Source organism: Gossypium raimondii, chromosome 11 (genome assembly GCF_025698545.1).
Source record: "Gossypium raimondii isolate GPD5lz chromosome 11, ASM2569854v1, whole genome shotgun sequence".
NCBI classification, from domain to species: domain Eukaryota; kingdom Viridiplantae; phylum Streptophyta; class Magnoliopsida; order Malvales; family Malvaceae; genus Gossypium; species Gossypium raimondii.
In genome coordinates, this window is record NC_068575.1 from 51,455,045 (window position 1) to 51,527,133 (window position 72,089).

The window sequence follows — 72,089 nt, forward strand, 5'->3', positions numbered from 1 at the left end:
TGTTATATGCTACAATATTGGGTTCAAAACTTAATTCAATGACAATGAAATATACTGTTTATATTGGTAATTTAATGGTATAGTTTTTAAGTAAATAAAAATGTTGCAAAGAATACTATACTAGTAGAAGGCGTAGGTTATGACTTGATCCAATAGAGTCAGAACACCTTTCTATCTAAAAGGAATGGTGCTCGATGAAACGATCCAGATTCCACACTATGCTGTGGGCTGGGGAGGGAGCTGCTCTGCGAAACTGGGCGTTCAGTGTTCTTATGGGGGAACCATACTAGAAAGAGAATAGAAAGAGCCTTCAAAAAAGAGCGAGTGAGTGATGGGCAACCTTAGTCTATATGTTGCTTGTGAGCCGCCAAGTACCACTCTCGCAACAGTACTGGCGTTAAAGGATTGGTCTGATCGTTCGCGAGTCGAACTCGCTCTCTTGCCACGCGTTTCACTCACTCGCTTTAGTCGGACTCAATCACTCTTTTTGTTGCAAAGAATAATATGTATACACCATACCGAATGTGTTGAAGTATAGTTTGTAAAAATGTGTCAAATTTTCGACACTAGTACGATATGAGCATATAACTCTTCCATTATGCAAAAATAATATTTAAAGAACATGAAGATTGTAGAATATAATCTGCGATTCATAAACAGAATAAATATGCAGCAGGGCAGGTTAAAATATTTTACTGAAGATGCCTATCTATAGTGCAGCCAAGACATAGAGCTAAAGAGGCAAAGTATTTTTTCCTCTCTTCTGAGTGATTTCCTATCTTCTAAAACTACTTTTATTTCTTTTTTCCTGATCCAACTACCAGACTATCTACTATGTAAGTTAGCTATACCCTTTCCCTAAACACCCACTGCCTTACCCTTTGGAGGTGGGATTCAGATCTGCATACTTCAACCATTGGTGCCTAATTGCCTAAGAAGTTCATCTTTCAACCATTGGTGTGGTAGTAGTCAAATAGCAGAAATTAAATCCCCCGAAGATTCAGTGTCTCAAAATCAAAATCAGAAAACCGTTAACAGCAAAAATCAAAATCACAATCAAAAGTAAAAAGCAAAAAACTACTTCGAATTGGGTTAACAGGAAATAGGGTTAACAGTGAACTCACCTTTGAAATTCAAAGGTAGAAGACGTAGAAGGCTAGAAGCACCGTTAGAACAGAGGTGGAGTCGTGGAGGACTGGAGGTGGAATGGTGGATCGGTGGAGGTGGAGGTGGATTTTCGATTTGGGGGAAAAAAAGGGAGGAGGGAAAGGGTTAGGGATTTATCAGATGCACGGGGTCGAGGAAATGGGAAATGGGAAATTGGGAGGGGAAGGGAAATGGGAATGGGAATGTATTAATGTAATAATAAATTTTAAAAATAAAAAAATATATATTAATTATATCCGGGCCCAGGCCAAAAAAATTGTTCGAGGCCCGACCCGTTTTTTAAATAGGCCTCGTTTTTTGCCCAAACCCATATTTCGGGTCTATATTTTTATCCAAACCCTCTCATATTTTGGGCAGGCCATCGGGCCGGGCCGGACCGCCCAACCCATGATCACCTCTACATATACCTGGATTGTATATATATAATCTTGCGTCGTAAATTGAATTGAAATATTTTTGTTATGTTTTATTTGTTAGTACTTTATAACTAATGTTTTGATGAAATGGTGTAAAAATTTAATTTATTAAAATATTTTAAGAAATTAAAGTGCTAGAAATTGATTTTAGAAAATGATTTAAATGTAAATATATAGTAAGATCCTGAAGACTTTTACTTAAAATAAGTAAAAATACTACCAAAATTTTTATAAAGTAATATTACCACTACGCTTTCATTTTTTATTCAAATCCAACAACTAGATAAAGTATAAGGTGTCACATAATTACATGGTCAAAATTATCAAGGATGGAGCCACGTCACTATAAGCTAAATCTGGGCTGCTAGGTAATCGTTTTTCTCGAGGACTGAATCAAGCCGAAAGACGCGTATATATATGTACGCATAAAAAATAGTTACACATGACATAAATTAAAGAATTAAAATTACCATGAGCTATTGTTTAAGAAAGTTCAATCCATCCTATTTGTCATCAATAAATTATTCATCCATACATTACATACATCACATTACAAGGTGGACATATCGAGATTTGCCCCAGAGAAAAATCTGCACATTATAGACAGTATATGAAGACTACTGTTACATATTGTTGAAATGGGACAGCTGGAATCGCTGAAATCTGATCTTCTGGGATCATAAGACCTGATTGAAGACCCTACTGAATTTTGGTGTTAGATTGAAGACCTGATTGAACTTTGCTCTGGAAATGCGTTTCCAATCTGCAACCAAACCTTAGCAAAGTCAAAATCACTACAGATAACAAATAAATAAAAAGAACTGATGAACAAGGAAATGGTATCGCCTGATTGAACATGTATAATCCTGATGAAAGCAAAAATAAATAAAAATAACAACACATAAGCACAAGGAAGTGATCATGCCTGGTTGCACATTTATAGTATATGGTATCAGGAGAGTTATACGTGCGTGCATTGGCAAACATCCTCTTGACATCAGCTACGAACATCTCAAGTGTTACATAATATTGCTCTGATTCAACTCTTTTTGACATAGTCTTCAGATCTGGATTACAAAGATAAACAGTCAAGCATAACAATAACTGCTGTCCACAAACGAGCATCTCTGTAAACTGAAGCCTAAGTTATCATGAGAAATAATTTGATGATGATATTCTATACCACCTGCAACTGTAATAACCTTGGCTGTTGGTTCACTAGGAGTGGTTTATGAAATCTGAGGAAGCAGCACAAATTTGATAAAACCTTACCCATGGGATCTTTGATAATGTCATAATAATCAGGGACATCACGGGCATCAACTGGTTCCTTGAATGGCCAAGCATCAACATGGTCATGCATTGACTGCTTGAACAAAACCAATTTGCTTAGAATCTAAGGAAAATCATGGCAGGAGATGCTCTCATATAGACATCTAATGTCAAATAAACACTTGGAGAGAATCAAGTTATCAAGAGTAAAAGCAAAAGGACAATGACTTATTAACATTTATAATTATACTGTAATTAGGCCATTGCAAGAATCCTGAAAGTGGAAATTAGCTTCCCCTGCATCTTAGACAAGGTGTTTGATTGTGAGAAGAGGGGGACATGCATGCTTTTTTTACAAGCCTATTAACCACAATAAGGAAACACGGCAATGATTATTCAGAATTATACCCAACAACAACAATAAGAAGAAGAAATTATATAGTAAACATAATTATGAGGGCACTAATGAAGATATATGCAGATGAGGACCAATTAGAAGTTCAGAAACTTGCCTTCAAAAGTGAGCGCATGAAACCAGTTAAATGTTTCTGATTTGTCGCGTTGTCTGCAGAAACAATTAAGGCTCTAAATCGAGTATGACCCCATTGATCAGGAGTCCAACCAGCTTCCTCTGTTACCAAATCAATACAAATTTATCAACGAAAATAAATAGGAGAAATTTGTTGCAAGTTATTAGATAAAACATAAACTCAAGATATCTTCCTTATTGGAAACTTAAAAGTTTATCTATGAGGAGCAAACATATATTCACCCAAAATTATCAAGCTAGGAATATGCATACGTTTCCAGTAAAGTATTTATATAATGTCTTCCAACATCCAAGGATGAATAAATGAACACAAAACCCAAAATTAACTAAGACAATGGAAGGCCAAAGAACTTACTCAAGCCAGGGATATCCTCAACTTTGACGACTTTTTTAGGAATACCAGCTTCTTTCTGAATCAAATGAATCTCTCGTTACTGCTATGTTTGAAGTATATATACATCATTTGCAAAGACTCAACCATAAAATTATTAGAGAGGAAATGACTGCAGGTAAAATAAAATATTGGTTAAATAACTAGAGACCAAAAACTGAAGTGGGAAAACAATGTGTACTTCCCTAGATCTAACTTAAGACAATTAGCTTCACTTGCTGATTATAGCATTTAGAAATTAACAAATTAAATGGCAAGAATACCACGTCCAGAGGACAGGAATGCAGTTTAAGAACAAACATTATATTACATACAAAATGAAAAAGCACAAAACTAGAACACTTACAAAATAAGTACCTTCTCAACAAAATGTAATATGATGCCTTGGTTAAAATTGAAAATGCAAAACAAACATTACTCGAGCCTAAAATAGACTTTTAACATAAAATGTAATTTATTAACATACAGCACATTTGGATTAAATATAAACTAACAGCACGAAAACAGAATCAGATCCCGGTATACCTTCTGAAAATCAATTCCGGGATAAACTATTTGACAGTTTGAGAGCTCTCTAATCTTTTCATCAATTGCCTATCAATCCCAAATAACAAAATCTTAGTAAAAGATTTAAGATAAAGTCAGAATACATATGTGAACAGTGAGAAGGAAAATATAGATGTAATGTTAGGAAAGAAAGAAATTTGGTTAAAAGTTCTTGGTTTAGTGCAGATTGGTTATTCAATGTCTTCACCCACCATTGAAACCATATATAATTTTGATTACATATGATATGTCCCAATTAGCTTTTGAAAAACAGTTAATTTTTCAGTAACCCATTCACATTGAAATCGCAAAATGCACTCTGCTGGGACCTGTATGTGCATCTGATGAACTACCACAGGTCAAATAAGGAGTACAACACTTCGGATAGTAATCAGTGTTGCAGGCTTCCACAGATTTTGATCTCAAAATATCGAGACAGGTGGCTTCCTTGTGAAGACAGCAGGGTATGACATAGGAGATTTCAACCCCAAACAGATCCCACATCAGATGCGCAGTACGAAAAACTGATCTTATTTTATGAAGGACCTTGAACCCAACTTTTCAGGTGAATTTTGAGAACAAAATCATGAAATCCAATGGGAAAATTTAAACAATACCTCAAAACTCACAAGTTGAATTGGGTCTTCATAGAATGTAATGGTAATTGCCATTAAAATAAGAAAAAGAGGTACAGTGACAGAGCAAATAATAAATTTACCTGCCTCTGGCGTCGAATCATAGTTGATAAATCAGTATATGGAAGCTTTGGATCAATTTTACATTCCATAAGGATACCTCCATCATAGTCTTTAATATACCTAGAAAAGTAAAGAAATATTTAAACATAACCTAGAGAGATATCAAGGACATAATTAACAAAGAGTTGAGAGAATGGGGAAGCATTGAAAGGTTAGACATAAAAACCTGTCTCAAATGAAAAACAAGATTCTCAGTATTCCAATAAGGATCATTTCATTTTAGTTCTCACTATTTCATATTTCCATTTTTTTAAGGAAAGTGTGCACCCTCAACATTTGAACACTCAAAATAACATATAAGAGGGAAAGATTTTCTACTACTCCTTATTTCTTAGTAATTACACAAAATAAGCAGCCTTTGAGTCCCAAGGATGAGCAAGAAAAAAAGAAAAAGAAAATGTTACGGTGGCATATTAACCATACCCTTGCCATCGATCCCTCTCCAAGTGTATCTCTTTGGTAAAACCCTGCAAGTAGATAAAATTGAGAAGTCTCTTGAGATTGCATTTATCAATTCAGATAATGCAAACTATCATACAAAAGTGACATAAAGAGCCGTAATTCTTTTGCTATATCTTGCAGGTTATTTGCACATAAGATTTTTCACTAATCCGAAAAAGTGCAACAAAGCAGAATGATAGACACCTTCAGCAGAATCACGCTAATACATTCAAAAAACATTTTAAAATTTAATTTCAGTTGGATTAATCTACCCTATTGCAAGAGTCCTAAAGCTTTCCTTTTTATATTTTTCAACCTAATTTTCTTACAGAAAGAAGTCTTCCATAGGAAATTATATACTTAAAAGATCTAGGAAGAAAATGTTTTACGCCTGTAATTTTATGCTACAGAAAGTATGAAATCAATCCAGCAAAAAAATCAAAAGAAAAGAAACTATCACACCTGTTTGATAAAATAACCAACAGCATTATTGTCAGCATATGTCAGAAAATGTGTTAGTCCATCAACATCACGTGCATGCTGTTTTAAATGATTCATCAGTCTTGTGCCATAACCTTTTACTTGTTCATCTGCTGTGATTGCACAGAAAGCTATTTCCCCGAACTTTTGGCTGGTATTACCAGGAAAACAAGCATCAGTGAATAGAACATATGAAGCATTAACATCATCAAAAGAAAATTCTAAGGTTGTAAATAATAGATGTTAGAATTGTCCTGAAACTGTTGCATGAGATGAACAGGCAGACTGTGATAATGTCATCACTCATTCCCTTAAGAATCTCAAATTTTAATTATAATACTGGAGTAGAACTCAATATTAGGGAAGGCACACTAGAACAAAATTTACCAAAGAAGAAATGAGCCAAAATAGGAGAACACACTGAATAGGGAACTGAAAGTTGATTCACTCACAATAACATAAGAACAGGAGTGCAAGGTATAAATCTTACCTGACATATGGACGATATGTGATGCCACCAACAACCTGATTACGTCTGATAACCATCACAGATTTATGGCTTCTACAAAATCCAAAGGAAGAAGAACTGAGGCCATAAAATGCACAAAAGCTGATGATTTCATTACCAAGCAAACTTGAAGGTCATTTCATTAAAGAAGAACAATAAGCCAGCTAGAAGCAGCAGGAGAATTAATCAAGATATTCGAGAATCAAGATTGGGCTTATGTCATGTGTTCAAAAATGTCAACCAGCAACTCATATATTAAGATGCCTGAATGTTTGACCCAAACCAATGAAGAAATCCATAATAAAATGAGGTCTCCCATCTTAAAGTGTGTGCTCCTAAAGTGTCTATCTTGATACCTGTCCATAACAAGGCGAACAATATACTCCTTAGGCATGTTGGGTAGTTGTCTTCCAAATATGTTCTTCAACCCAATCAACCTGAGTATAAAAAAAAGATATATCTAGCTTAATTTTCAACCAGTTCACGAAGGTAGTATGGTGAGTTGCAAGAAATCCAAAACCAAAACACCCTACCCCGTAGTCATAAATGGCTACTAATAACTAAAGAAACCATGCACAATCGAAGATTTTACAACACCATCCTGAAAAGAAATGTAACATGAATGCTTAAAAGAGAGAATTTAGATACCAAACCATATGCTCATCAACACCGTCGTTTGAATAGCAAACAAACTTAAGCCTTCCCGCTTCCTCCTGCAAATTGATTTTTTGTTTTAAATATATACATCGTAATTCACGAGAAAAACAACCTATTGGGGCAAAGAAATTGCGTTCAGTTTCTATCATCACAACTCAAAACGTTGGATACTTTACCTCTCTTTTCAAGCTCTCTTCTCTAGCACTATAAGCTCCACTAGTCTGTATATTCTCAGTAAATATCTTAACGTCTTCCTTGGTTGAAATCCCAGCTATTGAGCTCCCACCTGCTGCGGCAGCACCCGTGGGCCCAACTGGTCCTGGACCAGGGGCTGCACCGTCTTTTCCTCCATCGGCACTCTCTAGCTTGACAGTGGAATTCTCGGTCTTGAGCTTCGTGTTCCGACCCGAACCAGAGCCGCCCCCGCCAGACTCTAGGCGAGCTGTCGTGAAAGTGCGGATGGAGGAATCGTTGTCGTGGTCGAAGTCGTCCTCGTCGTCGTCTACGACGGCGTCCTCTGAGTCGTCAGCATCAGAATCGGAGTCGGCGCCCCGTGCAGAAATACTCTCGAGGTCGTCATTGGATGTCAAAGCGCCGTCGCGAGTGTCGGCGGAGAAGGATGACGGAGGAAACGAGGAAGGAGGCGCGTGGTCCTCGGACGCGGCTGCGGCGAGTTTGCGCTTGTGGAGGGAGGAAGTAGCAGAGGCTGAGGCAGAGTGAGATGGGGATGGGGTCTGGGAGCTACGAGAGCGGTTCGGCGCCGTTAAGTGCGAGTCCATCTATGGAAACTCGAACTGAGTCAACTCGATCCAATTAGGGTATCTTTTGAAGTAGCGGGTAACGCTAGGGTTTTGCAGAGGGAAGGGAAGAAAAAACCAGCTCAATTGAATGTTATTGTCAGTTCCAAACTTGCCGGTATCGATGTCTACACTTAGCGGAGGCGGTGTCGGTTCTCCCCCTTTACTGGGTTTGTAATTCGTAAATAGGGTTTTATTACAGTTGGCCCAAAACGTTGGGGTCAATAATTATCTATGAAAATTAAACTAAGGACTAAATTCCTAATTTGTAAAGAGTATAAGGACTTGTGGAATACTTTAACCAATTAATAAAAATGTTTGGTTTGTAAGGAGTTTTTTTTTTTTTTTTGGTGCCCCGAAAGGATATTTTATCAATGCTTTTAAATAATCGAATTGGTGCGGAAAGGTCACTGATTTATTAATTTGATTAATTCTTTCAATCTGATTAAAAGTTATTAAAAATTTAAAAAATAAAAAATTCCATTTAAACAATTTACATCATTTCTCCTCTCTAAAGTAATATCTCAATCAATTCACAGCCCAATCAATTTTACTTGCTAATCTACTCCTATTCAAAATGCACTATATTTCATTACTGTAAAAGACCAAATATAGAAGTAGATTCCCAACACATACAACCATAGAGAACTATAAATAAAATAAAATCCAAAGGGTTGAGATATAGAATACCTATCCAGATTTAGGGTGAGTTTGGATGGGCGATTAGGTGCGGTGCGTTTAGTTTACTTTTTGTCTCACGCTACAATATCTAATCTCACCGCCACCATTGTTTTTACACTAACTGCAGGTAAACGCACCGCCCATCCAAACTCACCCTCAATAGACAACAGTTGAACAATAATGGTAACTTTGTTTTAACTATGGACCGCTATCACAATAGCCTTTATGAAATTATATCATAATTAATACGATAACTCAGATTTAATTTTCAATACAATATAATCATTTTAATATTGTGCAGTTGTATAATAATATTTTTATTTGATTCGATTTTAAAACTATTAGCATGAATATTGATTTAACATTTTTTATATTCATAAATTACATATGCAAATAATTATATTTATAAATAAAAATATAGATTTTTTCATTTGTACAAAAGGCATGCAATGAACTTGAGACCAAAGTTTTATTATAAAATTATATCAAATCAAAAGTTGAGATGTAAATTTAAAATTTATCCCTAATTAAAACCCAAACTCTAAATATATTATATTATGCCAATCAACTATCGTTTAAAAATGAAAGAAAAATAATGTAAACTTAGAATTTTCATTAATGTCAAGAATATTAAAACAACTTAAAATTCAAAGGTAGGTTGGAAAGCTATAGATTAATCATTCAAAAGTCTTTATTGTGGTAAGGTTAATTAATCATATAAATCGTAATCTAACAGTTGTAGTAAATTATAAGGGATGTTTTATTTACTTTAAATTATTTCTTTGAAGACATTCGTAAATTAGTGGTGGAGGAGCTACAATTTTTTTGCAATTCTTGATAATCCACTTTCTCATATGCAACAACAAATTTAAGATATGTGAGAAAACCCAATCACTTTTCTCCACAATAACTCACAACATTGCCCACATAGCTTTTCTTATCAAATTCCTTATTTACCAAAACTCCAATCCATTTTTCAACTTTCTGTTCATAGAAGAAAAAAAATTAGCAACACATATCGTCATTGAAATTTGATCCTTTGATATTCATCATTTTATTACTTTCATTCAATGGTTATGTGGTAAATTTTTTGTTGATGATTATACTAATTAAACTATATTATTTCAGTATTTGATAAATATCCAAAGAATTATCAAGGATTGTTTTGTTATATAATCGGTGATACTTGTATGAACAATAATTATAGATATTAATTAGTTTATATAAGCTACTTAATCATTATCAATAATATTTTATTACTAATGCAATTATGCAAAAATCTAATTATATTTTGTCTATGTTATATGCGTACGTCACGTATATATTACGTTTTAAATTAATGATTAATTAAATAGAAAAATGGATAAAATGTTATTAACGTATATAGAGTTGTTGATCAAAATTATGGATTGTGTAAGTTTGAAACAAAATTAAACCAGAACTTAGATTTATCTTTCAAAAATTTCAGTCAAAAATTCATCATCAATTAAATTCATCATATGAGAGGAGATTGAACGCAATGTGAGACAATTCATTTGGGAGCATTCTCAAGGCAATAGGAAGATGACCCTTGTTAATTGGCAATCTGTCTGTCAACCCAAGACATCTGGGGGACTTGGAATTCGGCAGTTGAAGGACCAAAACACTTCATTCATGATAAAATTGGGGTGTAACATTCTCACTAATACAGATGATTTATGGGTTCGTGTACTCAGGGCGAAGTATAAGGTGGAAGGCTTACCTACTGACATTAATCGAAGGAACTACTCTTTTCTTTGGAGAGCACTCTCGAAAATTTGGCCCCTCCTCTGTGAGAACATTATCTAGTCAGTAGGTAATGGTAATACCATAAGGTGGTGGAAGGACAATTGGATCCCTGGAGTTGGACCATTGTTAAATCATATTCCATCACAAAACAACCTCGATGAAGAATGTCTCCTCCAGGACTAGTGACTGAGGAAGGCTTGTGGAACTTAGATTTATTCAGGGTTTGACTGTAGGATGAGGTGGTAAATCATATTATTAGTATTCCTCCCCCACACCCTTTTATTGGGTTGGATAAAGTTACTTGGCTGGGAACCTCAAGAGGATCCTTCACTATTAAGAGTGCTTATAAAGCAATTAAAGGAAACTTGTGGAACTTGAGAGATGAAATTTGGAATATACTATGGAAGTATCAAAGGCCTCAGAGGGTTCGAATGTTTATTTGGTTGGCTTTTAAGTAATAATTACTAACGCAAGTGGAGAGGCTAATGTGTGGTATAGCGAACGATGATTACTGCATGATCGGTGGATCAATTCCAGAGGATGCCATCCATGCCATCAAAGATTGTAGGGTAGAAAAAGAGTTATGGTTGCATATTGTTCTGATAGTGAAGCAAGCCTGGTTTTTCTCTGGGAACCTGCAGGAGTGGCTCATGTCCAATTTGCAAAATAATCAAAAGCTCGTTGTCGAGGAGGTAGGTTGGCCAACTCTATTTGGACTTGTCATGTGACACATTTGGAAGAATAGAAGAAATATTATCATTTTTCAAAGAGTGTCCTAGAATGTTGAAAAGATCATCAAAGTTTCATATAGCTGGGCAAAGCAGTACGCATCCCTGCCAAAAGGATATCCTAATGCGAAAAAAAAGACGAGAGCTGAAGCTAACTTGACAGGTAGTTGGCTGAAACTAAGAACTGATGGTTTTGTTAAAACAGATTCAGGCTATGTTGTTGCAGGAGGGGTACTGAGAGATAAACACGGAGACTGGATCATCAATTTTTATTGACAGTTGGGGAAATGCTTAATACCAGATGTTGAATTATGGGGTATCTTGGGTGGTTTACCATTGGTGCGGGAAAAACAAGGAAACGAAGTGTTGAGACAAACTGATAGCTTGGAGGGTATTGAAGCTATCCAAATTTTAGAATCAACATCCTCAAAATCAAATATAATCGTGCGCATTCACCATCTCTTGAAGAATATCAAAAAATGGGAACTTGAATACATCTCTAGAGAAGAAAACGCAGAAGCAGATCGAATAGCTAAAACAACCTTTAATAGGGTAGAAGGGTTACATGTGTTTACTGGTAACCACTGAACTAACTATAAATATGACAAAGGCAAGCACACCTATCGAACAATACTATAGCTACGGTGAGTAAAGATATCGTATCCACGAGGACTAAAAGTATTAGTAATTACCGTTTTCTATTATTTAGCCAACAAATTGGAGTGATGTGTTTTAATCTAAAATTACTAAACTAATTTAACTAAAAACGCAACAGAGAATGAATCACGAAAACAAATGAGTATTAACCAATGAGATAGACAATACCCAGGAAAGAATCCACCTAGACTTCACCTATTATTATGAATCTAAATTAAACAATCTATTCACTTGTGTCTTGATCCGTAGAAATCCCTAAATTATGTTAATATTTCTTTCGAGAGTAAGAACAATTGACTCTAGGTTGATTAATTGAAATCTCTTTCTAATTAAAACCACTATTGTCACATTAACTCAGTCTATGGATTCCCCTATTAGATTTGGCTCTAATCCGGTAGATTTATGTCATCCTATTTCTAGGATTGCATGCAACTCCACTCAATTATGCTAGATCTACTCTTAAACAGGGACTTTTCCTCCACTAAATTAAGCACATTAAACATGAATTAATATCCCGAAAATATTAAAACAAGAAATAAGTATACATAATTGAGAACGAAAATCAAGTATTTATCGCGTAAAAATAGACATTAAATAAAAAGATTAATCATAGGTTTCATCCTCCCTAGTTATCTAGGGAATTAGTTCATAATCGTAAATAGAAACATCTCAAAGTCAGAATAACCACAAAACATAAAAAAAACTCAATAAAACTTCGAAAGAAATTAAATGGAGATCTTCGATCTTGATGGAGATCCGCTTCCGAGTTGATTTCGATGGTTTTCTTCGAGGGTTTTCTTCGATCTTCTCTGATGGCTTCCTTATGTCTTCTTCTAATTGGTATTAATAGACTTAAGAATGCTTAAAAAGCCTAAAAATTGTATTTTTCCACGTATTTGGGAAGCAGGATGCAAAATCAACACGGGCTAGCAAATAGGCGTGTGTCCAGCCCGTGTGGAAATGCCTAGGCTGTGTGGCTCCTGAAAACAGCTCTATTTGTCTGATTTTGGCTCATTTTTCGGTCCTTTCGCTCCCAAATGCTCTTCTAAGTATAGAAACATAAATTTAAAAGATTAGGAGCATTAAATTCACTGATTTGCATAATTAATCATCCAAAAACGCATTAAGAATAGGATTAAAATATGTTACTTTTATAGCTTATCATTTACAGATAACCCTTTTGGTATAGCTTAATTGGTTGCATCTTTTCTTATCTTTCACCAAAAATAAAAAATAAATCATCAATCCAAACATTAAAATGAAAATAAAACATTTACAACCAATAAACCCATTAACCAAATCATTCCAAATGCTCTTATGACAAGAATATCTTACCTTTAGGGTTTCTTTTAACATCCATAACTTCACTCATTTTCAAATGAAAATCTCTTAACAATTATTTTTGCCATACTATACACTAAACCAAATCAAAGACCATTAAAAGATTAGAAATTGACGATGAAAATGTATTATATTTATTATAAATATAGCATGATAGCTAAAATGTTGATAATTATGAAACAACTTTTATTTAGCAAAATAACACAAAAAATATTATAACTGGTTAAAATTATTTAAAGTAATTAATTTCAAATGACACATGTACTTGAGATTCTTTTCCAAAGTGGTAAGCGAGAAGTTATTTTATGAACCATTTCCACCACATTATTCATGGTCCCACTTAATAATAAAAAACACATCATATTTGATTTGAAAGCTTAGTCCAAATGTACATATGGTATGGACAAAAAGAAGAAGAGATAATATGTCTTCTTTTAATTAGAGAGCACTACGGATGATGTGGTAGAAATAGTCCATAAAATAATTTCTCATGGTAAACACATTAATTTATAACTATACTTTCAAAAAAGACTGGTGAGACTTAAAATGGTAGTTTTAAAACATTTGGAATGTAACTTTCATGAAATTGGGCAGGACCATGGTTGATGTGGTGAAAGGAGTCCATAAAAATTTCTCATGATAAACACATTAATTTATAACTATACTTTCAAAAAAGACTGGTGAAACTTAAAATGACAGTTTTAAAACATTTGGAATGTAACTTCCATTAAAGTTTTTAGTTACAAATAGTGAGTGTGCCACTGATAAAACTTAGATGGTACATTTTGCAGTAAATGAAATAAAGGATTTTTATTCAAATTCAACACTTAGATTTATCCAAGTGCTAGGTAGCTTGCCTGACTCAATAGGCTCAGTCTGATTTGGACTAAGTTTGTACAGAGTTTTTTTTATTTTGAAACGGCTTAGTCTAACTCGAATTCAATTTAAACAGTAAAAAATATTTCAAATTTAAATTTAATTATAAAATATATATAATATAAATTAAAATATATAGTTTTTAATATTTTTTTAACAGTGAAATGAGCTTTTTAGGCTGGTTAGGCTGGGCCTAGGCATGGAATTTTTTTCAAAACTTGACCTCGGTCCGGCCCATGGACAGTTTTAGTCGCAAATGATTCATAATTAAATTTGTCATTAATAAGTTGAGAGGCTTGTTGTTAATCAATGGGCAATAATGGTATTGGATTAATGCGGTTTAAGGAACATAATAAAGCTTTTATGATAAATTTTGGCTTTAGCATTTTAACAAAAGGAGCTTTTTTGATTCGTTTGCAGAACAAATATAAAATGAGAGAGGGATGTCTGGACAAGATCAACAAAAAAATTTGCTCTTTTATATAGAAATCACGCTCTAAAATTTAGCAAACTTTGATGGACGACATCTCTTGTGTTGTAAGGAATGGTGGAAAAATGTATGTTCTAAAGGCTCAAAATCTCACAAAAAATTATGGTCTTTGATGTCAAACTTGCAAATCTCAAACTTTAAGATAATACTTCAATTTAGGGAAACAACCTAAAATTTTTAATTTCTAGAAAATAAATTTATCATGCTTGATTCTCTCATGTACAAATATCTTTAATTTCTAGAAAATAAGTTTAAATCAACCAATGCACAAATATCTACAAATTAATCCAAGACACATCAATAAAAATCCCAAATCGACAAAAATTCATTCTAATAGAAGTATGAGAAAATCACTTAAACACAAGACATAATTTAAGAATTTTCTAATAATTATATAAATAACCTCCCCACACTTAAGATGTACATTATCGTCAATGTACAAACATATATAATCACAATATAAGTAGAATATCACAAGAGAGGAGAAAACTGAAACTACCCTAAATATAGGATGAAATCGCTAGAATGGTGAAAAGCGAAATTGTAGGTAAATTTAAATGTAGTGCATCATTCCGAACAAACTAATAAGAAAATAAACACAAATAGTGAAGAAGATTAAAAGGTTACAACTCAATTAGAAACAACCATAAAAATAAAAATATAGTTCAAAATATAAGAGACAAAATAAGTCTAAGAAAATAAAAATAAACATAAACATAAAATAAAAAGAAAACAAATAAAACCAATGATCCTCATCGTTAGAGGCATCAGTATTGTGAGTCGCTAGAGCTGAAGAGGATATATGGAGGTACTGACAGATTTACTGCAATGTCACGTCAATACTATCGAACCTCTGAAAGTAGTGCTGCTCGAAACGAGTGAACTGCTCGGAGAGGTCCTCTAAGGTAGCAGCAGAAGTAGTACGGTGACTCGAAGGTGGATGATGTGGTGGATTCTCGTGATGGAATGGGGCATCATCAGTGAATTCTTCAAGCTCATATTGATGATCAAAATGAGATAACCGGTACTGAGGAGGATCTACTCCACGAACTCGATAATCCCTGCGGGGACATCTGGCCTATTAGTGTAAGTGAGTAGGACTGTTCTACTGTGTCGAGGAGACCGAGGTGACGTGCGAGTCAATTCACATAAGAGCCTAAACAGATAGGACCCCTCCTACTGCGTTCTATCTAATGGCGAAAGGCGAGAGCGATAAAATAGGCTAAATCAAAAATACGCCTTGTGGCCATGCTCCAAAGGAAATATGCACCGGTTGTACCGAAAACTCCAGTGTTCTCTCTCCTACCGGTCAATGTGTGAGCCAAGATGGCATGAATGTAACGCAAGGCCGAAGAAAGAGAAGTTGCATTCGAACGACTAGGGTCATAAGGCGTTGTACTTGCCGTAAGGTCTACCCAGCAAAGATATGGCGAGTAGTAGATGTGTCGGTATAATCAGAAAAATCTCTCGGCACTCATGAACTCGTCAGTGTAGAGTCCTAATACCGCTTTGAACTCTAGGACACTCATATGTTGCACCGTGCCACCGAGTCTGAAAGTGGTGGTGTTTAGCTCGTCATGGGTCGCCATAACCTACTGTAGGAGAAATGTCGAAAAAAATCCAAAGTCAACTCCATGTATGTGAGCTCGATGATGCAAAAGAACCTCTCCCATGGAGCTGTGGCAATGATGGTGAGCACGCTATCAGCTAACTAGACCTGCTCCAAAGCAGCCCAATCAATACATCGGCCTAAGCCAAGTGGCCTCAGTCGAAGAAGCTAATATAGGTCCTCCTGGAGACCCAGTGAAAATCAGAGATAGGGGTGGTGTGCATTGACAAAAACGCCCAAAGACAAAGTCGCGCCCAGAGTCTTCTACTTTTTCGAAGCGGGGACGGTGACCTTAAACTTGCTTCGTGTGTTCGTCATGGTATGCCTGAAAAAGAAAATAATCCACTATTAGAAAAATAAAATAAGCATCACCAAATAAACAAACAGAGAGGCCGACAAAACAATCGTGTAAATTAAAATACGACACTAAGTATCATCTTATGACGCGCATCAAAATCCAAACAGCCTAAATAGAAAATCGACTCCTAAAACAATATTTACTAATATCAATCATGCAAAAATTAGGTACTAATTCTACTAAACATGCAAACTAACTCGTAAGTACAAAAATAATAATGAAGAAAAATAAAAATAAGAAACGAAATGGAAAACTAAAATAATAATAAAAACAATAAAATACCATTAATAATAATGATAAGCAAAATAAGAACACGTAATTAATGAGAATAATAAAAGCATAAAAAACATATTTGAATACTAAGAACAATAACAATAATAATAATAACAGTAAATAAATAATTATAAAATAATAAACTAATGATAAGAAGATTAAGAATAAGACGAAAAATAAAATAACGAATAATAATAACAACTATAACAATAATAAGCCAAAACAGTAACTTAAATAACAATAAACTGATGATAATGAAACTAAGAATAATAAGAAACTTAAAAATAATAATTAATAATTAATAATAACTAGAAAAATAATAATAATTATAAGAAATAATAAACAAATAATAAAAAATTAAATAATTAAATAATTAAAACTAAAAAAAAGGAATGGATAAAAAATGGTTCACTGACGGTGGGTGGTGAAAGATCTATAGCGGCGACGGAGGGATTTGAACGATGGCCGACGAGAGGGTGGGTCGGAGTAGAGAGTTATTGTTAGGGGAAGGCTGAGGAAGGAAGAAGGGAAATGAGAGGGGGGTTTGTGCGTGGGGGCTCAACGAGGGAGAAAGGGAAAATCGGGGTTGGGGAGAGGAAGAGTGGAGGAAGGGTGATGAGGCTTGGGGTGAGGTTGTGGCGAAGGGAAAGGAAAAAGAAAGGGAGAAAAGATGGACGGATGGCGTGACAAGGGGACGAATGGCGGTGGTCGGTCTGGTAAGGGACAATGAGAACGGCGGTAGGGGTGAAAAACAAAAAGAAGACAAATTGAAAAATTTTAATGGTTTTTGGGTTAAAAATAGGACACGGTCATGTCACACGGCCGTGTGGGGTGTTCTCAACCCGTGTGCGTTTTAAATTGTAAGCTCAGTCTTCACACAGCCTTGGAGACGCCCATGTGTCCAGGCCGTGTGTGATTTCCTTCACTTCTCCAACACCCATGTGGGTTACATGGTCCCCCACACGCCCGTGTGGCCTGACCATGTCACACACACGGTTGTGTCTCTTGCCCGTGTAACTCTCTGACTTGAAATAAAATTGAAAAAAAATAGCTCCAAGGTTCACACTGCCGTGTAGACTATTTTAGGTCATGTAACCTTTGAATTTTTGAAAAATTAAGTCCCAGTATCCATAGGGCCAAGGGCACGCCTATATGTTCAGGCTGTATGGGTCACACAGCCATGTCATCAGGCCGTGTAACTCACTGTTGAATGTCCTATTGTACACATGACCTAGGACACGCCCGTGCGTCCAGGCCGTATAGGTCAATTTTTTTAGAATAAATTTAATTAATTTGAAAATAGCATGAAATAAAGTTAAAAGAATTAGCAGAATGTTAGACACTCGGGTTGCCTCCCAAGAAGCGCTTATTTAGAGCTTAAACTCGACTTTACCTTAAATTCGTACAATTACGGTGGTTCGCAGAGCTAAAGCTCCTCTTTCTCGTCAACAATGTTATTACTGAAATAAGGTTTGAGTCAAGTATTATTTACCTTAAGCGTGTCGAGTTCAGAATGAGTTACCTCGACTATACCGTATAGAAAGACATTTAGTACCGTACATAGGGTTGATCTGTTTGACTCGAGCTCCGAAGGAGAGATTCGTGGATCCGTTTTTTCAGCCGTACTTTGTCCTCAACCTTATATTGGTTTGTTATCATCACGTGCTCATCATAGCGTCGCTTCAGCTCTTCATCGTGCTTTTTCAGTTTCTCCTTAACATGTGTTCGCCGTTCATCTAGTTCATCGATTTGTAACATTTGTTCATAATAAATTGTTCTATTTCTGTCTTTGAATGAAACATGGCTCCATTACGTTTTTTCGAGGGGTTTCTTACAAAGAAAGTTGAGCCACATGGTCACTAACATTAACAGAAGATTTAAAATCATCTTGATCACTAGATGTTCTCACAGAATCACGAGCTTGGAGAGTAATCATTTTGTCAACACGAAGTACTAATTCACCCGTACCAAAATCTATTATAGTCCTAACAGTTGCTAAAAAGGGTCGTCCTAAAATTAAAGGTACCTCACTACCCTAATCCATGTCCAACACAACAAAGTCAATGGGGAATATAGATTTATCAACTTTAACAAACACATCCTCAATAACACCCCTAGGATATCTAATGGTTTTATCCGCTAATTGAATACTCATCCTAGTTTGTTTAGGTTTCCCAAGACTTAGTTGTTTAAACATTTTATAGGGTATGACATTAATACTAGCCCCTAAATTAGTCAAAGCATTATCAATATTTAAACTACCAATTAAATAATAAATAGTAAAACTCCCTGGATCTTACAGTTTGTTGGGTAGTTTATTTTGTAATATGGCCGAGCAAACTGCATTGAGCTCCACAGTTGACGAATCATCTAACTTTCGTTTGTTTGCCAACAGCTCCTTTAAAAATTTGACATAATTAGGCATCTGTGAAAGAGCTTCAACAAACGGTAAGTTAATATGTAATTTTTTTAAGAGTTTAAGAAATTTACCAAATTGTTCATTCGTGTGGTATCTCTTCACCGCGTTAGGATATGACACTCGAGGTTTATACTCTTTTACAACTAGCTTTTGCTTTTTCTGGTTTATCTCAACCTTATCATTATTCACCATAGTTTCTTGTCTCGGTTCTTGTTCAAATTCAACTAACCCTTCTTCATCCCGAACAGTAATTACATGAAGCTTCTCCCTTAGGTTAGTTTTGGTATTACTAAGCAAAATACCTTGTGGTCTTTCCGAAATTAATTTAGCAAGTTGACCTATTTGGTTCTCAAGTCCTTGAATCGATGCCTGTTGATTCTTCAGTGTTGCGTCAGTGTTTTGAAAATAGGTTTCTGACACTGAGATAAACTTCGTCAACATCTCCTCAAGGTTCGACTTTTTCTCTTGTTGGTAAGGTTGATGTTGGAAGCCTGGAGGGTCTTATGCTCTCTGATTTCCTTGACCACCCAAAGAGAAATGGGATGGTTCCTCCAACCTGCATTGTAGTTGTTACTATAAGGGTTATTTTGAGGCCTAGAATTATTACCCACATAATTGATTTATTCGTTCTCTGTGTTAAGAGCGAAGGGTAAACATTCTAGATTGTTTATTCCACCTCCATTTGTATCGCATTGCATCACCAAATGTACCTGTGTAGAAACATTTAAACCATTAATTTTCTTATTTAAAAGTTCTACTTGATTCGATAACGTGGAGATTGCGTCAATATTAAAAACACCTGCTGCTTTAATCGGCGTTGTCCTTATGACTTGCCACTGATAATTATTCAGTGTCATATTCTCTTTAAATTTATAAGCCACTTCAGGTGTTTTATTGTTAAGTGTACCACTAGCTGCTGCATCGATTAGTTGCCTAGTTGAGGGATTCAAGCCGTTGTAAGAGGTTTGAACTTGTAACCATAAGGGTAACCCATGGTGAGGGCACCATGGTGAGGAAACCATATAAAGTCTCTAAATTGATCTGTACAAAGGAGGAGATATCATTCCTCAACTTGTCTATCTTAGCCGGTGGGAAGTATTTCAGAAAGAACTTCTCGGTCATTTAGGCCCATGTAGTAATGGAACCTCGTAGTCAAGAGTTTAACCACTGTTTAGCTTTGTTCCTCAACAAGAAAGGGAATAACCGTAGGTGAATGGCGTCATCAGTGGCGCTATTAATCTTGAAAGTATCGTAAATTTCTAGAAAATTTGCCAAATGAGTATTTGGATCTTCATCTTGCAAACCGTTAAACTGAACAAACTGTTGTACCATTTGAATAGTGTTCGACTTTAGTTCGAAATTATTTGCAGCAATAGTGGGTCTTACAGTACTCGATTCAACTCCAGTTAGAGTGGGCTTAACATAATTGTACATAATACGAGGAACAGGAGCTGCTGCAAGAGGTAGCTGAATATTCTGATTATCACCCATCTCCTCAGCAATAATAATTTCCTCTTGTTCGTCTATTAAATTTTTTCGACTCTACCTTACGTCTCTACGGTTTCTACAAGCTGTACTTTCAATTTCACTGTTAAATAACAATGGTCCCAACGAGTTTCTTCTAGTCATAAACCAAAAGAACCTGCCAGAAGTAAACAAATGAAAAAAATTAGAATGCAAAAATTAAACTGAAAACAAAAAGATAATAAAAATAAAGTGTTCCTAATATTTTAGTCCTTGACAACGGCGTCAAAAACTTGATGATCACTGAACTAACTATAAATATGACAAAGGCAAGTGCACCTATTGAACAATACTATAGCTAGGGTGAGTAAAGATATCGTATCCACGAGGACTAAAAGTATTAGTAATTATCGTTTTCTATTATTTAGCCAACAAATTGGAGTGATGTGTTTTAATCTAAAATTACTAAACTAATTTAACTAAAAATGCAACAGAGAATGAATCAAGGAAATAAATTAATATTAACCAATAAGATAAACAATACCCAGGAAATAATCCACCTAGACTTCACCTATTATTATGAATCTGAATTAAACGATTTATTCACTTGTGTCTTGATCCGTAGAAATCCCTAAATTATGTTAATAACTCTTTCGAGAGTAAAAACAACTGACTCTAGCCTGATTAATTGAATTCTCTTTCTAATTAAAACCCCTATTGTCACATTAACTTGATCTATGGATCCCCCTATTAGATTTGACTCTAATCCGATAAATTTATGTCGTCCTATTTTTAGAATTGCATGCAACTCCACTCAATTATGCTAGATCTACTCTTAAATAGGGACTTTTCCTCCACTGAACTAAGCACATTAAACATGAATTAATATCCCAGAAATATTAAAATAAGAAATAAATATACATAATTGAGAACAAGAATCAAGTATTTATTGCGTAAAAACAAACATTAAATAAAATGATTAATCATAGGTTTCATCCTCCCTAGGTATCTAGGGAATTAGCTCATAATCGTAAATAGAAACATCTTAAAGTCAAAATAACCATAAAACATAAAGAAACTCAATAAAAATTCGAAAGAAATTAAAAGGAGATATTCAATCTTGATGGAGATCCGTTTTTAAGTTGATTCCGATGGAGTTCTTCGAGCGTTTTCTTCGATCTTCTCTGATGGCTCCCTTATGTCTTCTTCTAATTGGTATTGATAGACTTAAGAATGCTCAGAAAGCCTAAAAATTGTGTTTTTCCACATATTTGGGAAGCAATGTGTGAAATCGACACGGGCTGGCACATAGGCGTATGTCCAGCTCGTGTGGCTCCTAAAAACAGCTCTATTTGTCTGATTTTGGCTCATTTTTCTCTCCTTTCGCTCACAAATGCTCTCCTAAGTATAGAAACATGAATTTAAAGGATTAGGATCTTCAAATTCACTAATTTGTATAATTAATCATCCAAAAACGCATTAAGAATAGGACTAAAATATGTTATTTTTATAACTTATCATTTACAGATAACCCCTTTGGTATAGCTTAATTGGTTGCATCTTTTCTTATCTTTCACCAAAAATAAAAAATAAATCATCAATCCAAACATTAAAATGAAAATAAAACATTTAAAACCAATAAACCCATTAACCAAATCATTCCAAATGCTCTTATGACATTAATATCTTACCTTTAGGGTTTCTTTTAACATCCATAACTTCACTCATTTTCAAATGAAAATCTCTTAACAATTATTTTTGCCATACTATACACTAAACAAAATCAAAGATCAAGAAAAGATTAGAAATTGGTGATGAAAATGTATTATATTTATTATAAATATAGCATGATAGCTAAAATGTTGATAATTATGAAACAACTTTTATTTAGCAAAATAACACAAAAAATATTATAACTGGTTAAAATTATTTAAAGTAATTAATTTCAAATGACATATGTACTTGAGATTCTTTGCCAGAGTGGTAAGCGAGAAGTTATTTTATGAACCATTTCCACCACATTATTCATGGTCCCACTTAATAAAAAAACACATCATATTTGATTTGAAAGCTTAGTCCAAATGTACATATGGTATGGACAAAAAGAAGAAGAGATAATATGTCTTCTTTTAATTGGGCAGGACTATGGATGATGTGGTAGAAAGAGTCAATAAAATAATTTCTCATGGTAAACACATTAATTTATAACTATACTTTCAAAAAAGACTGGTGAGACTTAAAATGGCAGTTTTAAAACATTTGGAATGTAACTTTCATGAAATTGGGCAGGACCATGGTTGATGTGGCGAAAAGAGTCTATAAAAATTTCTCATGATAAACACATTAATTTATAACTATACTTTCAAAAAAGACTGGTGAGACTTAAAATGGCAGTTTTAAAACATTTGGAATGTAACTTTCATGAAACTGGGCAGGACTATAGATGATGTGGTGAAAAGAGCCCATAAAATAATTTCTTATAGTAAACACATTAATTTATAACTATACTTCCAAAAAAGAGTGGTGAGACTTAAAATGTCAGTTTTAAAACATTTGGAATGTGACTTCCGTTAAAGTTTTTACTTACAAATAGTGAGTGTGTCACTGATAAAACTTAGATGATACATTTTGCAATCAATAAAATAAAGGATTTTCATTCAAATTGAACAATTTGATTTATCCAAGTGCCAGGTAGCTTGCCCGTCTCGATAGGCTTAGTCTGATTTGGACTGAGTTTGTACAGTGATTTTTTTTATTTTGAAATGGGTTAGTCCAACTAGAATTCAATTTAAATAGTAAAAAATATTTTCAAATTTAGATTTGATTATAATATATATAATATCCATTAAAATATATAGTTTTTAACATTTTATTATTTTTTAACAGTGAAATGAGCTTTTTGGGCGGGTTAGGCTGGGCCGAAAATGGGCCTAGGCATGGAATCTTTTTCAAAACATGACTTCGGTCCAGCCCATGGACAGTTTTAGTCACAAACAATTCATAATCAAAGTCGTCGTTAATAAGTTGAGAGACTTGTTAATCAATGGGCAATAATGGAATTGGATTAATGCGGTTTAAGGAACATAATAAAGCTTTTATGATAAAATTTGGCTTTAGCATTTTAACAAAAGGAGCTTTTTTGATTCGTTTGCAGAACAAGTATAAAATGAGAGAGGGATGTCTAGACAAGATCAACAAAAAAAAATTGCTCTTTTATATAGAAATCACGCTCTAAAATTTAGCGAACTTTGATGGACGACATCTCTTGTATTGTAAGGAATGGTGGAAAGATAAAGTTTTGAATTGACTATTGGATGTTGGACTTTTCAAGGAGCATTGTAAGGATTTGAGAATTTGTAACACCTCTATACCCGACCCGACTTTCGAGTCAAATATAGGAATGTCACATTTGACTGCTAGAGAATTCTTAGCTAAATCATTTAATCTGATTCCTTACCTGATCATATTTTAAACTTATTAATGTGTTATCTCCATAATACAACAATATCGGACTACACCGGGTGGAATTTTCCTGTAAAAATTTGTTTCAAAATAACATTTTACACCAAACAATACCCAAGTATCAATATCACCACAAAGCTATCAATACTATAGCTTAGGTATTGATACCCTATAATGTATCGATATCGTTTTGAGTTTCGAAATTGAAAATTTTAAAATAAATACCCAATGTGTTGATACTTTTGGCTTGGTATCGACACCAAATTGACATTCTGTGTTTCATTTTCAGACTAGGTTAATTTACCACTTTAATCCTTCATATTTTACCCTTTTCTTTTCAATCTTAAAACATACTAAATTTATTATAAAAATCATTACCCAACCACTTATTCTTAAACATATAATATTCTGTAATTGAACCTTATGATCATGCCAGAATTCCAAATTTGATAAATTAACACAATTATCAACATTTTACAATGAAGTCCTTTAGAGGACTTGCTTTAAATTAGTTTATCTTCTTTACCTATCATTATTATTAGTAATATTTAACAATCAATTTGTCAATTAGGGTCTCCTTATTTCATTTTACATCAGTCACTTAGTGTTTCAATAAAACATTTGCACTTCCTTTATAGATTAATAAAACCATCCTTTGTAACAATTTCTTAGTATTATAATTCTCCAAATATTTTCCTCCTCCTCCACTCTAATCCACACCCTTAATGTTTATTTATATATTTATATAAATCTTTGACTTTAACATACCATGCCTAGGTGTGATATTAATTAAGGTTTTTCTGATCTCACATATACTTTTATGAAAATTTTCCATTGACTGGAAGTCACTAAAATATTTATATCTCAACCTACAGGATTCGAAATTAAGTCCCGCTTTTTGTTCTTGAAACTAGACTAGATGAAGTTTCTACCATAAAATTTTCGGAATTTTTATTTAAGCCAATTGATACAGTTTATTTCCCTTGAAAATAGACTCATCAAGCTTTTATCCATATAAATTTCATTTCCTAAATATTTTTGTCCAATTTATAATGATTTTTCAAAATTAGAATAAAGAAACTCGAAATCATTCTGACCTTGTGTCACATAAATTATTATATCTCGCAATATATAATTTTGTTGCATATATTGTTTCTTCTATGTGAAACTAGACTCAATATTATTTAATTCCATATTTGATTTAACCTCTAATTCGAACTCTAAAATTTTTGGTGAATTTTCAAAATGAAACCACTGCTGCTGTCCAAAACTATTTGGTGCTAATATTTACCTTTTCAAGATTGTTTGCATTAACTTTCATTTAGTCGCACATAACCATTATACTTTTAATTATCATCCAATTTAATCCTTAGATCTCACTTATCATCAACATATAGCTTTAAAATAACTTTTCTTATTTCAATTATAAATTTCATAACTTTTACAATTTAATCCTTAGCATCATGAGAATTCATCATCTAATATTCACTATAAAATCATTTTGTAACTAATTCACTAACATTCAACATCTCATTTTAAACTTTCTAACACAATACTATTTATCACACATAAGCTTTTGTACACTTTGCAATTTAATCATTTTCCTACTACTTCATTGTACTTATTTAAATTCATACATATTATTTGCATATGCACAATTAATTGGATCAACTTAGTATACTCTATACTAGGTTTAAATAAAATAAAATAGAAATATTAAAGTACTTACGAATTGCTTGTATTCTTTACAATCCCTTATTTTTCTCTCCTCTAAGACAACCACGGATGCTTATCTTATGAAATTGATATAGCTACCACTCTTTTCTATTAATTTCATCTACTACTTATGGAAAAATTTTGAATGTTGGAGCCCAATTGGTTAAGAAATGGTAAAAAGAACTAAATTGAAAGAAAAAAAATTTTAAGTTAATAGCCATGGAGGGTAACGTGAGAACCATGGGGTGATGGTTGATTTATAGCCCTTTTCCCTTTATTTCTCTCAATTTCTTTAGACTTTTCTATATAAAAATCTAATCAAAATATCTTTTAAATTAATTATTTACACTTTGACCCTTCAATCATGTTCTGCCACCAATTTTAATCCTTAATCATTAAGTTCAAAATATCTTTTAAATTAATTATTTACACTTTGACCCTTCAATCATGTTCTGCCACCAATTTTAATCCTTAATCATTAAGTCTCCATAATTATCTTTTCCAATACTTACCATTTTTACCCCTTTACTTTTCTACAATTCCATGGATGATTCATCTCTTGTTTTGGTAAATTTCCTCCTTTAGTTGCTCTTCCTTTTTCGTTCAATTCCATTTTATCATTTTAACTTTAAAATTTCTCACTTTAGCCCCAATACTTTTCACTTTCTTACAATTTAGTCAAACCCCAGATTTATTATGCATATTTTTCCTATTGCCTTCAATACTTGTCTTTAATGTATCATAGCACTGATAATTCTCATTTTCTGGCTTTCTCAAGTTCTAACTAGTCTATCATTTATTTGTCATTGTTTCGAACTCAAAAAATTTTAGGGATGTTACAGAGTTGTAGACATAGATACTCGTATGAGAAACTTCTTTCCATTGATGTAACACTATCGCCTCATAGTCAAGTTGGTATAGATTCCTTCAATTGGCTGTGGAACTTTAGTTTTACTAGAGTGTTTCACTAGGCCACTAAGGCTTCAAATAGATGGACTTCTCCATATATTCCACGAGTCGAGCCAGTTCAAGTAGGGCCAAATGAGCTCCATTTAATCAGTTGATCTCCATGGGATGCTATTTGAGCATTCGTCACGGACTTTAATCCGTGGCTCGTGAAACTAGCACCTAACCTTGATTGAACTCGATCAAAGAACCCCGTAGGTCATTCCAATTTCGCAAAAAACAAATCATCAAATAAAACAATAGGAGATGTAACAGCCCAAAATAGGGCCTAGTCGGAACAGTGGTTTCAAGACCACAAACCCGAAGTAAAAATATTTAATTTATGATTATTTTAGAGTCTATGATATGTTTGGGTGATGGTGTGCAAATTTTGTTAAGTAATTTTTTTATCGATAAAGTGCCCAAATTTTATTATTGGGATTAAATTGTATTAATTGCAAAATATGAGTTCTAGAACATAAGTACTTGTTTTAAATGGGGGTTTAAATTAGAGGTCTTTAAATGAAAAATAGACCATCATATTTTGTTATGGACAAAACTAGTCATGGAAGGGTAAAAATTGAAGGTTTAGTAAGAAGGGCATTTCTGTCATTTGGGTGTTTTAAGGCATAAAAGACAAAATTGAAACCCAAAAATCTGCTCATTCTCTTCTCCATGCTGCCGAAGTTTTCAAAAAGCCATGGCTAGGGTTTCAAGCTTTTTCAAAGTTCAATTGTAAGTGCATTTGAGCCCCATTTTTAATGTTCTTCGTATTTTTGAGATCCTAGAAGCTTAATCTTTCCATTTTTACCATTTATTTACATGAAAAATGAAGTTTAAAAATTGACCCATGCTAGATATTTGTGCATTTTGATGTTTAATGGTAGAATAAGGGTGCACGAGGTTAGGAGAACGATTTTTGCTAAGTGATTTTCGTTGAAAATGGTTAAAACGGGTTAATTAGTAAAAGTTGTAAATGCTCCTAAAAGTGTGAAATAATAAGAATTTGAGGTTGTTTTAGAAGAGTAAAAGGTTCAGCTGACCTTGAATGTTATGGAAATTGAATAAAAATCATATTACGAGCCTAGGGGCAAAATTGTAATTATGAGAAAGTTTAGGGGTAAAATTGTAAATATGTCGTAGTATGATTTTTGTATTAAAATAAGTAATGTGAGTGATAATTAAGTGAAATGTGACATTTTAGATCAAAGAAATCAAGATTTGGACCAAGTACGGGGAAATATCAATCAAAATGATCGATTCGTGTTGAGGTAAGTTCATATGGTTAGTCTAAGTGATCGATTATTAAATTTGAATTGAGATGATGTCTTATTTTTTATATATATTTGTTATCTAATCATGACTTTATGCAAGTACGAGATTAGATTAAATGATCAATCGTGAGAAATACAGGGTCAAGTACATTCGTACTACAACTCGTGATGAATTGACGGAAAAGACCATGGTTGGACCATGGCAGTGAGTGTGCCAGTGTAAGACCATGTCTGGGACATGGCATCAGCACAGACCGTGGAGTGCTAGTGTAAGACCATGTCTGGGACATGGCATCGGCACGGACAGAAGAGAGTCAGTGTAAGACCATGTTTGGGACATGGCATCGGCTCGAGATGAGTGCCAGTGTAAGACCATGTCTGGGACATGGCATCGGCACCGATATGTGATCCCATGTAAGACCATATCTAGGATATGGCATTGGCGTCCTACTAGGTGTACGAGATATCTCGAACATCCCTAATATTACAAGTAGTTCAACGGGAAATTCAAGGAGTATGCTCAAGATAAGTAAGAGTAGGATATGTGAGTATTATGACTAGGCACAGGTATGTGTATGAGACTCATAAATAATGTGCTCAGATTATGATGCATTATTGATAAGGATGCAAACAAGTAAGTTTGTATGTGATTAATTTCTTGTTTTTGCTTACGTTTTAACATTTTTATGAGATATGATTGAATATGGAATAATTACTTGAGGTGAATTATGAATTACGGTTACATATGGAAGAGTTGGAAAATGTTTAAAAAAAATGAGAATTTGTGGTTGAACCTTCGGAATGGATCGGATATCGTTGGAAATATAGGTGGATACTATGTGCTGATTCCACCGGATATTTATGAAAAGTGATTGCTATGTGCTGATTTCACCGGATACCAATGGTTATATAAGTGATTGCTATGTGCTGAATTCAACCGGTACCATTGAGTATAAAGGTGGTTGCTATGTGCTGATTACACCGAGTACTATATAAGGGTGGTGCTGTGTGCTGATCCATCGTGTAATTGAGATTATTTCAAAGTGTTTATCGGGAAACTAATTAAGTGGAAATATATGTTATGAACAACGTGTTCGATCTTTAATCAACCCTTTGGCACGATGAAATGAAGCATTGAAATTAAGAACGAGTAAATTTAACAACAAAACAGTTTAGGACAGAAACAATTGTGTGAGTTTAAAAAATCACCAAAAATGGTGGGAATTGAATTAGAGGTTGTATGATATATGAAATTAAATTTGAATGAGCCTATTTTCATATAAATGAAACATAGTAAGCAAAAGAGTTATATATTTTGAAATATTTAAATTCTAGTGAGACAGGGACAGAATGAATTTGAAATCCCCTGTTCCAAATTTGGAAAATTACTAAAAATTGTACAAAAATAATTATGGTTTGTGATTCATATGCTTAAATTTATAAATGAGTCTATTTTCAAGAGAAACAAACGGGGACATCATTTGAGTTCTGTGAAAAAAGATAATTAATTTTTAGTGAAGAGGGGTTAGAGTTGTCGAGCAGTGAAATAGGGGAATTTTTAATGAATAAACTGTATTAATTGGCTAGACCAAAAATTCTAAAATTTCTATGGTAAGAAATTATGTAAGTCTAGTTTCAGGGAAAATTAACGGTTCTTCATTTGGAGCTCTGTAGCTCGAGAAATAAATAATTTAGTGACAGTGACTCAAGTAGACAGATTAATGTGAACATTAGTAATAAGGTGTAAGCATGTGATATAATGATTATATCATGTTAAGAAATTATTGCGAGGATTTGTCCACACAAGTTTATTAATTTCTTATTATTTTCATATGAACTTACTAAGCATTTATGCTTACTTCCCCTCTCTTTTCCTTTGCCTTATAGTATCGCCAAGTTAGCTCGGGGATCGGTGGATGTCGGAGATTCGCTCACACTGTCAATTGGAACACTTGGTATATCTAGATACATTAATTTTTGGGTTATGGCATGTATAGTAGGCCTGGTCGTTTTGTCATATATGTCATATTTCTTATGGCCTAAAATGTTGGCCCTTATTTAATAAATTTTTTTTTGATTAAGGCTATTTGGAGATGACCAATATTGATGGTTGTTATACGCCTATGATGTGGTTATTCATGTATGTGGTAATTGCATAATTGAATGTTGTGGAGGTGGTTTACAAATGATTTCATGAATGACGATGTGTATGGGAATGTGTATGTAAAATTAGGTATTCGGATGTCCAATTATAGTATGATACATGTTGACGAGATTTTATGACCCGGTTTTATATGTTCAAGAAATTTTAAGTCCGCTAACGCCTCGTACCCTATTCCGGCGTTGGATACGGGTAAGGGGTGTTACAGGAGATGTTGATACACCCTTATGTTGCTAGCAAAACAAGTTTCTATGGAGCCAAATGCTCTGTAACATGAAAATGGCCTTCCCCCTTGTTACAACATCTTGCAAGCTCAACAGATACAAAGCGAATTTGTAGCAAGAGTAGTGTGAAATGTGGAGTCCTCCTTGCTACCAGACCTCACGCACTTTAGAACATTTAAGATTAGAGGTAGATCTTGCGACTAAGTTTTAATAGCCTCACTAAAATTTTCAAAATTTTTAAGAGTTTTATGAATTTTTTTAAAAAAAATTAGTGGTCTAATTAATTTTTTATATTTAATGAGAATTTCAAGAAAAAAATTAGAAGACCTTAACTAAAATTTTGAAAATAATTTCAATGAAAGTTTTCAATTTTTTTTGGGGTAGAGCAAGGCCCCGTTGGCCTCCATTATGGACCGCCCCTATTCATGACCCAAACTCTCCACAAGGAGATTAGTGGGGTAGTATATGAATTCATTTTTCAACTAATTTGTTTGTTAATATCATATTTGTTTTGTGTTTTGATTAATAACATATATTACATAATTAATCATACTAATTCAAATTTATTTTAAATGAGGTGTTTGTCAATTTTGAAAGAATTTATTATCAACCTCTTTCAGATATGATTCTATCTAATTCTGAAGAGAAGAACTTGCATCGAATAAAATATTATAAATTTAAGGGGAATTTGATAAAATTTTAAGTTTGCCCCTTCCTTTCACCCATAATGTTAATAATTAGTTTTATGCAAGTTATGAGGATTTTATTTTTGTAATGGGATTTTAATATCATGACTCGATTAATTCATAAGTGATAAGGTTTTAGCATAATGATTCAAATGAATTATAGTTGCAGAATTTGCAGGTGGGGGTAGTTTGGTAAATTTAAAAGTACAAAAAGAAAAGTTGTACTGTTTAATTAAGAATTTGAAGCATAGCGCCTTAAAGGTGCTCTTATTATAATATAGCAAAACCAGTTACAAGGGTGATCAAAATCCAACTTTATTCGCTGAACTCACATAAAGTACTTTCATGCATATAGTTCAAACATTGTTCTTTCAGGCAAAAGACCCAAACTTGGCCTCACTCAAAGCTCAAAGATAAACCAAGAAGTTTGGATAAATGAGATATGAAAGAAGGAAGGGCAGGCCATCCAACAGCAGTCACCAGCTTTCCATCAGAGACACACCCTTTAGACTCTTCCAATTCCCCTCCACCAATCTTCACCATTACCTTCATTCCATCCCCGCATGCACATCTCTTCCCCTGAATCAGATTAAGTCATTAATGTTTTAAAACCCATAGCTTCCTTTGGTTTCAACAACCGTTGTATAATCAAATAGCGATAGTTAGAGATTACCTTTAGAACACCAGCAGCAGCAAGGAGCCATTGCCCTTGCCCAACACCAGCAATGACCCTGTTTTTCTCAGCGAATTCCTTCACTAGAGTGACTGCTTTGTCGTTCATTACCAGCAACTCTGGGGACCTCCCACCCGGCACAACAAGGCAATCGTAATCATAAACACTTACATCACTCCAATTGGCTGTAATAACCAAGTTATGGCCACGTTTCTCGCTGAAGGCTTGGGCTCCTTCATCATCGTGGATTGCAGTGACACAGGTTTCGCCCTTTTTCTTGCTTGGGGTAACTGCATCGACCTTGCACCCTAATGCTTGGAGCGCACGGAATGGGACATTAAATTCATAATCTTCTACATAGTCCTTGGAAAACACAACAGATTTATGATCAGTTTTATTCGTGTAACTATCTTCCTAGTGAAGAGCTTATTTTTCTTACCCCACAAAGGAAAAGCACTGAGTTAGCCTTGGTTGTATGAATTCGGGCTCCCATGGATTCAAACAAAGTTTTGAGAATTTCAGCATGCGCTGGCCATCCTATGGAACTCAAGATGTTTCCATCTTTGAGACAAGCAGTAATGTCAAAAGGTGATGTGATTCCAGGTTGTTCCCACCAAATACCACCCGCCAGCTCTATCACTGGTTTCATGCTTGCAAAGGCAGTGCATTTCTTGCCTTTCAAAAGCCCTGCCGCAGCCAAAATGAGTTGGCTATGGCAAGTGGTGACAATAGGCTTTCCTGCTTCAGCAAACGCTTTAACAATGCTCAAGACCCTGTCGTCGACGCTGAAGAGCTCCGTGAACCGGCCGCCAGGAATAACCAGGGCATCATAGCATCCGACCTCCACTTCATTGAAGTTCGAATTCAGTGTAAATGAATGGCCTGGCAGTTCTGAGTAATGCTGGAAAAAGAAAGGTTTAAAACTAAACTCTCATATTCAATGCCCTGGAAACAAAAACAGCTTACCTTTGTTTCTGGACCCTGGTGTGAACTAACCATACATGTATGATGAAATAGCAAAGCATTTTACCTCAAATCCCAAGGACACATGGATGGCAGTGAAGCATTTTTGACCAGGTAATTTGGTGGGAGAGACGCAATCAACTCGAACCCCAAAGGCTTGCAGCACTTGGAAAGGCACCATCACTTCGAAATCTTCCATGTAGTCGCCACAGATTATCAAAGCAGATTTCTCCACAACAGAGCCCATGATGTTCAATCACTGGCAGTGGCAGAGTAGTTTACCAAAACAAAAGAGTGTGTGTACGTATATGCATAATGTACTTGGAGTTGGTGGTGAGTCAGAACAAATGGAAGTAATGAAGAGGCAGTTTTCACATGCCAGTTACGCAAAATGATAAAAATGAAAACCGTCGCTTTCCATTTCCCAAAGCAAGAAAGTTGTTTCTCTCCTAAATAAACCACTTAACGCCGTTAAGAAGGCATGGGAATAAGGGGAAGGAGTCGTATACGCAAAGGCAACTTCAGATGTATTAATTCACATGAAATTTAGAATCCAACTATTTCACCCCCATTACGAAAGAAACGGATTTTAATAGAATCGAGATTCATTCAGTTTGCGGCATTTGTAACATTCCCATTGTCTTTTCTCCTTAGACACGCTTCATTAAGTGGGTTCAGGCTTCATTGTATAACAGTCGGGTTTTTTAACGCTTCCATTTTCCACCTTTTTATGTTCACCTTCAGATCCATGGGCATTTAAATGATGTTGATGCTTTACAGGCAAACAAGATGAGGAAAGCTGAAGCTATTAAATAATAGGCATTTCAAACATATCAACTGATTATATATTAATACAAACAGTTTCTCTAAAATGGTACAGTAAAAGATGTTGCAAGTGTAGCTGCCTAATGCTTTTTCTTCTGGCTCTTTCCCAGTCTTTGACAATCTATGGTTAAAGGGGAGCTTTCGTAAGTCAAAAAATATGGAAAAGCTCGCCCAAGTTGAGATGATTCGATCAAAAGCATACAAATGGTACATTCGCTTCTCCATTAATCTGATCTTGGTCTATTCGAGCCACTTTTATGACTATTATACATAGGTAAAAGCCATCGCGACTTGTGTTTCCGTCTGCCATAACACCGCCAATAAAGCATCCAAAGAGCTACTGCACAACCAATGGGAATGGCCCATCTACAAAAACAAATGAACGCAGAAGGTAAACAGGTTGCAGATACTAACTATATTTGCAACTTTGGAATGGTAGAGAAAGAAAAATGGTCATTTTGACACGCTTCTGCTAAGAGTACGTGGCCGAGTAGTAACAATGACAAAGCAAGTTTGTTTAGAAATGCAACTGAAAGTGTTCTATTACCTGTCCAAATCAAGGATGGGATTGTAGACAATAGTTTCCCAAGTGGATACAATAAAATGCCACACAGGGTTGTAGTAAAGAGACTCCGATGACCAGAACATCCTCGTATATGTCTCTAAGAAGATAAATAGTACCCATGCTGCCATTTCAATCAATATGAACTTTATGATAAACCGGCCAACCATCACCATGATGAGGGAGAAGGTCACCAACCAATTGAAGAGTCGTTGATTGTATTCCTTGATAAACAGAGAACGCGACTTACCCATCATCTGCAAAATGTATCATACATTCAAAAACATATTATTTAGCAAAGACATGACAATAAAAATTGTTGCAGTTTCAATTAGAAAGCATTATAAATATGTATATTCTATTTAATAGGCAAGTTAAAAAATGATCCAGCCCCCTTCTCACCCACAATTCCTTCAAAATCATGGTGTTCAATGTAGTTGAAATTATTTTAGTTTCATGTCCACCTTCAAAGGCTGGAAGTACTTGTTCAACAGGGAGAAAGAACCAAACTTCATCTATTCAAGCATTAAACTGACTCAGATTCCATTTCGAAATATTCTCTAACACACTCTATCAATAAAATTGAATGGAACTCCCACCATTCCCTCTAAATATTGCAACAGAAGGGAAAAAAGAACTTTTTGTAAGAAAAAAGAAGCTGAATAGGGAACTGCAAAGATTCCAGATTACCTTCACCATCCGTTGCTCATAATTAGCTCTTGAAGGCCCAATGCACTCCTGCTCAAAGCTTCGGTTGCATTGCAGGAAACCTGCATTAAATTTTGCCATAGAAGGAAGTCTGAGGACTTGAAGCTGGTCCATGTTGTCTTCACATTGGGTATACAGCGCCTCACAGAGCCTTGCAGAGTGATATTGATTCGCCATAATGATATTTTTATTTACCTGGACAAAATTTTCCACATCAAGGACATGAGAACTACAAAAGCTAGTAGTCTACTAGATCAGATTACATACAAAAATATTTAAAAGAGTAGGATTTATCACTTTTAAAACCCAGGAACATGCCTAGCATTATACATAGTTTACCCGAAAACAATGCCTTCATATAAATTTTCAGCTAGTTTACAATAGCAATGGATCAAATAGCTGAAATCTGAAAAATGTGTATCTACTAAAGTTATGGTTGTCTATTTAAGTTTCCAACTTATCTACCATCTAGCAACTTACAAAATCTCCTTTTACAACCACTAAATTAGAATTTGATACGTTTATAGAAAGAACCAAGAATTTGAATGACTCAGGAATGAAAATATGAATGTATGAATTGATAAATCATCATTGATGAGAAAAACAAAAAAGAAAAGGTAATGCCCTCTAGAGTGCCAGTCAATACCTCCTTGATGTCTTCATCCAGTTGCTCGAAAGAGCTCTTTGCATGGCGACGACCAAAATGTAGTTCATCAAAAGCCTTCATTGCTTCCTCTCGAGACCTGTCATGGGCATCTTGTAAGGACTGCTCTGGCATAGGTAAACGTAATTTTCCCATCCTTCCGTTGTACAGCTTCAAACATCGCTCTACAATACCTTTATTGAAAACCTCTACAAGAGAGCCTGTTGATGGGATCTCCCCTTTATTCAAAGCTTCAAGTATCTATAATATGAAAACAAAAGGCATTTATAGACATCAATCAATCCCATCCCTAACAATGACTAATTTACGAATTCTCACAATCCATGAACTGTAACTTATTGAAGAACAAGTCTGAGAATAGGAACACAGACTAACCTTCTCCAGGAATGAAACAAACTCTTTTCCATTTAAAGATTTGCCCTGCACAATCTTGGGGCGAATAATACTAGCTACAAGCTCTTTCAATTGCTCTCTTTTCTTAACATACATGGGATCAAGGTCATCATCCTTCAGGTCACAAAGCTTTGTTCGCATGAGATGAGGCTGTAAGTTCAAATGCTAGTTAATTAGGTAGTCAAGGTTTAGATTTTAGCAATAACTTTAATTAGTTGTCAACAAGCAATATAGATCTGCAGCAAATCAACATATTTGGGAAATATACACACATTCCATCATCCAAAATCTCAGTGAAAGCATGAACAAATATATGTCCTAGCCTTCTCCACCACCATGTAAAACCAAATATGAATATTAAATGTAGCCATGAATTGAAAAAAGTCTTATGTAGACATACGACATCATAAGTCCTATACACATCAAGCATCCATTTAAGTTTCTGATCAGAATGACAATAGCATCGGAATGGAGAGAAAGGGTAAAGAGCTAAGGTAATATACAAGTTAAAAAAAATTGAAACTCATACCTGGGGTAGGCTAAATGCTGTGCTATTATCCCCCATTACAGCTAAGGAGTCCCGGATCTGATTAACCTGACAAAGTTCCAAAAACTGTGAAATTCTGATCAAGAGTGAAATTAGATTAGTGATAACCTACAAGTAGGTCATGAAAGGAATACCTGATCAATATTTTTGTCTCCTGAAGACACAAAAGACAGACCATCATAAGACCATCCCAAAATTGAAGCAAAAATTAATATAAATAAACATCTATCTAACAACTAAGGATGCTCCAGTAAACTAACCACCAGTGTTAGGGACATGTCTAAGTGCCTCATCCACCATTTCTTTCACTGTTTTCCCTTCTGCATAAAAACCCAGAAAAATGGCAGTGAAAAGACACAACTGCCGAATGGCATTTGGAAAGGAATGTCTCACAAATCTACCACAGCATTTTAAATGAAGCTTGGAGTATAGTGAATGAATCCAAAGAAAATTTTAACCAGACATATATCCAAACAGATAAAATCTACGAATGTAAACTTAAAAGGGATAACCCTGTTGCAATTATAATGATAAAGGCAGTGGTATTGAAGCTACCCAGAAGGCAATTATCAACTTACCCAGAAAATCTCGCTGGATAAGCCACAAAAGTTTTGCAGGTTCAAAAGCAACATCTTGCCCCTACAAGAAATTTAGTTACTCTAGAATCACCACAGCAAAACAGCTTCATTTGCACAAACATAAATAAGGCAAGCATTTTAGGGGTTCAAAATTTACCTTCACTCTGTGTTCCATGAATTGTTTGTCAAAAACCACAAGATAAGTTAGTGTCAAAATTAACAAGCACTAAAATGCAAAATAGCACCAATTTTCCTCATTGTATGTAGTACGTTGATAATGCTTTCTGTTCAGTTTATGGAAGAAGGGCAAACCTTCCATAAAATTCTTCAGCAAGCTCAACAGCAAATGAAAGCCTTGATATGTCAGCTTCCCGGACCTAATGAAAGAACAGAACAGACATGTTTATCAACAAAAAATCAACCCATCAAAGGCAGCTGGTAATTCTGGACTTCAAGACTTTTGGTCACATGTCCACAATCTGAAGCATAGACTGTGATGCTAAATGAATAGCTGAAATGCTAAAATTGACAACATTGCTTTTATAAATGTATAATAAGAGAAATCCATATAAAACACCAGGATAGCACTTTATTTTTAGCCAAGAGGAGACAGGCAACTATCAACATCTTCTCATATTGGAAGATGTTTTTTCTATTTAAAGAAAATTTTATACAGATACCGCTTTTCAATTTATCAAAGCCCAAAAAGATCTTTTTTTATGCTTTGTTTTAGTAATCAATTGTAAGATATCTTAACCAGAGATCGCATACCTACATAGTATTTATTTAATATCTAGAAAAACCAACCTTCATATATAGTCACTAAAGTTAAGCAAACTTTTACTCGAAGTTTTTTGTCAAAGCAGTAAATTGTAATCTTATATCCCAAGAATGCACTTAGCTTTCCAAATTTTAGCTTGAACCATATGATCTAAAACACTAGCCGTTTCAGCTTCCAAATATGTCAATGTTTCAAATAAGATCATCTAAAAACAAGGAAAAGTTCTAAATATATATAGAGGGAAGAATTAACTAACCGTCTCAGGCAGGTTATAAATCAGTACAGAGCTCATAACAGTAGCCAAAGCAAAAATCCTGCATGAACAGACATCAGAAAAAGCAATATAACTAAAAATATACCACATAAAGCAAGTTGAAGTACATGTGCTGGAATTACCTATCGTCATATACATTTGACTTCCCGACACTTTCAAAACCCTCAGTATCAAGGTAAAAGACAGAAGTTCTTACTCCATCAATATTCAATTCTAGCGGTGTTCCCCAAACCCAAATTCCTGGTAGAAACAAAGTGTAAACATCCTATTTAACAGGTGTGCATAACTGTAATATTGTTGCTGTCTTACCCTTTGTTTTTGTGTCACGCATGTGCCCAACACCAAATCCTGAGGGATAAATAGGAAAGAGTGTAAACAAGAAGTCGTCAAATTGATCCCATTTAAATTTTCAAAAATATTGAAGTGACAACAATGTCTGCAAACAACAAAGGAGCATAAAGCAGTAAGGAATGCACCTTCATAACAAGAAAGTGATAGAAGTTGATTCAGCAGAAAAGATTTGCCGGAGCGGTAGGGACCTATGACCTGGATATAAGATTTGAGTAAAAATAAATTAGGTGCAGTATCAAATTTGATACGTTTTGTTATAGGAATAAACCAATAATGTCAACCAGCAATTCACCCGGAATAACGAGTTAGATATCATTGAAGAAGTCAGTAAATATTGGATGATTTGCATCTTATATGCAACAAACATTTACACTGTGCTATAAGTACTGATGATTCAATGCATCAATTTTACAAATGCACCTCCCATAGAAATGCCAACAGTCATACTTGGGATGAATTTCCTCACACTAATGCTAATATTTTCTATAACATGGGCAAAATACTTTCTTACTTTCCTGGGTTGGGAAAGAGGGGGAGAGGGGGGACCCAATTAGAGCAGTTTGCTTTAGTAATTCATATTTTGAGTCTAACAGATATCTAGAGTCAGGTCACTAGATTAAAACCAATAAACTGCAAATGTATACTACATGCCTGGGAAGGGTATCTAAACTTACAGCAACAGCTGCAATTGGGGTATTTATTCTGCTGATGGCTTCCAAGCCTTCCCTCGAAAGGCGAAGCTTTGTATGACCAGGATCAGGCTCCACGATAGGAAATCTATATGCATAAATTTAAGTGAAGAAAAAAAGGAAACGAGATCAGCATCAGATTAAACCGAAGATCATTATAACCTATTGAGATTATGTGAAGTTGTTGCAAAAGCAGGCACAACTATCAAGCTAGTGCTAAATTAGAATCAGATTTCAAGGGAAAATTTGAATGTCACGCTTAAACAGCATTTACATGTACTTCATACATAAAAAATAAAAAAATAAATAAATTCCCTATGGAAAGCACATTTCTTAATGCTATTATTCTGCATCATAAGCTTAAAATCTTTCCTGCAAGTGCACGAGAAATTTTAAAGGAAAAAAGGGCATTTATTAGCATCAGCATAAAAGCAGAACGGCTTACAAACACTCCCCAGTTTTAAAGCAACAACGCATATAGTCTAGATATGATGCAACCCAAGCATGGTTATATGGATCCTCGTCCTGTACCTTTGCTTCTTTTGGTGCACATGTATGATGGCACAGACCGTACAATCTATAAAACTTGCTTTGCTCTCAAAAATAAACTGTGCCTTTATATATAAACCATATGCTTGAAGTATATAGCAGAGAAACATTAAAAAAAGTTTGGGTGGTCTTCGCATAAACCAAGACTCAACATAACGTGCTAACTTCAAACCAAGTGAGATGAAGATAAAGTCAATACTAATTATAAGACAGAACGCACCAGAAAGGAGTGATCTACGACAACTGAGGAACTATGAAACCTCTTCTAGAGAGCAAGCTAATTACCATTAGTTCGAATCAAAAAACGACCACCATGATCTATCCTAACTAAGAAATTGTATATTAGATTTGAATCAGGCTGTGACTTTTTTTAACAAGATTTCTTTTTTCCGTTTAACTTCAATTGCCAATAAGGGCTAACGCCATCAAGTTTCAAAGTGCCTCTCATAACATTATTCTACTTATATTACACATAGATATTAAAATAGTACAATCATTCAGAGTTCATGTTAAGCTTCCTAAACCAAATCAGGAACGCATCCAAGAAAAAAAAAAGTTAAAACTTCAAATTTTTTGTTAAAGAAAAGTGGGGGCGGTAATCACCAATAAACCAATTTGTCCCGCCGAGATCTTAGAAACATGCAAAAAGGTAACTCCATCACATCTTAATCAACTGATAACTACTCCAATAGCAAAAAAGTGATTCAACAAGAAAACATAAAATTTTAAACATAACCAAATAAAAGAAAACTTACGGTTGGTGAAAACTGCCGATTGAGAAAGACCCAGATGCCAAAAAGAGGAGAAGAACCGAAACAACAAAGACCCAGTGAGAAATATCCATTGTTAGCAAAGATCCTACTGTTCAAATGCAGATAGAATGGTGAAGGTGCGTGCCAAGAGATTTCTGCTGCATCTACAAAAAATGAAGAAAGTGGAAAGGAAGTCACAAGTGCAGAATTGAAATTTTGGTGAGGGTATGTTGTGGTTAAGAAGGATAGAAGGTCAAAAGTTTACTTGGCTTGGTTCTATTGGTGGGTTAACAAATGTACATCTCGTAGGTTTTTTCACCTTAGCTTCAAGCGGTCCAGACAGATCTGGGAAGCTGAAGCTCTAAGTTAGCCTACCACCTTTTCCATCTTCCGAGTCTTTTATTTTCTTTTACAAACAAAAAATTTTGGTTTCCAAAATTCCAACCTTTTTTTTTTTTTTTTGCTTTATTTATCATTGATTGGATCCACCTTTTCATTGTATTGCTATGTTGAACTTAATTATAAATATAGAGTTTTAAGCTTGTCTAGATTCCATCGGATGATGAAAAGTAGTATGATTTTTGTTTTTTGTTTTTTTTTTTTCATAGTCAATTTGAAATTTTTCAACAATTGTGAGTTTGTCAATATAAAACTCACACAAAATATCACAAAAACACACATTATTTTAACATTTTTAATCGGTTATACTTAGCTTTATATATAGTAGAAATAAAAGTAGTTTGGCAAATTAGTGAATTTTTTAAGGTGAATTACAATTACAGGGTAGAGCCCGAACAACTAACACGACCAGCGCGACTTAAATTCAGACCACACCTAGGGCAATGAACGTTATTGACCATCAAACCATCACATAAAATTCACCGGTGTCACTTTAAATAGAAAAAAATATAAGAGTTGAAATTAAATTGGAATAAAAAAACCCACACAAAATGGTTAATTCAAAATAGAATCTAGTGCAGCATAACAAGTGGTCAGTTTAGGGTTCACCCGAGCTCCATATATTCATGTTTGAATTGAATATTAATATAACATACCCTCTAACTTATTTTTAGAGTTTTCTCTAACACAAATAAAACGTTTCTTTTCCATCCCTTTCGCATTATGAAAGAGAATTTTTTTGCTTGTTCATTGTTTGACATTTGATTTCTTTGCTTGTTTTTTATTATCTAGTTTTAGGTGTTTTTTTTTCTCTTTATCATCCTTTCATGGAGGTTTTTTTTCTCCAGCTTTAGGTCTTCTTTCTTGGTTCAAAATTCCATGAAACAAGACAAGCACTTTCAGCACACTAATTGTAAGCACGATGGGTGTAGGCTTCGATCTTATATCGTGTTCAATGTTGATTTGAATCTATGGAGGGAACCATATGGTTTTTTGTTGATTTGTTATGCAAGCAATTACACTTAATATTCCATTTATTTCGTTAAGTATATTTAGGCATTGTCAATGCATTAGCAGAAGCTAATGTTTGAGTGTTTCATTAGCATGACTTCTAAGCCTAAATTGTTGTTTAATAATAATAAAATACTTGTATAACTATTTTGTAAAACTTCTTACCGAAGTTAAACTAATAACCCGAGTAAAGAATGCCTATTTAGTCACTAAGTTCACTAAATAACAATTATCTACATTTACCCTGAACATTTTCACTTGACACTATTTTTCTATTTCAATCAATTATTTATCTATATACATGACACTCAAAATTCATTATTTGTCTTCACAATTCACAATTCAAAACACCTTGTTGATAACGAAATGTGATCCGTCTAGTTTAAACGAAACATTTGCCTCCCAAGCATTATCTCCACACTATATGTTAAAAACATGTTAAGCTTCTTCAAAATTTAGTAAGTACTCACATGAATTCTAATTCTAATTAAATATTTAATATAAAATATTTTTAATATATTAAAATTTTATTAGCGCAATTTTATAAATGAATTTTAAAAAGTATTATTACATAATAGATAATCTTAGAGATTTACTTACCATTAATTATTACAGATTTTGTTTACGATTCATTCTTTATTTACTTTTTATTACACAAATGCTTTGAATAAACAATAAAAAAACTATAAAGGATGCACGGAACAAACACGACAATATTGTGGAACATACCCAAAGGATCTACAACTCGTGGCTTAGTTTTCACACCCAAGTAAATTTCATTTTCTTCTTTATGGGTCATAAATAAAAAATGCTAGTAAGCACAGCATTTGATTGGCAACATATCGGAATCATAGTATTATTGAAGGTTAGTTTTACATTACTCGTGTTTTTGAAAATTTGTGTAATGAAAAAGTGCTTTTAAAAAGTGTATGAAAAAATTGTAATTTTGCTATTTTAAGATGTTTGGTAATGTTGTTAAAAATTATGATTAAAAGTGAAAATCTCCATATTAGACATGATAATGGAAAGTAATATTTTCATGACATTTTTTTGTCACGCATTGAGTTCTAATAGTTTGAATATATAATTTATCATAATGATTTGAGTGTAACGATAAATTTATTTAGATAAAATATTAAAACAATAATTAAAATAAAATTACTATAATTCATAAAAACAATATCAGTTTTGACCCATTTTTAATCTCACCTAGGCTTATCCTCTTCTTTAAACCCAATCAATGACCCATTAAGTGATCCCATCTTTCTTCTCTTATTTTATTAATTTGCTTAACAATTTCTTGGTGAAACAGCAGAAAGAAATGAATGTTGTATATAAACTCAACAGCTTTACTTGAATGATGAAACTAATAAGGGTTAAATGGAATCTTTCACATCCCAAACCCCAAAACTGCATTTTTCTCTAGCTTTTCGGTTTGGCTCTAAAAACACTTACATCCCAATTACAGTCTGCAGTCCAAAAGTACTTTTGGGACTCAAGAAGCAATCCCGAACGCAGCCTGAATACCGGCGACTCCAAGAAAAAAAAAAACAGGTCATCCACAACCCAATGTTAACCAAACATAAGATCCATCATCCTAGTCCCTAGAATCCTACTGCGAAGGGGTGATCTCATCCCAAATCTTGAGAAATCTCAAGCTATTCAATATAATTAAGTGTTTATAAGATTAAAACTTTATTTTAAAAAATCTTAATTTTGAGCTCTGTCCATCAAAATCTACACAAAAACCTCATTTTATCATTTCAAAGTAATGATTTTTAAAATTTAAATTTAATTATAAAATATTATTTATAAACAATAAAACCGGTCAACTTGAGTTGAGTCGAGGTTAAAAAGAATATAAAACCAAACTAACCAAATCGGTGGACCGGATCCCTCCATTAACACCTCTAAACAGAAGTTTAATTTTCTTCAACTTTCATTCTCTTGATGCAAATGGTGCAAAAAAATTCGGCTCCTTATAACTGGAGTGTTTGCCTTAAGCTCAATACTGACAAGAAATGTAAAATGTTGATGTTTTCAAGAAAAACGAAACCCAAGTAAAATCTTTTATATGCTCTAGAATAAAACAGCTAATAAAACAATCACTCAATTTTAAAATAGCTAATAAAACAGTCATTTTTGTTTTATTTTTATAACTCAACTTTTGAAAAATAATAAAATAGTCACTAACTTATAAAAAAAATGATAAAACAGTCACTGATTAATAATTTCCGTTAGTGTCTTAATAGTGTCACTGATGTGACAAGTTAACTTACTACCTTAGATGACTATAGTGAAAACCCTCCAAATTTAAACAGAATTTGAAAAAAACACACACTTAATAATAGAGAAGAAGAAGAAGAAGAAGAGACTGTAAAAAAAAAAAGAGTCTGTAGTCGTTTGCAGGTGGGTGAATTATTGACCAGGCTTGATCGTAGAGTTCCACCAGTCATCAAACTGGTCTCAACCGAAGCCATCTCGGCAGCCCAAAAGGCTCTGAGGTTGCCCGTGGCGTGGCTTCCGAAGTCCACCGTGCTGGACTGTTAAACACCGCCTCAGGATTAGCAAAATTAGTGTACACCAAGTATGAACCCACAGCGAAACAACTTTATGCGAAGTATGAACCCAAAGCCGAACAATGTGCGGTTTTAGCTTGGCGTAAACTCAACAAGCTCCCTCTCTTCCCTCAAGTTGCCTCGGTCGTTGTCCCAACAGCTGCTTATTGCAGCGACAAGTATAACGAGACAGTTGTTAGCAGTGCAGAGAAAGGGTACAAGGTTGCCTCCTATTTGCCTTTGGTCCCTGCTGAGAAGATCGCTAAGGTGTTTGGTGAGCAGACGACTGAAATGGAGCCATTGGTATCTGAGAGTTTATCTGCTTTGAATCTTTGCTTATGTGGGTTATGACTTGTGAAGATAATCTGGACCTATTTTATGTTTTTACTTGTGACTGTCTCTTGTGAAGGATGGAACAATAGGTTTTAGTTTTCATGTTTGTTTTCGTTGTATTTTATTTTTATTGAAATAAATTTGTTTTTGATGGAAATTGTTTATATTTTATATTCTGGGGTTTGAGTCTGCAAATTTGTTCTTAATTTGATCAATTTAGTTTGACTTGCTTGAATAGATGCTTCCTTTTGATTTGTTTTGAAGCCTCTTCACATATATGTCGTGAAATTTAGAGTTTGTTTGATTGCCAGTAAAATATTTTCCGTAAAATGATTACTGGAAAATATTTTACTTTTCGTAAAATGATTTCTTGGAAAATATGTTACGGTGTTTGATTGAATCATGTAAAATATTTTACATTGCTTGGCGATTTTTGAAAATATTTTTATATTTTAAATTATTTTTACAGATTTATTTATAATAATACTCAATTATAAAGCTACAGATTAATCGTTATAAATTGAAAAAACTAATATCAACTAAATTATTTGTAATTGTGTTAAAAAACAAGTATTGAATAATTAAAAACAAGTTCTTGGAAAATCGATAAATGAAGCGGTTTTCTACGAAATGAAGGAAGGAATGAAGGAGGCGATAGAGAGGAAAGCACGGAAAATGTCTTACGGAAATTGAAAGGGTAAGACATTTTCCCTAAAATGTAACTCATTTTCCCTTGTTTTGGAGTTCATTTTCCAAATGGAAAATGTTTTCCGCCAATCAAAAGCTGGAAAAGTTGGAAATGATTTTCCGAAAAATCAATTCCGTCAATCAAACAGACCCTTATTTGTCTTTACTGTTAAAACGACTACAGATGCTATTCCTTGGACCAAACGACTACTGACTTTCCTTTTTACAGTCTCTTCTTCTTCTCTTATACGATTAAGGGTTTTTTTTCAATTTCTTCTTAATTTGAGCAGGTGTGATAAGTTAATTGGCTAAATCAGCTAGTTAATTTGTAACATCAACTGTTCCGTTAAGACACTAACGCAAATTATTAATCAGTGACTGTTTTGTCACGTTTTTATAACGTTAATGACTGATTTTGTTATTTTTAAAAAATTAAGTGACAAAGTTGGGTGACTGTTAGTATAATTTACCCTAAAAATAAACAATGAAAAAAATTTTTGAAAAAAATGTAAAATCTTAAGTATCGATAAAGAAGACATTTATTTTTATTTCAGATCATCTGGATTTGGTTTGGATTTTTCTATTCTCTATTATGAAATTTCAAAAAAAAAAAAATCTTTGATCCAACGACATCAAAACTCACCCTTTTTCTTTTTTGTCAAAACGCCTTACTCTAGAAAAGATAGTTTACATTTGGATTTCATCTTCTCTAAAACTTAAACTTCCTGAATTTAAAAAATAAAAGTCTATTCAGCTTTTATATTTTTTTACGCTGAATTGAGCTGGTTGGTATAATATTTCAATTAATTAATTTTTTTTATGACAGTTAACTACCTTTTTCACTACAAACAAAATAATTTTATTAACACTTGACTGAATTTTGATTCAAAAGACAAAAATTGAGAAACTGGACTATCTCACTCGAAACACTTTTTAAAAGATTATGCGATACAATTGAATCGATTAAACTTTTGTGGAATAAATATGCAGCCGCATGTGAACCTTTCGATATCATTCTATTTAATGTTTGCTCAATTATTCTTCACCCACAAATGCAATATAGGTGTTAGGCTCAACAATAATGATTTCCCCATATACCAAAATTTGTGGTCACTCCACCAATAGTAAGAGATGTAAGAATTGAATTGTAACACCCTTTAACCCCAAACCGTCGCTGGAATAGGGTTACGAGGTATTGCCGGACATATCAAACAATTTACAAATATTTCTTAAATAAATAACCAACATATTAAAATAAATCATAATTCATATAAATTTTACTAATTGACTTCATTCTTCTTCTTTTTTTATTATAAATTTCAGTAGCATTTCTGCTTATTTTTACATAAAACCCCCTACAAATTTCAAATCGCAACCAAACCAATCTCAGTAATTCAACCAATACATTTATATACTTAAATTATACTTGACATAACAACTTAATTAATGAAAATCCTATTATCATTTCTAATTAATTCATAAAACTAATCAAGCCATTTCAACTCAATACCAATGTTATAAATAACTTCTACCATTTTACTAATATAATCATCAAAACATCAAATACCTTTCTTTACAACAAAATTATATAACATACCAAAATAGCCATTATCATTCTTATGTACATGCCACTTTCATTTAAGGAAAAAAACATCACCGAATCTCTATGCAGGAGTCGGGATTGACCTGGATGCTGGACCGAGACTCTGACCCTTTTTTCAACCTGCACACGGAAACAACCGTACGCTGAGTATTTTATACTCAGTGGTGTTACCATAATTCAAATTATAATAGCAATAAAGAATTATAATTACCGAGCATATAACTATCCGATTTGTTAAATATCAATTAATTCATAAACTTTCATTATTTGACAATAACAATACAATTTTTATCTATTCTTCAATCTCAATCACATATCACATGTAGCAATTTCAATCACTACATAAACATTAAATTCATGCCTTTCATTTTCAATATCAATTTCAATCCGCAATTTTAAATTTTCTCATATTCAATACCACAATCGATCAAATTCATTTGATTTTCTCATTTCAATTATTCACCCTATTAACAAATCCAGACTATGACGGATACACGGATTCCAACCCAAACACACCAGTACAGCACATTGTGCCTAAAATGGTAACCTGATCAGTATACGACACATAAGTACCTGAAACGACACACGAGATGTCTGATACGACACATAAAGTGCCTGAGATACGACACATAAAGTGCCTGATCGGCAAAGCCGATAAATCCCGTACTCTTCCAAATCCTATGACATGCCAACTATATCCGACTTAGCCCGACTAGTTAATAGGGTATTCAAATTCTCAATTCACTTTCTTTTCCAATTCAAGATCACTTTTCCACTTTCTAATCAATTAACAATCACATATAATCATATTTCAATTCAATTCAAACCACTTTTCAATCAATACACAATTCACATTTTCACACATATTCATAAATTAATTCACTTTATTTAATTCACATCTTAAATTCATTTTCCAATCAAATTCAAACCACTAATTACTTTTTAATCAATATACATTTCAAATACTCACATACTTCCATCATTCAATTCAAATCACTATTATCATTTCCATTGCTTACCTAATTTTACTTACCATGCATTTTAATTAAAATATAACAATTAATAATAAATAGATTTGAATTATAGTAATACAAACCGGAATTCTCTTCGGATTTAATCCTCGACGATCTTTTCTTTTCCTTTTTGGGCCGATGCTTCAGGCTCGATATTAGCTACGAACAATTAAAATAATTTCACAATCATTAGCACAAAACAATTTAATTGCTGAAATTTTTATCTAACTTTTACTTTAATTCTAATTTAATCCTAACTAACCTATATATTTTCTTTCTCAATTCATACCTTTTACTACTTAATTTCCTACCAAACTCACATTTAACTATCTAATTTTATCATATTTTCATAATTTCGAAATTATTTCAATTTAATCCCTAAAATTCAAAATTTATAGCTTACTTTACAATTTAACCCCCTTTATCAATTCTAACTAGAAATTCTATCAAATAAACCCTCAATTCCATCATTTATTCAACATAAACCCTACTCAAAAATCTATTATTTTTCAAATTTTAACTTAAATCCAAGAGTATTTCACTCTAGGATTCCAAAAACATCAAATTTATGAGAAAATGACTTGATTTAGCTTACCTATTAAACTTCAAGCTTCAAAATCTCAATTTTCCCCCTTTCTTTTCTTTCCCTTCCCCTGTTTTCGTCTCTTTCTCTGTTTCTTTTCTGTTCTTCTTCTCTTTTTCTATTCTTTTATTTCATTTGTTTTCTTTTACTTTTTGTTATAATAATATAATATATAATAATTAATATAAATATCTTTTACCACACATGTCATATTCATAACCATACTTTGTCTTAATTTAATAATAATAATTTAATAATATATTTAATAATTTAATAATCATACTTTTATGCTTATGCGGCCTCAAATTTGACAATTGGCATAATTGTCTATTTAATCCCATTTATTTTATTTTAATCTACAATTAAATTTTTACTTTTATTGTAATTTAATTCTTTTACTAATTACTCTTAATTTAGATTAAGTTCACCTAATTAATACCTAATTAAGCACTAAACTAAACTCATAATTATTTCTAATAATTATTTTCGAACTCAATTTACTAAGACGGAGGCCCGATATTATACTTTTCCGATGCCCGTAAATTTTTGGGTCATTACATGAATAATGATTACCATTTTTTAGATTATTTTCCTCACGTGACATGTCATGGTTGTCACACGTTACAAAAATTAATATTATTTCAATAAAAATAAAAAATATATATAGAAAAGCCAAAAAAAAAAAGAAAGAAGAAAAAGAAAATTATAAATGACAATGAATTATGTAAAATGGTTTCTCCATTGGTTGGTGTGGAGTTACTAGTGTAAAAAAAAATCACCATCAAAATTATGGTAATTCATATCATTTCGGTTTAAATGGATATTAAATAATGTAAATTATATTTGAATTAAAATTTCAGTGTTTCGACTTATATCAATACATATTGTGAGTATGATGGGTTATCTCCTAGGGCGGCGTCCATTTCATTTTGAAATTTGGTGGTTGATTCATAGCTCTCATTGGAAGATCAATAGTTGAAGTGTTTGTATTGATTTAAATTAAAAGATGAGTGGTGCAAGCAAAGCAAGTGCAAGGGTTTCTAATGGGTCAACCATTTCGGGCGCAATGTATAATCAGTTGGCAAAGTGTGGAGTGGTGGGGGCTGGCTAGCTTGATTTCTCTGGACTGGAGGTTGTTGATTAAACGTACACGGGCATGCCTCGTGTTGTACCATCCATCTCTGAATGCTTTCAAGTCTTTGCTTCAACTTTTGGAACCTCATTGATTGGGGATCTTCATCACCCTGCAATTGTATAAAACTCCTCATCACAACAATATATACAACCTGTCGAAACCGTTTTTTGAAAAATAAAAATTTAGTTGTCGACTTTAAAAATAAAACTGGAGTCGCCACCGATCCTTTATTAAGGTGTGATCGGCTCACCATAAAAATTATTTTGGTCTGCGAATTTTGAGAAAACAGGTTGGGGAGTCAGTTACGCACGAGGAAGGGTTAGCACCCTCGCAACGCCCAAAAATCGGTACCAAATTGACTATTTGATGTCTTAGTGTCGAAGGTTTAAAAAGATTTTAAAATAAGCTTGAATGATGAAATTTGCAAAAGGATAACCAATTGTTCAAGTCATGTAAAGAAACCGAGTCCCAATACGTTAGGGTACAATTCCTCATAATCCCCGAACTTTGAATATCAGTTTTATTTTATGCAAAAATCTTCATTTCGAGAAAGTAACAGGCCACACCCAATACGTTAGGGCACGACATGTTAAATTCACAAAAATGATTTTTATGCTCATGCATTTTGAATAAAGAATATTCTCGGTCATTTAAGATTGACAAAGAAAATCAGAACCTAATACGTTAGGGCTCAATTTCCCTCGAAAATCCCAAACTTCCAATAATGCTTTTATTCAAAAAAAAACCTTTAAATCAAGAAAATAACTTTGATGAATGGTTAAAACCAAAATACATTTTCACAAAGGGTATGTTAAAAAGTTAATATACAATATGATACAGATACTATAATTTACAACATATACGAATAAATATTTGCAAATATATATATATACAAATACAATATAACATAAAGTTGCAAACATATGTATACATATATCTAACACATATACAAGTATACATGCAAATAGAAGGAATAAAATATATCCAATAAAACAAACAAAAACATGTATTCAAAATAAAAGAGAAAAATGCATATGTATATAAAAAATGGAACAGGATAATAAAAACATATTTATAAAATGTATATATATATATATAATATATAATATATAAAAGTTAAAAGAGATAAAATATATATATAGAAAACGTATGTAAAATGCATGTATTTATATAAGTTTTAAGAATATATATATTAGATAAAGAAATATGTATATATACTATATATTAAAAATGTGTGTATACATATAGAAATAATAATAAATGATAATAAATTATAAAGCAATACTTCTAAAAATTTTAATTAAAAAATGGCAAAAAACAAAATAATCAAAAAAAATGAAATTAAAATTGAACGGGGACTAATTTGCAATGCGCGCATTATATGAGGGGGCCCAAATGGAAATAATCCCACTCCCTAAACGGTGCGCAGCACTGAGGACTGGTTTGAAACAAGAATAGAACATGTGGCCAAAATTAAAAGAAATAAAAAGTTGATTTAAACAACTTTTAAAAACTGAAGGACCAAACGCGCAAATGTACCATTCAGGCCCAAGACGCGCGGATCCTCCCCGGGTCGGGTCACCGCGTGGGTATAGCCCTATACGGCGCCGTTTTGGGGCCACAGGAACGGGCCCTAAACGACGCCGTTTTGCCATCGTTACAAAACCCAAAAATTTCCCAAGAACAACTCATTTTCCTTTCTTTTTTCGCCAAACAGCAGAGAAATCCTTTGTCAGGGTTTTCATACCCAAACACACCCATTTAATGCCGCCGTTCATGCATTCGCTTCAAGCCTCGGCCCTCCGCCAGACCTCCGATTCGGCCTTGTGACGTGGGCTTCATCGGCGAAGCTTCGAAGGTAAACCCCTCACCCCTTTATTATTATTTCTTAAAAAAACTAAAATAAAAAGAGCCAAGCATATATTGAAGAAAACGGTTCACCTTAGAATACTCTCAGTGTTTCTTTCAATTTTCTTGTGTATTTCTCCGTATATCCGTCCCCCCTTTCGTTTTACAGATTAAGAGGCCTTTTATAGGCCGAGAAGGAAAAAAAATAATCAAATCTAAATGCTATTTTTTGCTGTTTCTTCTCTCTGGGACTCTTTGAGTCCGTGTTTTTGCAGGTGTTCGTGGAGAGAAACGTGTGCGTGACGTGCGATGGCTGGAGGCTTTGCTGGAGGCGGAGGCTGCGGCGCTACCTGCTGCTAGGGTTTTCTTTTTTTGTTTTTTAGCTTTGGGCTGAGGTCTGTATTGGGCTTAGGTTAGTTTTGTTGGGTCTGACATGTTTTTGTTTAGTTTGGACCCAGGCCGATTGGGCCTTATTACAGCTGCCCCTCTTTACTCATTGTCGTGTAACGGGAATAAAGCAAAGACTACAAGGCCCAATTATGCCTGGTCTCACTGAGCCTTAGACTTCTTCGGTGCTTTTCTTCTTTAAGAAGCTTCATTCCTTCCTACTGCATCTTCAGAGGTATTGGAACTGGTGCTTCAATCTACTCCATGGTTTCAATGTACTCCACTGCAACCTCAGGGAGGTAAAATCCACCATCTTCGATCTGCTCCACTACTGCTTAGGGAGATAAGATCTGTAATCTTCGATCTACTTCACGCCAGTACATGAAGACAAGATCTGGTATCTTTGATCTACTTTACGCCAGTACATGAAGACAAGATCTGCTTTTTCCGATCTACTTCACTACCAGTATGGGAAGATAAGATCTGCTATCTTTAATCTACTTCACGCCAGTATATGAAGACAAGATCTGTTTTCTTTGATCTGCTTCGCCATCAGTATGGGAAGGCAAGATCTGTTATCTTTGATCTACTTCACGCCAGTACATGAAGACAAGATCTACTTTCTTTGATCTGTTTCGCCACCAGTATGGGAAGACAAGATCTATTACCTTTGATCTACTTCACGCCAGTACATGAAGACAAGATCTGCTTTCTTTGATCTGCTTCGCCATCAGATGGGAAGGCAAGACCTGTTATCTCTGATCTACTTCACGCCAGTACATGAAGACAATATCTACTTTTCTTTAATCTGCTCCACCACCAGTATGGGGAGGCAAGATCTGTTACCTTTGATCTACTTCACTCCAGTACATGAAGACAAGATCTATTTTCTTCGATATGTTTCGCCACCAGTATGGGAAGACTAGATCTGTTATCTTTGATCTACTTCACGCCAGTACATGAAGACAAGATCTGCTTTCTTTGATCTGCTTCGCCACCAGTATGAGAAGGCAAGATCTGGTATCTCTGATCTACTTCACGCTAGTACATGAAGACAAAATCTACTTTTTTTATCTGCTTCACCACCAGTATGGGAAGGCAAGATCTGGTATCTCTGATCTACTTCACGCCAGTACATGAAGACAAGATCTACTTTCTTTGATCTGCTTCGCCACCAGTATGGGAAGGCAAGATATGTTACTTTTGATCTACTTCATGCTAATACATGAAGACAAGATCTGCTTTTTCCTTCGATCTACTTCGCCACCAGTATGGGAAGACAAGATCTGTTATCTTTGATCTACTTCACACCAGTACATGAAGACAAGATCTGCTTTTTCCTTCGATCTACTTCGCCACCAGTATGGGAAGACAAGATCTGCTATCTCTCAACTTGCTCCACTGTTGCTCAGGGAGACAAGGCTTTATGATTTCACCGATCTGCTCTCTGTGGAACATGACCTGTATGATTCACTTTATGAGCCTAATTATGCCTGATGATTAGGATGTTATTATCAGAATGAATCAAATGCTCCTAACTAGATATGTATGGATGACATTTGAATGCTATGTCATGGAAATGATTCATTAATGCTAAATATTGAAGTCGTTATTACTCATTAAGGCTTCCTTGTGATAACAACGCTTCGAAAAAACTCGAAAATTCTTGATCAGGCTTTTTACTCCTATATATCTGCGACCTTTTAACTCGGTGAAGTCTAAACAATAGTCCTGCTTCAGGTTCTTGTATTATTTAGAAATTTTCAGAGTAATATGAAAAACTTCCCTTGTGAAAATTTTACTAGTCCATTAATCGTCATTCTAATGCAACATGCTTGCGGAAAAAAAATCATAACGATGAATAAAACAAAATTAATTTGGGAGCATAGCTCGCAATGGATTGTCAATGATAGAGGAATTGTTTGGGGACATTTATATTGAAAAAGAATGAAATATTTTAAAACAACGAATTCAATACAAATACTATGAACAAGTGCCCCAGATATCTCTACTTGAATTGCTCTATACAACTTTTTGAAGACCCTTCCGAATTCAACACGTGTTTAGGAGATTCACAACATTTTGTTGATGCCCCAAGATATCGCCTATTCCTTTCTGCCAATTTAGGTACAACAAGACTACCACATGCTTCAATCAGACTTTGAGCCGCCTTTGTCGGGTTTTCAACTCAAACCCCTTTGGTCTTAAGGTGCCATTTGCGGGTTTTCACCTTAGCCTCTCTTTTTTTTTTTTTTGGAATCAAAGCGCCCTTTGCGGGTTTTCACCTTGGTTCATTCCCCTTCTTAGGTGAAGTATCTCTTAACCGAATCTGAATTCACTGGATTGGGCAAGTTTCTTCCATCCATTTCCGCCAGGATTAGGGCTCCTCCAGAAAAGGCCTTTTTTACAACATAAGGGCCTTCCCAATTCGGCATCCATTTCCCTCTAAAATCTTTTTGTAGAGGAAGAATTTTTCTCAACACCAGGTCCCCCTCGTGAAATTCTCTAGGTCGGACCTTCTTGTTGTAAGCTCGCATCATTTTTTTCTGGTACATCTGACCATGCTGAATAGCCTTTAGCCTTTTTCCCTCTATCAAGTTTAACTGATCGTATCGAGATTGAACCCATTCTGCTTCATCCAATTGTAGCTCAGTCAAAGCCCGGAGAGAAGGGATTTCAACTTCGATGGGCAAGACTGCCTCAATGCCATAAACTAAGGAGAAAGGCGTTGCCCCGGTGGAGGTCCTGATTGACGTTCGATAAGCAAGAAGGGCAAACGGTAATTTCTCGTGCCAGTCCCTGTAGGTCTCAGTCATATTCCCCACAATCTTCTTTATATTTTTATTAGCCGCTTCCACTGCACCATTCATTTTTGGGCGATACGGCGATGAATTGTGATGTCTGATCTTGAATTGACTGCAGACTTCTGCTATTGAGCTGTTATTCAGGTTCAGCGCATTGTCGAATATGATTCTTTCAGGCATTCCATATCGACATATGATCTCCCTTTTCAAGAACTTACTGACTGATGACTTTGTAACGTTAGCATACGAAGCAGCTTCTACCCATTTAGTGAAGTAGTCAATAACCACAAATATGAAACGATGCCCATTTGTAGCCTTCGGCGATATTGGCCCGATGACATCCATACCCCACATGGAGAAAGGCCATGGAGAAGTCATGATATGAAGAGGCGAAGGAGGTGCATGCATTTTATCACCATAGATTTGACATTTATGGCATTTTTTGGAGTAATTGATGCAATCCCCTTCCATAGTGGACCAGTAATACCCGAATCTCATAATCTGTCTAGCCATTGTGAACCCACTGGCATGCGTTCCACAGATGCCCTTATAGGCTTCCTCCAGGATTTTCTTTGCTTCCACGGCGTCCACACATCTTAACAGTACCTGATCTTTTCCCCTCTTGTATAAGATCCCCCCATCTAAGACGTAATCAATGGCTAGTCTTCTCAGAGTTCTCTTTTCATTCTCCGTTGCCTGGCCAGGATACTCACGATTTTTTACGTATTGTAGTCTATCTTGATACCAAGGACTATCATCGATTTCTCCTTCTTTAATATTGTAACAATGAACCGGGTCTTCATAGATACTCATTTGGATTGGCTTCATATCCTCATGTCTGTTCACCTTGATCATGGAGGCTAAAGTAGCCAGTGCATCGGCCATCTGATTCTCATCTCGTGGGAGATAGCAAAAAGTGATGTCCTCAAACTCCTTAATCAATTCGAGGACCAACTTTCGATAACTGATTAATTTGGGATCTCTCGTTTCCCATTCACCTCTGAGCTGATATATCACCAATGCTGAATCTCCATAGACCTCTAGCACTTTGATTCTTCGCTCTATGGCTGTACGAATACCCATGATGCATGCTTCGTATTCCGTCATGTTGTTTGTACAATCAAAATCCATGTTGCAAGTGAAGGGATAATGATCACCATTCGGGGACACCAGGACTGCCCCAATTCCATTGCCCACAGCGTTCGAGGCTCCATCAAAGTTTAGCTTCCAACTGTGATCCTCTTGGGGATTTTCTTCAATAGCGGCTACATACAACAAGTCCTCATTCGGAAAATCAAAGCTTAACGGTTTGTAATCTTCCAAAGCCACGCTAGCTGAAAAAAGTCACTATTGCGCTCCCTTTTACAGCTTTTTGACTCACATAGACAGTATCGAATTCAGACAGTAAAATCTGCCACCGGGCCATCCTCCCATTCAAAGCAGTTGACTTCATCATATACTTTAACGGATCTAACTTTGAAATTAGCCAAGTCGTATGGTATAACATGTACTGCCTTAATCTTCGGGTTGTCCAAATCAGGGCACAAAACAACTTCTCAATGGGCGAATATCTCATTTCACAATCAGTGAGTTTCTTGCTAAGATAATATATTGCCCTTTCTTTTCTCCCCGTTTCATCATGCTGGCCTAGCACACATCCCATGGAATTATCAAATACTGTCAGATACAATATCAGCGGCCTATCCGGGCTAGGTGGTGACAACACTGGAGTATTAGACAAATACTACTTCACCTTGTTGAAAGCTTTTTCGCATTCTTCATCCCAAGTACCAGGATTATGTTTCTTCAGAAGACGAAATATAGGGTCACATTTCTCAGTCAGTTGTGAAATGAACCTAGCGATGTAATTCAGTCTTCCGAAGAAACCTCGAACTTCTTTCTGAGTGCGAGGTGGAGGTAAGTCTCGTATTGCCTTGACTTTGTCTAGGTCAATCTCGATTCCCTTTTCACTGACTACGAAGCCTAGCAATTTTCCTGACCTGGCCCCAAAAGTGCACTTCGCTGGATTAAGCTTGAGCTGGAACTTTCTCAATCTTAAGAATAACTTTTTCAAGACTTGCACATGTTCCTCCTCCATTCTAGATTTCGCGATCATATCGTCAACATAAACCTCGATCTCCTTATGCATCATATCATGGAACAAGGCTACCATGGCTCTTTGGTATGTCGCTCCCGCATTCTTTAACCCAAACGGCATCACTTTATAACAAAATGTCCCCCATAACGTAATGAACGTAGTCTTTCTCATGTCCTCGGGATGCATCTTTATCTGATTATACCTAGAAAAACCATCCATGAAGGAAAATAATGAAAAGCTCACCGTACTGTCTACCAATGTGTCGATGTGAGGTAATGGGAAACTGTCTTTTGGACTAGCATTGTTCAAATCCCTGTAATCCACACACATTCGTACTTTCCCATCTTTCTTTGGAACTGGTACGATGTTGGCCACCCACTCAGAATACTTGACTTCTTGTAGAAACCCGGCATCAAACTGCTTTTGGACCTCCTCTTTTATCTTCAACACAATATCAGGCCTCATTCTTCTAAGCTTTTGCTGCACTGGCTTACAATCTTCTCTTATAGGAAGGCGATGGACTACAATGTCAGTACTTAACCCAGACATATCTTGGTATGACCATGCAAAGACATCCTTGAATTCCTGGAGTAGTCTGATGAGGTCTTGTCTTGTCTTTGCAGAAATATCAAATCTGATCTTCACCTCTTTTCCTTCCTCCAAGCTCACAATTTCTATTGATTCCCTATGAGGTAGGATTTGTTTCTCGGCCCTTTCTACCATTTTCAACAAGTCAGGAGACAAACCACAGTCTTCGTCATCTTCAAAATCATGCGATCCTTCTAACCACATGTTTCGTTCAAAAGGAGACTCTAAATTTGTAAGAGTGACATTCGTATCATTGATATCATAGGACCTGTTATGAAAAGCAATATGGATTCAGGAATTTGTTTGGTGCAATATGGTCATGAATGAAATGCAAGTGTAGTTTGAGAGAAATTCAAAATAACTGCTCTTATGGAAAGAAAGATTTACTCCAAAAACGATTGCAGAAAATGCACTTTATTAAAATAACGATTTTTTTTGACATGAGCCTATTTCACAAAGAAATCCTTATCACTTCTAGGCTAAAAGCAATAAGGGTGTTCTGGACATTACTCTGAGAAAATCCTAAAAACTACAGGTATTTCTTCTGCAGTCCAGTTGTTTAGCGCACTTCCTGGTTCGTAGGGTTGAATATCCTGCAATGTTCCTCCTCCCATCGCTTCTTCATACACGGCATGAATACTTTCTAACTCCGTGTTAATACTTCCAACTCCTAGCATTCCCTGATAGATGAATCCTCCCGATACAAAAGTCTTGGATAGGTGAGGAAAGGTCATGGGCTCCTATTTGACGTCATCACCTGTCAAACGAGTCCTTCTTCTCTCTCGCTTCTTTTCTTGCTCTATCCTCTTCTGCCTAGCATTTGGCTTGTATCCTAAGCTAAAACGGTCCTGTTTGTCTTTCAACACTGGAGTCTCAACTAGGCCCTGAAGATATTTCCCCAATCATTTTCTCTGCAAAGCTCCCTTTCCAACTATCAATTGCAAACCCATCTTTGTGGTCTTTGATATTCTCGACATCAGGATCTTATTTCCCTCACGGATGAATGTTGCATTTACGAACTCTAAGGAACGGAAAGAGCACTCGATTGCATCATCACTTGTTTCCAAATAAGGCGCATCGTTGGTCACAGATGCAATGATATCTTCTTCAGCATTTATCGTCACTACCCAGCCTTCTGACACCAGCTTCAGTTTTTGATGTAACGATGACGGTACCGCATCTGCTGAATGAATCCATTGCCTTCCTAATAGGCAACTATAAGAAGGCTTGATGTCCATAACCAAGAAGTCTACCTCATAGATAGTTGGGCCAATTAACAAGGGATGTCAATTCTTCCCATGACCTTCCTCTTGGTGCCATCAAACGCTCTCACCACATTCTGGCACGACTTTATATGTGAACTATCCATAGGTAGCCTGTTGAGCGTGGATAGAGGCAATACATTTAGTGCCGACCCGTTGTCTACCAGAACTCCCGGTAATATGCACCATTTACACCTTGCAGTAATGTGTAAAGCTCTAGTAGATCCCATACCCCCAGGTGGTATTTCATCATCGCTAAAGGAGATGAAATTATCAACGCTTATATTGCCGACCAGTCGATCCAACTTGTTAACAGAGATATCGCCGGCCACATAAGTTTCATTTATCACCTTCAGTAGTGCATTTCGATGTCCCTCCGAGTTCAGGAGTAAAGCTAGCACAGATATGTGAGCTGGTTGTTTGTACAGTTGTTCCACAACGCTGTACTCGCAATGCTTTATGAACTTCAAGAACTCTCTAGCTTCCTCCTCTTTGATTAGTTCATTGACCAATAATTCAGGTTCAAACGCATTCTTCTTCTTTCCAACCGAAGTTTCTTTTCTTGGCTCTACTCGATCTTTCATCTGTTCACAGTGCCTTCCTTCATCCTGGTCCTATTTACTGATTATATCCTCCTTCCCCGGGATTGTCACATTACAATCGTAATTCCAAGGAACCCTCCTGTTATCCTTATATATAAACACAGTCGATTTTTGAATAATTACTTTTGGTGTTATACGTGCCCCAACCTCACTGTTCTGAGGTCGCGAAATGATGACCACAGGATGGTTAGCCTTCGAAACTCCCAATGCCAACTCTGACGCGTATACATGATTCTCCTCTTGAACCCCTTCACAGAATTCCATCTCCCTATTATCCATCATGCCTTGTAACATAGCTCTGAACTCTGTACACTCTTGAATATCATGCCTCACTTCATAGTGGAACTCACAGTAGTTCCCCCTATTTTCACAACTTTTTTTTGAGACGACTAGTCTCCTTTTCACCATCTCCTTCCAGACCCATCTCAAATGAGTTTTCACATCCGCAATGTCTGCCTTGATTCTTTTGTCTTCGCCCATCATATTTACCCCACCATCAGTGTGGTTTGGTAATGGATTTTCTGCCTTGGTCGAGTCATCAAATTTAACGACACCCATACCAATGGGCTTTTCAACCAACTTCTTAAAGGCCGTACAGTTTTCTATGGAATGCCCTGTTGTTCCCGAATGATACTCGCACTGTGCATTCGCATCGTACCATTTGGGAAACGGGGGTTGCAAGGGCTTCAGATAAAAAGGGGAAACTACGTGTACGTCAAATAAATTTCGGTATAGTTCCCTGTACGACATAGAAATTGGCGTGAATTAGGGCCTCTCAGTATTTCGCCTTGTACCGACCTCTTGTCTCGACGAGCTTTGCTGATTGGCAGCCACCTTTCCTGGCTGACTCACTGTTACTGACTTCGAGTAACTATTGTTGTACATGCTCGCATTGCTCACCTCGTTTTCCTTCTTCTTCAAATTCGATATTCTGTTAATCTCTCCCGCATCGATCTTTCCACTTCTGATGGTGTTCTCAATCATCTCACCATTCATGACTATGTCAGGAAAGCTTTTTGTGGCACTTCCTAACATATGTGTAATGAACGGTGCCTTCAGGGTATTAATGAACAACATGGTCATTTCCTTTTCCAAGAGCGGTGACTGAACTTGGACCGCGACCTCCCTCCATCTCTGTGCGTACTGCCTAAAGCTTTCACTCGGCTTCTTCTCCATGTTTTGAAGGGTGATTCTATCAGGAGCCATGTCTGTCACATGACTATACTGTTTCATGAACGATTGTGCCAAGTCCCTCCATGAACCAATCGTGGCACGACTCAACTGATTGTACCATTTGGATGCTGCCCCAGCAAGGCTGTCTTGGAAACAATGTATCAAGAGTTGGTCGTTATTAACATATCCTGCCATTCGCCTGCAGAACATGGTAATGTGAGCTTCTGGGCAGCTTGTCCCATTGTACTTTTCAAATTCAGGCATCTTAAACTTATGATGGAGTACTAAATCTGGCACTAAACTCAGCTCTTTTGCGTCAATGCCTCGATAACTCTTAGTGACCTCCATCGCCTTGAACTTCTTCTCGAGCCACCTACACCTTTCCTCTAACTGTTTCGGTAACTCCTCCTTCGTTCTTTCCTTCTCAACCACTTCATCAAAGTCAGGAATGACAGAGTTAATAGGATTATTTTCGGGATTAGATCCCGATCTAGCTTGGAAAACACCAACTTGAAATTGTTGCGGCATGATGGTGACAGTAGATTTACGCGGGTATTTAGCTTGAGTTCGCATATGTGGTGGGGTGAAACCTAGAGGATAGAGAGGTTCATCATTATTTCCCTCATCGACATTTGCCATGGGGCCCTTTCCTTTATCACTTCCCTTAGTTATCAGTTGGGTTAACTTTGCCACTATATCTTCTTGGGATTTTCGCATCTTCTCAGACATCTCTTGTTTCATCTTGTCTAACCGCTCCTGCACCTGTAGCTGAAGTCGGTCCTGCATCTCCTTTTGACACTGTTCGAGCTTTTCCAATCTCTAATCCATATCTTTCGTCTTTGTCCGAGTGCTGTATCGGTGTTGGGTTGGTTGGTTGGTTTCCAGGTTAACTGAGCAATGATTTTAACTTATTAGGATTTAATAAAGATCTTTAATGCATATAATGCGATGCTAATGCACATGATGCGATGCATGAGGTGAATGCAAAAAAAGACGTTAATTATAATTCAATTTCACTCAGAAAACTTTACTAGAGAAAAAATTTCTTTACATAAAATGGCTATAAATAAGGCCTTGCCCTAATACTTAGAACTTTAATCTCCCTAAGTAATGATGCCAACTTCTGCCCCTGATCTGATTCCGATTCGTACTTCACACTTAGTATATCAGCCTGTATTGCCAAAGTCTGCAGGTGTTCAGCTACCCCTTGAATCTGAACTACAGCTTCTCCCATAATGTGATCCCTTCTTGCAACTTGATCCTGGAGATAGTGAAGCTATTCACTTTGACTATCTTCGTTTGCTTCTAGATGTTCAATCCTGGCTTCATAGTTCTGCAATGCTATCTCTAATTCCTCTATAGTTTTCTTCATTTGCTCGATCCTGCTTAAACTTGCTTGCAGTTCCGCCACTGAATTTTGATTTCGGTATTGATAAACAATCTTCTCAAGTTCGGCCACTCTAGCCTTTAGTTTATCTCTTTCATTCTAGCTTTCTGAAAAATTCCTCTCAAATGACTTATTTTGCTTTTGAGCCTCCTGAAATCTCTTTTCCCACCTATCAGCCTTGACCTTTTCTTCTTGAACTTCTTGACGCCACTGCTCTGAGGTTTTTCCCAATCCGGTAGTTCTCACTGACAGACGTAGTCTCTTATAATCCGTCTTCAAACTATTCAAATCTTCCTCGACTTTGCGCTTCCATTTTCTCAGGCCCTCGGTTTTCAGTTTCTGAACATATATGTCCAACCTTAAATTTATCTTCTCCTCTTCCATTTGCTCTATCTTCTTCTCAAGCTCAGAATTTCTTCTTTCAAAATCTTGCTTTATAATTTCTAGCTCAGAAGGGACCATATGTGCATGCTTTTCTACAAATTGACTGTCTCCTTGACCTGGTACATGTATGTTATCATTGATCCTTCTATTTAGCCACTCGATATATTAAGACGTCGTTGATGGACCTACTGCCAACCTTTTCAATCGGCGAGTCTGCCTCCAAGCATTAGTCATTTCTCGTATCTTCTTCTTGTAACCATCATACTTATACGAGAATTCACACTGAGCTAATCCATGAGTTGTTGGTACGAACGGTCTTGACCTATACTGTCTCAGTACCAATAACGGTGCATAGCCAATAGCTCCCCAAATCCCAAGTAAAGGGACCCAGTCAAAATCTCCACACCTATATAAGATCTCATCTGACAGCATCCAAGGAGCTCTCCATTCAATATCCCCCTCTTGAAGATTCTGAAGAGTTGCCATCCATTTTTCCTCTGAGATATCATCCTGCCTCGGTAATGCCACTATTTCCTTCAAGGGCGAATAATTTTCAGAAAAAACCCGATAGGAAACCTTATCCACCTTCCAAAGTGACTGTGAAACCATGCTAAAAGGAGCTGCGTGCATCCAATGAATCTACCCTCACCTACTCTTCAACATTCATTCAGAGATCTGAAGGTTTCTGCCAGAATTGCTAGAACCGGTGTAACCCCCTTGTCAAGACGGTCAAAAATGTCAGTGACTGCTTCATCAATATGTCCCAAAGCTTTAGGAAAGACAACTAAACCGTAAATACCCAAGGCAAAGACATCAACCTTCTTCCTCGTATCTGGATGTGCTAGAATTAAATCTTTCAGGTTCTTCCAATGAATGCACTTACTATCTCCCTTTTGTTTGATTCGTGCTGCGACCCATTGCTCACTTATCCCCGTAATATTCATCAATTTCTTCAAAAAGGTTGGAACATTAGCAGCTATTGAATAGGCTTTGTCCACTTGAATTTTTGAACAACGAAGCAATGCTGTGTATTCCTCCACCGTAGGCACTAAGTCAACTTTTCCAAAGGTAAAGCAACTATAAGCAGGATTCCAAATTTGGGCTAAGGCACGAAATAAGTGCTTATCCACCTTTAAGTCGAGCAAGTAAGGTAGGTCTCCATAGCTAGAGTAGAAGAGCTGCTTAATCTCATCATTCCACCAGTCCCAAATTTCCTTTAGTTCCTGTAAGTTATTCTGAGTCACGCTAACATGAGTGAAGTCCCATAACTCTGACACATATCCCTCGGCCAAACTATTACCTTTCTCTTGCTATATTGTCTCAGACCAAGTTTGGGTAGCCGCATTATCTTCTATCATATCAAGAAACCCTTTTTCCATGATAAGCTTTCTATTTAGCAACCGAATATGAACTAACGCCCTTTTAGGATGAAATGCTATGCAATAATGATGTCATGCAATCAAAACAAGAGAAACCCAAGTCAGTATCACATATAGAGATATAATCCAATACAAACATGAAATAGTAAGAAACACTTAATCAGGAATCCACTAAGGTTTTGGGATAGTTCTACCTAGGTCAAGTTCCTAAAGCTCATTATATGAGGCTTAGTCTCTAGAGTAAGGGTACCCGAACCAGCAGATTCCTCAATCCTCACCCATTATAGGCTCATGTGGATTGAGTTCAGTTCAGGGGGATACATTTCCTTATGGCTGCACGGAGATGAAAATCTCACGAAGACATAGGTACGGATATATCCCGGAAGCGGTCCACTACCCTGCACGGAGGTGAAAACCTCACGAATGACTAGTTTCTCGCTCCCACTTAAGGGGTAAAATGCAAAATGCGAATGCAAAGTTTCCAACATACCAAGATGAAAAAATCAATGAATGCGAAGAGAACTCATGAAATTTTTTTAAAAACTTTTGATTTTCGACACAAAGACAAATATAATCAGTTTATGGCTCGACTCTCAAGGTCCCCAGTGGAGTCGCCAAGCTGTCGAAACCGTTTTTTGAAAAATAAAAATTTAGTTGTCGACTTTAAAAATAAAATTGGAGTCGCCACCGATCCTTTATTAAGGTGTGATCGGCTCACCATAAAAATTATTTTGGTCTGCGAATTTTGAGAAAACAGGTTGGGGAGTCAGTTACGCACAAGGAAGGGTTAGCACCCTCGCAACGCCCAAAAATCGGTACCAAATTGACTATTTGATGTCTTAGTGTCGAAGGTTTAAAAAGATTTTAAAATAAGCTTGAATGGTGAAATTTGCAAAAGGATAACCAATTGTTCAAGTCATGTAAAGAAACCGAGTCCCAATACGTTAGGGTACTATTCCTCATAATCCCCGAACTTTGAATATCACTTTTATTTTATGCAAAAATCTTCATTTCGAGAAAGTAACAGGTCACACCCAATACGTTAGGGCACGATGTGTTAAATTCCCAAAAATGATTTTTATGCTCATGCATTTTGAATAAAGAATATTCTCGGTCATTTAAGATTGACAAAGAAAATCAGAACCCAATACGTTAGGGCTCAATTTCCCTCGAAAATCCCAAACTTCCAATAATGCTTTTATTCAAAAAAAAACCTTTAAATCAAGAAAATAACTTTGATGAATGGTTAAAACCAAAATACATTTTCAAAAATGGTATGTTAAAAAGTTAATATACAATATGATACAGATACTATAATTTACAACATATACGAATAAATATTTGCAAATATATATATACAAATACAATATAACAATAAAGTTGCAAACATATGTATACATATATCTAACACATATACAAGTATACATGCAAATAGAAGGAATGAAATATATCCAATAAAACAAACAAAAACATGTATTCAAAATAAAAGAGAAAAATGCATATGTATATAAAAAAATGGAACAGGATAGTAAAACATATTTATAAAATGTATATATATATAATATAATATATAAAAGTTAAAAGAGATAAAACTATATATATATAGAAAACTTATGTAAAATGCATGTATTTATATAAGTTTTAAGAATATATATATTAGATAAAGAAATATGTATATATACTATATATAAAAAATGTGTGTATACATATAGAAATAATAATAAATGATAATAAATTATAAAGCAATACTTCTAAAAATTTTAATTAAAAAAATGGCAAAAAACAAAATAATCAAAAAAAATGAAATTAAAATTGAACGGGGATCAATTTGCAATGCGTGCATTATATGAGGGGGCCAAAATGGAAATAATCCCACTCCCTAAACGGTGCGCAGCACTGTGGACTGGTTTTGAAACAAGAATAGAACATGTGGCCAAAATTAAAAGAAATAAAAGTTGATTTAAACAACTTTTAAAAACTCAAGGACCAAACGCAAAATGTACCATTCAGGCCAAGACGCGGATCCTCCTGGGTCGGGTCACCGCATGGGTATAGCCCTATCTGGCGCCGTTTGGGGCCACAGAACAGCCCTAAACGACGCCTGCTTTTGCCATCGTTACAAAACCCAAAAATTTCCCAAGAACAACTCATTTTCCTTTCTTTTTCGCCAAACAATGAGAAATCCTTTGTCGTGGTTTTCATACCCAAACACACCCATTTAATGTCATTGTTCATGCCTTCGCTTCAAGCCTCGACCCTCAGCTGACCTCCGATTGAACGCGAATGTGGGCTTCATCGTCGAAGCTTCGAAGGTAAACCCTTCACCCATTTTTTTATTATTTCTTAAAAAAACCAAAATAAAAAGAGCCAAGCATATATTGAAGAAAACGGTTCACCTTAGAATACTCTCAATGTTTCTTTCAATTTTCTTGTGTATTTCTCCGTATATCTATCCCCCCTTTCGTTTTACAGATTAAGAGGCCTTTTATAGGCCGAGAAGGAAAAAAAAATAATCAAATCTAAATGCTATTTTTTGCTGTTTCTTCTCTCTGGGACTCTTTGAGTCCGTGTTTTTGCAGGTGTTCGTGGAGAGAAACGCGTGTGGTGGAGCCGGCCCAAACGTGTGGTGGTGGAGGCTTTCTTTGAAGGCGGGTCATGCGCTATTGTTTGCTAGGGTTTTCTTTTTTTGTTTTTTAGCTTTGGGCTGAGGTCTGTATTGGGCTTAGGTTAGTTTTGTTGGGTCTGACATGTTTTTGTTTAGTTTGGACCCAGGCCGATTGGGCCTTATTACACAACCAAATAGAAAGACATAAATGAATAACCCCTGAAAATTACTCAACATACCCATGTCTGGTATAGATATACACTCCACTATTCACTCTTGATTCTAAAACTTCAAAAATAAAACAAAATGTTCTCGTTGGTGGGATACTGTGAGACGAATTTTATTTAAAAGGAAAAAAAATTATGATAAGTTGATAATCTAAACAAATAGTTTGGAGGTTGTTAAGGCTATACATGAAAGTGTTTCGAGTACTTTGGATTATGCTCTAATCATACGGATTCATCACATGTTGTCTTAAGGAAGTCAGTGGATATTAAAATACATTTCCAGGAAAGACTTTTTAGTTAAATTGATCTTTGCAAAAAAGGAACAACTCCCTACTTAAAAAAGTTTTAGAATTTCTTGAAACAGATAAAGAAAAAGGTAGGTATTTTTATCTCTAGGTCATTTTCAAATTGAAAATTCAGTATAATAGTTTTTATATTATTAAAAAATCATTAAAAAATTATTTTTATGTAAAATAAATTGTTTTAAATAAAAGAAAAAAAAATCTTACAACCAAGTGTGGATAACGTTGATCGTGGATGCAACGTGAAATTTCGCTCAGAAAAAAAATGTTGTCTGCAGCTGCTGTAATTTAGAGGCACATGGTTGGTCAAAGTGCTAGGGTGGAATGGAATTTTGGGGAAAAAGGAAGGGTAGCTCGGTAATGTAAGGCGAAAAATTTTGAAATGACGAAATTGAAGAAATTTCCCACCTAAAAATTAAGCGCCACTTACTTTTCCGGCATTTAAAATGACTGCATAAATAAATGCTTGCGCCCGCAGTTTAACACTTCCCTTTAGTCCGTAACTAATTCTCTGTATCATCTATCATTTCCTTATTTCTACTGTTTCCTCGCTTTCCGGCTTCACATCCTTCTCAGGTCACTCTCTTTTTCTTCCTATCACTTCCCCCCCACCTTTTTTTTAAAAAAATTTAAATTTATTGACCTGGATAATTTATTTGACTAGATCTGATAAGCGTTTAGCAATATGAAGTTTTACTAATGTTTATTAGTTTCTTTTATTTTTCTTTGTATTAATTTAAAAATAAGTGTGGATGTTTGTTTGTTTTTGTTTATAAGGTGAACGGAGATGGCAGGAAAAGGTGGAAAGGGGCTTTTGGCGGCAAAAACAACCGCCGCTAACAAGGACAAGGACAAAGATAAGGACAAGAAGCGCCCGGTTTCTCGTTCATCTCGTGCCGGAATTCAGGTATTTCTCATGTTACAACCAGTTGGTTTTACGCCGAAATACTATTCCTTTCTTTGTATTTTTAATTATACATTCTTAGTGTCTGTGGGTGTCTTGGTCCATGATTTATGTAAAAAAAACCCTAGAAAAAGGACTAAATCTGAGGTGTTTCTCCTACAAGTAAAACACAGAAAATATTTAATTCTAGGAGATTGTTGTAAATAGTTTTTGTTTTTTCTCTTTGCCGGTTTGTTTGGATCCTTAGTTTCTTCTTGAGGAAAAATCTTAGATCTTTGATTTTTTTTCCCGAGTCTAATATGAAATAGTTTCTTCACGTTTAGATAGTAAACACATGCTTAAAAAATCTAAAGTACTTGCCGTTGAAGATTAAGACATTCGCAAGCTGTTCATCTTTTGGATGCCAAAACACGGTGTTTCTTTAATATGGTCGTTAAAGGTCAAATTTGTTACCAAAGTTGTCGGGGTGTTTTTTTTTTTCTGGAGTTCTTCCACGGTACAACGACCTTTTTCCTTGGTGCTTTTTGACACTTGATTTTGTACGTAATTGGAGATTCTTGTTAGGACATCCCTTTCTGTTGTGGGTGTTTTTGGATGCTAAAAAAAACAATGATGATTTCATTTTTTTTTTTTTTGGTGATATGGATCTTCAATGATTTTTATCTTGAACATGGGGCATGTAAACCTATAGTTGTTGTTTACTTAGTTAATAAGTTCGATTTATATAATCGTAGTCTTTGATGTTTCCCTGGAGTGGTGAGACCATGTAAAACGAAATATATTACTCGGTTGCTGTATTTAGCTGTCAAGCGCTTCATTTTTCCTTTTGATGTTAGTTCCCGGTGGGCCGAATCCACCGTCACCTAAAGACTAGGACTTCCGCAAATGGGAGAGTTGGTGCCACAGCTGCTGTTTACTTGGCCTCCATCCTTGAGTACCTAACTGCAGAGGTTCTTGAATTGGCTGGGAATGCAAGCAAGGATCTGAAAGTGAAGAGAATCACCCCGAGACATCTGCAGCTTGCTATTAGGGGTGATGAAGAGCTTGACACTCTTATCAAGGGTACTATTGCTGGAGGTGGTGTCATCCCTCACATTCACAAGTCCCTTATCAACAAAACCACCAAGGATTAGAATGTTTGAGTTTAACTTAGATTATTTGACTTTTGAGTACTTTTAATCTGTTGTGTTTTATTGTAGGGTTCATTTAATATGTCATATCTGCTCTGTAACTCAGTATATATGTTGTAACTCTCTAGGAGCTTTGGGATCTTTGTTTGTTGGATCGTTTTTAACCTTGGTTTCCCTATATATTGTATCCTATTCTAGCTGTGAAGTTTATTATTTGTTTGCTTTTGACATGAGTTAAGCTGCTTTTGGCTCAATTTTAGCCACATGCATGGTGCTGTTTGGTCACTCGAGCTTGTCTCAAATATTTCAAGCTCAACCATTTCTTGAGATTCAAAGGAGTATAAGTTCAACGGACTTCCAAATTTCGACTCTCTTAAAATCCCTTTCATAAATAAAGAAATGATAATACCATAGACTAAGGTTGGGAGTCTTGTGTCATTCGTCCCTCTTTAAATTTGTAACATAATAGTAACGAAGCCTAATATTTTAATTTAAGTTCTACGTTAAGTTTAGGAACTCCAAATATCTAGGAAGTTCTGTTTAAGGTATAGGCTAAAATATAATTGTTGAAGCTCAACGCATTTGATATTGGGGGACTAATGGTTTCAACAAGTGCTTTATCTCATTTTGTATGCCCCCAATCTATTTTGCCAATGATAGATGATGATGTTTCTTTGCCTATTTCTATGATATAGCTAAGTACGCTCCTCCTGCCCACCGAGATCAACCAACCTTGACCCCACGCAGTATTATTGAGGATAGCGTTGCCCAATACACATGGACAGTTGAGAAAGTTGCGGGGGAGATAGCTTGGCCCAGTGATAAGATGGTCAACCATGTGAAAAAATGGGCCACAAGGCCTACAATAGAAAAAGATGACCCACCACCTAAACAGGGAAACTATAACTCTTTCCTTATCGCAACCAGCATTGCCCAATAAAACAGCGTCAAATAAAGAAAACGAGGGAAAAATGATAAATGATCTAAATGACGGGCTCTGCCATCACATTCATTTCGTTTTCGTCTTCAAGACAGAAATAATGAGACAGCTGGTTCTGGTAACAGGTGCTTGGACATTATTCAGCATACCCCCAAAGAACATACACAGCTATAAATTTTAACACCTAAAAACGTGTGACTGTAACCATGGTGATTTAATGATGCGTGTGAGCCATTGACAGCACGCCTGCTATAATTGCCGTACTTGGGAAAAAAGGCCATTGAAACTTAACTTGTTTGTACAATAATCTTCATCTTCCTCTTGGATCGCACAGTCAATTTCTTTGATAGAGTTAATGAAAGGGGGACAGAGAGTATAAGAAAGTTGGCATATTGTGTTCTGTTTTTTTTTTTAACAGTTGGCTGGCTGTAGTCCCATTTGTAAGAAAAAGAGACAAAGAAGTAGGGTGATGATGTCCCTCAAATAGTAACCTTAACATCAAGTCTCTCCGACACCACAGAACATAAAAATTTACTCCATGTTCTTCTTTCTTTTAATTATTATTATTTTTACAGTTGGCTGTAGTCCCCATTAAGGAAAAAGAGTTATAGGCAATGGCCCTCGAATGGTAACGTAAACCTCCAGTCTTTCATTGAGAGAGACAGCCCCCCCTGCGTTTCTGTTGAAACTCTCGAATAAAATGAAACCACTATTTCGTTAATGTAAGTCAAAATACACGAGTCACTTGAACCCTTTTCAACGCATTACAAATATGTAATTTTATCAGTTTTCTCAATTTTAAAGATGCTAAGCTATCATATATATATATATAAGCATTAGTTTAAGTGAACTGCAGAGAATCAGATATCTAAGCATAAGATACGAAAAAGTGAAGCAATTTTTTTTCCAAAGCTTCATCGAATTCAAACCAAGGATACCTACTGTACTGGCAATTTTATAAGCTAAGAGAGAGCCCATGGTATTGCTTAAACCCAGACTGACACCATCGTAAAAGATCTCTCAACCCATAACACAATGAAAAAAAGTACTATCAAGAACGTGTATCAAATATTAAAAAAAATATTATTATTTTTAAGTAGTAATGTTAGAAAGTTGATAATTGTTTTATAAGAGTATAGTAAAATATTAAAAAAATAAATATAAATTTTTTTAACTTGTGTATCAAATACTAACCCGATAAATAAAATTTGATTTGAAGTTGTGAATCAATATATTTTATTTAATAATTTGAAGTAATAAATATATCCTTTTATCAATTAGCAAGTGAACCCTTCATTATATATTGATTTCATTTATTCATGCGTACCCTTTTAAGAGAAGATATTATTATGTGTATATCTCATCTACTCCAACGCACCATATTAAGGATATCATATTGCAATGCTCGACATTGTTCTTTCGTACTCGTCTCCAAGGCGCCATATTTAAAATGTTTTATTTCACTTCTTCAAACATGTTTCACCAAACTTGCCTCAAAAGCTCGCATCTTTAAGACTGTTACACCGAATTTGCCTTTAAAGTGTTTTACTTTGCTTCTTTGTCCCAATTTTTTCCCAACACACTACCATCAAATCACCCCATTAGATCCTAATGAAGCACTTGTCCTCCGCAGTCACCTTAAGGTATCATTCCATTAGGGCAACACCAAAGCTCCCTCCTATCATAAGAGGCTCATTTTCAGAAAAACTCTCTAAGCTTTGAAATCATTATTTCTAGTGACCTTTTGTATTTTATAGTGCAAACAGTGATATCAAGCTATCGCATATTTTGTGTTGTAACAAAATTCTATGTTTATAGAATAACTTGTTTGACTAAAAAGAATTGTTAGAATTGTCTGAGAACTAAATAAAAAAGAAGTCGCTACAAATTACAAAAGCAATTCTGGTACAAGTCATGGATTCTCGTTCCCAGCGGCCATCGCTTTGCCCGTGATATATATACGTCCAGTTCACATGCATGAACAGTATTGGTGAGAAATTGTAACAATTTTGTAAATGCACTCATTTAATGCAAGTAGTATAATTATCCCCCATGTTTCTAAACTTTGCTTAAATTCTAAAAACAATGACCCTTTTTTGTAATCACTGTCACATCTCTATGATTATGTTAAAATAGGCAACGTAACAACGCTTTTGATAGCTCACTAGTGCTTGACATTGACAACAACTTTTTCCATCGTGAACACGAATATTAACCCACCCTTTTTTTACAGCTTGCAAAAGCGATCATTAGCTATGCCTGGACTTCAGGTAAAATGAAAGATTAGAAGGAAAAAGGGGGGTCAATATAAATATAATTAGAAT

At 35.1% G+C, this 72,089-nt stretch overlaps 5 protein-coding genes, 2 long non-coding RNA genes and 1 pseudogene across 7 annotated transcripts in view; 3 read left to right on the plus strand and 5 right to left on the minus strand.

Annotated features, from left to right (window-relative positions):
- Positions 1-2,026: 2,026 nt before the first annotated feature.
- LOC105803152 (histone acetyltransferase GCN5) lies at positions 2,027-8,180 on the minus strand. Its single transcript, XM_012635180.2, has 13 exons — positions 7,363-8,180; positions 7,178-7,242; positions 6,886-6,966; positions 6,512-6,583; positions 6,004-6,172; positions 5,524-5,567; positions 5,061-5,160; positions 4,322-4,390; positions 3,761-3,815; positions 3,368-3,486; positions 2,856-2,949; positions 2,509-2,650; positions 2,027-2,346 (listed from the first exon to the last, which is right to left on the minus strand). The coding sequence occupies exons 1-13, from the start codon at positions 7,963-7,965 to the stop codon at positions 2,283-2,285; spliced, it is 1,677 nt and encodes a 558-aa protein (XP_012490634.1). The 5' UTR covers positions 7,966-8,180; the 3' UTR covers positions 2,027-2,282.
- A 19,226-nt stretch (positions 8,181-27,406) lies between these two features.
- Positions 27,407-28,735, plus strand: LOC128034676 (uncharacterized). The gene is made up of 2 exons (XR_008190815.1): positions 27,407-27,504; positions 27,974-28,735. It is a non-coding gene; the product is annotated as an uncharacterized LOC128034676 (long non-coding RNA).
- Positions 28,736-31,341: 2,606 nt separating this feature from the next.
- On the minus strand, positions 31,342-33,078 carry LOC105803151 (DJ-1 protein homolog E). Its single transcript, XM_012635179.2, has 4 exons — positions 32,818-33,078; positions 32,227-32,688; positions 31,788-32,150; positions 31,342-31,693 (listed from the first exon to the last, which is right to left on the minus strand). Exons 1-4 carry the CDS (start codon positions 32,995-32,997, stop codon positions 31,511-31,513), a joined length of 1,188 nt encoding a protein of 395 aa, XP_012490633.2. The 5' UTR covers positions 32,998-33,078; the 3' UTR covers positions 31,342-31,510.
- Positions 33,079-33,540: 462 nt separating this feature from the next.
- LOC105803150 (uncharacterized) lies at positions 33,541-40,816 on the minus strand. The gene is given in 17 exon segments (XM_052623927.1): positions 33,541-33,941; positions 34,123-34,394; positions 34,828-35,040; positions 35,492-35,749; positions 35,885-36,052; positions 36,432-36,497; positions 36,584-36,603; positions 36,710-36,769; positions 37,028-37,088; positions 37,185-37,236; positions 37,304-37,404; positions 38,065-38,122; positions 38,205-38,322; positions 38,392-38,430; positions 38,559-38,628; positions 39,108-39,210; positions 40,427-40,816. Coding segments are annotated over 17 exon segments (1,890 nt in total). The 5' UTR covers positions 40,516-40,816; the 3' UTR covers positions 33,541-33,799.
- Positions 40,817-44,173: 3,357 nt separating this feature from the next.
- On the plus strand, positions 44,174-44,881 carry LOC105800960 (REF/SRPP-like protein At3g05500; annotated as a pseudogene).
- Positions 44,882-46,909: 2,028 nt separating this feature from the next.
- Positions 46,910-48,751, minus strand: LOC128034531 (uncharacterized). The gene is made up of 3 exons (XR_008190592.1): positions 48,623-48,751; positions 48,111-48,186; positions 46,910-47,134 (listed from the first exon to the last, which is right to left on the minus strand). It is a non-coding gene; the product is annotated as an uncharacterized LOC128034531 (long non-coding RNA).
- Positions 48,752-67,204: 18,453 nt separating this feature from the next.
- LOC105803149 (histone H2A variant 1) lies at positions 67,205-69,055 on the plus strand. The gene is made up of 3 exons (XM_012635174.2): positions 67,205-67,367; positions 67,569-67,698; positions 68,532-69,055. The coding sequence occupies exons 2-3, from the start codon at positions 67,579-67,581 to the stop codon at positions 68,826-68,828; spliced, it is 417 nt and encodes a 138-aa protein (XP_012490628.1). The 5' UTR covers positions 67,205-67,367; positions 67,569-67,578; the 3' UTR covers positions 68,829-69,055.
- Positions 69,056-71,907: 2,852 nt separating this feature from the next.
- Positions 71,908-72,089, minus strand: part of LOC105803148 (protein LONGIFOLIA 2) — a 4,088-nt gene continuing 3,906 nt past the window's right edge. Inside the window, exon 4 of the mRNA XM_012635173.2 lies at positions 71,908-72,089. This exon is cut by the window's right edge and continues 652 nt beyond it. The gene's annotated coding sequence lies outside the window, so the exon portion shown is untranslated.

Excerpts from the sequence above, each read along its gene's own strand:
- LOC105803152 (XM_012635180.2), bottom strand. The coding sequence starts at position 7,965 with ATGGACTCGCACTTAACGGCGCCGAACCGCTCTCGTAGCTCCCAGACC. Across the intron at positions 7,243-7,362 it reads AAGAGAGCTTGAAAAGAGAG|GAGGAAGCGGGAAGGCTTAA; the intron begins GTAAAGTATCCA and ends ATCAATTTGCAG. Across the intron at positions 4,391-5,060 it reads TGATTCGACGCCAGAGGCAG|GCAATTGATGAAAAGATTAG; the intron begins GTAAATTTATTA and ends TGGGATTGATAG.
- LOC105803151 (XM_012635179.2), bottom strand. The coding sequence starts at position 32,997 with ATGGGCTCTGTTGTGGAGAAATCTGCTTTGATAATCTGTGGCGACTAC. Across the intron at positions 32,689-32,817 it reads ATGTGTCCTTGGGATTTGAG|CATTACTCAGAACTGCCAGG; the intron begins GTAAAATGCTTT and ends TTCTTTTTCCAG. Across the intron at positions 32,151-32,226 it reads CAGTGCTTTTCCTTTGTGGG|GACTATGTAGAAGATTATGA; the intron begins GTAAGAAAAATA and ends GTGTTTTCCAAG.
- LOC105803149 (XM_012635174.2), top strand. The coding sequence starts at position 67,579 with ATGGCAGGAAAAGGTGGAAAGGGGCTTTTGGCGGCAAAAACAACCGCC. Across the intron at positions 67,699-68,531 it reads CATCTCGTGCCGGAATTCAG|TTCCCGGTGGGCCGAATCCA; the intron begins GTATTTCTCATG and ends TTTTGATGTTAG.